The sequence below is a fragment of the Periplaneta americana genome, chromosome 16 (genome assembly GCF_040183065.1).
Source record: "Periplaneta americana isolate PAMFEO1 chromosome 16, P.americana_PAMFEO1_priV1, whole genome shotgun sequence".
Lineage (NCBI taxonomy): Eukaryota > Metazoa > Arthropoda > Insecta > Blattodea > Blattidae > Periplaneta > Periplaneta americana.
In genome coordinates, this window is record NC_091132.1 from 24968015 (window position 1) to 25040103 (window position 72089).

At 34.2% G+C, this 72089-nt stretch overlaps 1 protein-coding gene across 1 annotated transcript; it reads left to right on the forward strand.

Annotated features, from left to right (window-relative positions):
- Positions 1-18934: 18934 nt before the first annotated feature.
- LOC138691140 (uncharacterized) lies at positions 18935-44534 on the forward strand. Its single transcript, XM_069812881.1, has 4 exons — positions 18935-19030; positions 22303-22363; positions 41201-41247; positions 43145-44534. The coding sequence occupies exons 1-4, from the start codon at positions 19022-19024 to the stop codon at positions 43622-43624; spliced, it is 597 nt and encodes a 198-aa protein (XP_069668982.1). The 5' UTR covers positions 18935-19021; the 3' UTR covers positions 43625-44534.
- Positions 44535-72089: the final 27555 nt, after the last annotated feature.

Here is a 72089-nt window from a genome sequence, read left to right on the forward strand (position 1 = left end):
ACACGATGTAGCCTAATACGTGCATAAGTTATTTGAAGAACTGAAAGTCACTACTTTTTAGTACACCAACTTCAGACGTCTTGTCGTGACCTGATAGTACGTCATTTATAGGCCTAATACGAAGTTGTGAATAGGCAGAATTTTTAGCAATAATGTTTCTCAACTTACATTTCACTTTTTCTGAAATTAGTGAATTGTTATTTTGGATAACGGTTTGTGATACTTTATCCGATATATTAAGGGCTTCTGAAAGTTGTAGTTTAGACGATTCTAACAGGGTGATGCTTTTGGACACGATTTTAAAATTAGAATCAATGAACACAATATCTTCCAATATTCAGAAGGCAATGATTTTACAGCTGCAACAGCGGAACTGTCTGTGCTATCCAATGCATCAATTACCTCCATTATTTTGCCGCAATGTTCTGCATAATAATTAACAGAATCCAACCACGTTCCCTAACGGGTCAAGACTGGCTGCGGAGGTAAGAGTATTCCAGGGGTAATTATTTGGAACAGCAACACTCTCATTGTAGTATGTTTGATTGAATTCTTTTCTGCACTGAACAAATGTTAACCTTTGACTATTCAAACCACAGTCATGCAAAAACAAGTGCTTACATAGTTATACATTAACTGTAGCTGCTCTATCTATTTGGACCGGTCACATCTCTTAACATGAACTGCTTATACTACGAGACCGGGCGGTCGCTCACCTCCTCTGTACTACCGTACATCGGCAACCTGATTGCATGCTGCGTGTGGCAATTCAACGAAGTCTAGTTATAATGCATTTTGGACCTGCCTCTTCTGTACATGCTTATTGTTTGGCGGTAAGTTTTTCTTCATTATCTCGAAAAGTACTGAATTGGAACTGCCTGGTTTTTCCCCCAAACCCCTCAATTGAGATTTTAGTGAATAGTAGTTACAGGAAAAAGAGGGTTTGAAAGGAGTATATAATATTAGATATATTAAGATTAATGAACAAATAGAGAATAACAAATGAAATATAGAAGTAATACTGAAGGGGAGATTGACCAAATAACAAAAAAGGTCATTGTGTACTTGGGAGTATTTGTGTAGACGTATACTGCAAATAATGTGTTCTTGTAATAATATGTTAATGGTGGCAGCGGATACAGAAATGTGAGGTACACCATTACATGTAAAGAAGTGCTGTGACCAAATATATCGTATTATATTATATTAACGAGCTATTCGTACAAAAGAAAGCTGTGCATCTGGTTGACCATCTCCCTCTGACATAGCGGAGAGTCGGGTAGTATCGGACATCGGGTAATATCGGACAGTGCGTTTCTTTCATCTACCACCATATGGTAGTACCTGAATGACATGGTTACGTTTCTCTATGCGACATCACAGAAACGTAACCATGTCAATCAGGTACCATCATCGTGTGGTAGATGAAAGAAACTCACTGTCCGATATTACCCGATGTCCGATACTACCCGACTGTCCCCTAACTTAAGCTCTTACGCCAAATTTTCACGTTTTGTTACTTTATCATGATCATTAGCTGTCATCGATTAAGTCAGGATCGGAATCCCGACGCAATGTCCTAATGGAGCTTTCACATACAGTAATGGATGAGTTTTTGTTATCAATGTCGTGTCGCATTGTGTCAGGTTAAGTACAGTTAGTCCATTATCGTGAAAGAAAGCTCAAATGAATACATCATTCGTCACAATTGTGCGAAACGTTGTCAAAAATATTTATTACCAGGAAGAAAAGTAGTTCCGATAGTGTAAGTGTTAACGTTTGCAATTCAACAACGCGCACGGTTGTGGAAATAAATATTTCAGCTCTTGGTCTATTGATACAAATAAACAAAATTATCTTTTGCCTTTCCCATATTAATCTTTGGAGAATATATTAACAGCCTATTCAACGTTGAAATAAATTCCGCATTCATAAATTGTTGTTGGCATTCTCATTTCGACAACACTTCTTAACACGAAAATAATACACACTGTTTCTGAAAGGACTTCACAACTTTCTAAGCACACAGAAATATATTGTGAAGGCCAATATAAATGGTTCAGGTGTTATATATTAGCAAATTATATCACGTTTCACCTCAAATAGTCTGCCATTGGTCATACGACAGACATCCGACTTGAAGTCAATTTATTGTCACACTCGCTGAAGCATATTCGACGTCATTTCTTCAATTGCAGCGGTGATTTGATTTAATTTCTAAGCTGAGTAAGATTAGCTGGCAAGGGTGGATAATAAACTCGATCTTGAATAAAATCTTAGAAGAAAAAATCGAGAGATATTAAATCTGGAGAACGATGTGGCCATGCAGTCTGCCCACCTCGACCGATCCAGCGATCTGGGGACAAAATGTTTCTATTTAAAACATCAGTGTTGAAAATGGGAAATGCATTTAGACTACGTTATTATTAGAATTTTCTCCATATCTGCCTCATTTTGTATCAAAGAATTAACTGCTAGATCCATATTGTCAGCCATCTTGACTTAAAAAGACGCATTGGGTAGTACGAATAAAGCTTAAGTACTTTCTCAAGGTTTATACTTATGATTATGAGCACTTCCTGTGATTATATACTCATAACCACTAGAACATACTCATTTTCGTAAGAATAAAGACATTCTACCTAACGCGAATATATACTCATCTCTACAGCCTTCTTGATCGTTTAAAAGTTAGTATATACTCATGTTACCTATCCTCTTTGACCACATTGCACCGTGATGCTCAGTTTTTTTATAGACTTTCACATGCTAGCTGCATGTTGTAGTGGTTTATGTTTTGTTTTTTGTAAATTTAAAAAATGGATAAATAAATAAATAATTAAATAAGTAAATAAATAAAGTAAATAAATTAAATAAACAATTAAATAAATAAGTATATAAGTAATTAAATAATTAAGTAAATAAATAAAATAAATAAATAAAATTAATAAAATAAATAAAATAAATAAATAAAATAAATAAAATAAATAAAAACTTAAATAAATGAATAAATAAATATGAAAGAGAGAGTGAATCAGATAAGTGGCGTTAATAAAGCAGGAAAGAAGAAAATACTACTGGGAAATCGTTATGTTGGCTAGAGATTACAATCCATTTCTAGAGTTCCAGTTATGCTAATTGTATTTTTTATTATGGAGCAGTTATATATACAATTTTAAAGTTACTAGTAATTGTATTTTGCAATTCAAATTTTACAAAATAAACTGTAATTGTTAATTATATTTAACAATACAATCTAACCTTATAATTTGATAGCCATTCATATTCTTATACTGTAGGTTATGTTTTTCATGAAGAAGAAATACGTGTTTAACCAATTTCAAATTCACTTTTGTGAAGCGTTAAAGGCTTCTGAAGTTCACGTCTTTTTCTATATTTTTCCATGACGTACTACATCGTTAATAAATTATGTCATTTCTTTTTAATTTAACTTTAAACTAAACACAAATCAACAAATATTCATAATTGAGCCTGCTACAAACCATACTCAGAATAACATGAGAACGAACTTATAAATATGAGAATATACTAGCTTTTATTCTTATCAAGCATGAGTATATATTCTGTACAAGATGGACGCTTGAGTATATTCTACTATGCTTCCATGTTATGAGCATGTAATCAAAAATGAATAGGTACTCAAATATTTTTATTCTTACTAACAAGAGTATTTACTAAAAAAGACCAGTATATACTATACTAGTGGCTTGTGCAGTAAATGCTGCTGCAAACTAAGTTCGGTAGACGTCCAAATAAAAATTTTTCAGATTTATTTTCAATGAAGAATACTTGTCTTTTTGATAGTTATTTGCTTCCATAATAATGAAACATACTCCCTCTGAATGGATTTTTTAGGCCAAATACTTTTTCTTGAACCTATCCAACTTCAGTTTTTGAGTTTCAATGCGAAAACGCAAGTATCAATGTCAGGACGATAGCAGTAGCTATTTCAGGTCATTGTGGATTGTAGCCAAAAGTAAAAAAAAAATGTCAGGTTTGCTAAGCTTTCGAACAATAGCATTTTCGTATAGCTACTGCATGTAGAACTTGAAATGTAGAGCGTAAAATCATTTTATCCTACTAAGAGATCTTGCTGAAATGATCTGGAGACTACAAAATTTTCTAGGCCTCTTATTTTATCAGTAAGTAATACCTTTTGATCTTTCCTTAGGAACTGTAATTTTTGCCCTCTCTCCAGCCAATACTGAAGACAATGACATATATCAGTATCTACACTACACCAACATTAAGTATATGAAAATTACTCAACCCCACTGGGTTAATAAATATAAAAATATTTGATTTTTAATAACAATATTATTATCTTACTTAAGTTTTGTAGTTATATATAGCAGCCACTCAGTAAATTATAGAAATGAAGATCTAAATTAAGATATTCTCTACATTTACTTACATAACCTCAAAACGTTTCACTTTCATATCATCAATATAGCATCAATATTATGTACAATTAATGAAAAATAGGCGCATCATGATATTAACTATAATAATATTTAATTTCTAATGGTAATAATGTCATCAAACCACCTCAGGTTTCGTAGATTTGAATATCCAATACACAGCTGTACTCAGAAAATTATTATACACTGCAGAATCAGTTTTTAATAACAAATTGAACTGAGCTCTAAATATGTCGGCAATCCTGCATGTCATGGCCTTCGTGTAACAGCCTATTGTTTATTGTAGTGTGTGTTTTGTTCTGAAATTCAATCAAGTCGGCCGTGATTCAGTAAATTATTTCTCAAAACTGACAACAGATGGATTTTGGAAAACAGGAAAATTATGTAGGAAAATTGACATTTCAATGAAAACTACTATTTTTCCGGAAAACTTTGGATGCCAGGCATGAAAATGAGGGGTCACTAATTAAAATCCGTTCAGCCATTTTCCCGTAATTTCCATTACCAGTTCAAATTATATATATATATATATATATATATATATATATATATATATATATATATATATATATATATATATATACTAGTGGCTTGTGCAGCAAATGCTGCAAAATAAGTTCATTAGATATTCAAATAAACATTTTTCAGGTTTAGTTTCAATGAAGAATACCAGACATTCGGAAAGTTATTTGCTTCCATAACAATGAAAAATACTCTCTCTCGAGCCAATACTGAAGAGAACCACGCATATAAATATCTACACCACACCGCCATTAAATATATGAAAAAGACCCAACCCCTCTTGATTAATAACTATAAAAATATTTGATTTTTAATAATATTATCTTACGTAAGTTTTATAGCTTTCAGTAACATATACTATATATACTATATAGCCGCCACTAACGTTTCACTTTTATATAATCAATATCTATAATTAATGAAAAACAGTCACATCATGGCATTAACTACAATAATATTTCATTTCTAATGGTAATAATGTCATCAAACCACCTCAAGTTTTGTAGTTTTTAATATCCAATTCACAGCTATACTCAGAAAATTATATATAGTAAGTTAAGTTTTTAATAACCGATTTAGTTTGAGCTCTAAATATGTCAGCATTCTTGCAGATCATGGCCTTCGTGTAATATTGTTTACTGTAGTGTGTGTTTTGTTTTATTCTGAAATGCAACACGGCCGACTTGATGCTCGCTTCGCTTCTCCTTTACAAAAAAGCGAAGGGAATATCAAGTCGGCCGTGAATGCTATTAGCTAGTTCTCAAAACTGACGACAGATGGATTTTGGAAAATAGGAAAATTATGTAGGAAAATTGGCATTTCACTGAAAACTGCTACTTTTCCGAAAAACGTCGGGTTCCAAGCTTCAAAATGAGGGGCCAGTTATCAAAATCCGTTCAGCCGTTTTCCCGTAATTTCCATTACCAGTTCAAATTATATATATATATATATATATATATATATATACACTCATGTTTATTTTTACCAGCGATTGGCACTCTGTTATAAAAACCAGTCGAAGATACATATCGCAAGCGTCAACGGAACTTCACGCACGGTGTATTGGATCCGACGATACTGGAAACCAATGCTTTAAATATCATGTCTCTATCCCCATTAATATTTCAGGCAAGAATTTGAGGCATTATTTTCGAAATATACATCTTCTTTAAAGGAAGGTTTAAATAAAATATTTTATCTTGCTGTTCAGTTAACGCGGAGACAATGCAAGTTACGCACTTCATACAAATTACGATGTTTTCGCCTTCTTTACAAAGCAAGTACTTTGTTGTGATTCAGATCGTCGATATTAGAAAGCTGTGATTGAGATGTTATGTAACGCATAGCTTATGTGTTCTTTTGTGTAGGAAAGAGCCCTTACAACGGTTTAGCTTGTAGCCGAAGTGTTTGAAGTGCCGGGCCAACGTTCTTATCTCGACACTAGACCTGCTTTATGGAGTATTTACACGGCGCTCCTTCCTCGGGACCGCGCGTGAATGTGTAAAGAAAGACGCCATGATATTTATACGAGCGAGCGGAAATATGATAGTTCAGCCAGCATTCACCAGTGAAAAGTGTCTCTCACAATAGAACCGCATTGTTTTGTTTTTATAACACAAAGAAGGAAGATTATCTCAACATTAATTATTATGTCATATTTTTAAATTAAAGAACTGGAACAAAATAATATATGTATGCACGTCAACATGACGTCTTTTCCTTTTCAGACACAATTTTACCGTATATATACGCGTAAAACACGTAATATTTCCGTTTTTGATATCGTTTTGATTTAAACAAATTTTGTATATTACGTTAAAATTGATGTGAATTTTTTCGACTTGTCTTAAACTATTTATTGGAGAAAAAATGGGAGTATAAGGGTACAGTACATCAGTTATTCATAGATTTCAAAAAGGCGTATGACTCGGTTAAGAGAGAAGTTTTATATAATATTCTTATTGAGTTTGGTATTCCCAAGAAACTAGTTCGATTAATTAAAATGTGTCTTAGTGAAACTTACAGCAGAGTCCGTATAGGCCAGTTTCTATCTGATGCTTTTCCAATTCATTGCGGGCTAAAGCAGGGAGATGCACTATCACCTTTACTTTTTAACTTCGCTCTAGAATATGCCATTACGAAAATTCAGGATAACACAGAGGGTTTGGAATTGAACGGATTATATCAGCTTTTTATCTATGCGGATGACGTGAATATGTTAGGAGAAAATCCACAAACGAAAACGCGGAAATTCTAGTTAAAGCAAGTAAAGCGATAGGGTTGGAAGTAAATCCCGAAAAGACAAAGTATATGATTATATCTCGTGACCAGAATATTCTACGAAATAGAACTATTAAAATTAGAGATTTATCCTTCGAAGAGGTGGAAAAATTCAAATATTTTGGAGCAATAGTAACAAATATAAATGACACTCGGGAGAAAATTAAACGCAGAATAAATATGGGAAATGCGTATTATTATTCGGTTGAGAAGCTTTTATCATCTAGTCTTCTGTCAAAAAATCTTGAAGTTAGAATTTATAAAACAGTTATAGGCTATTACCGGTTGTTCTGTATGGTTGTGAAACTTGGACTCTCACTTTGAAAGAAGAACAGAGATTAAGGGTGTTTGAGAATAAGGTGCTTAGGAAAATATTTGGGGCTAAGAGGGATGAAGTTACAGGAGAATGGAGAAAGTTACACAACGCAGAGCTGCACGCATTGTATACTTCACCTAACATAATTAGGAACATAAAACCCAGATGTTTGAGATGGGCAGGACATGTAGCACGTATGGGCGAATCCAGAAATGCATATAGAGTGTTAGTTGGGAGGCCGGAGGGAAAAAGACCTTTGGGGAGGCCGAGACGTAGGTGGGAAGATAATATTAAAATGGATTTGAGGGAGGTGGGATATGATGGTAGAGACTGGATTAATCTTGCTCAGGATAGGGACCAATGGCGGGCTTATGTGAGGGCGGCAATGAACCTCCAGGTTCCTTAAAAGCCAGTAAGTAAGTAAGTAAGTAAGTAAGTAAGTAAGTAAGTAAGTGAGTAAGTAAGTAAGTAAGTAATGTCTTAAACTATTATAAAGTAGAAATACACGTAACAATTGAAATGTTTACGATTTCCGGCATTTTTTTAAGGGGTGAGATACAGTTTTGAATATTGAAAAATTTGTGAAATGCAATATATTGTATATTTTTCAGAGTAACTAATAACTTGTAACTTTTAAATTTTATATACATAATATACGATATTTATGCAATTGTATATTATTTTGAGATTTATAAAAACTATTAGCACAGAAACTAAGATGGTTGGATGGAGTAGAGGATGCTCTAAGGACTTTAGGTGTGAGAAGATGGAGGCAGAAGGCTGTGGTTAGGCAGGAGTGGAACAAAATCTACTACAAGGGCCTTAGTGCCAAAGAAGAAAAAGAAGAAGAAAACTATTAGCGTTAAATTAGCAATTCAAAATGGCAGGTGCATTTTGTAAATTGAAACGCCATTTACCTGGTAATTTACACAAATATAAATAAATATTTCTGAGTGATTCTTTTTTTTTTTTCTATTTATTCATCAATGCTACATAAACGACTTCACGTACAATCTTTGAAGTATTTTGTACAGAAATATTATTTATTTTAATATATATTTTGATGTTCAATTTTATAAATTTTATTAGGTTAAAATATTAAAAAAAGAACTATAAGTGTAAAATGAATGGTTCTATATATATTTGTTATACAGTTGCACGCAAAATTTCACTGAAATATCTTAAAAACTGTTTTTGAGTTACCATAGAAACCGTTTCAATAAGCACAATGCCATTTTTTGTGTGTATGCATATGAAATCTGCAATATAATGCAAGATCACTTCTCTACCTTTGATAGATTGTCTGAAAAAAATTAAATTCATTTAAAAAATGGTCAAATATCAATATTTTCTCCTGACACAAAATAAAGAAAATATTATTTATTAAGGAATGTAATTGAAAGAGCATGATATTATAAACATAAATTTCAGCAATAAAATAAAAGAAAGAGAACATGAACACTTTAACAAATTTATGAGTTATGAGGGAAACGCTTCATCACTGCACAGTAAACTGCCACAATTATGAATTAAAAAAAAATACAAATAGTTTTTTAAATCGTAAAAATATTTATTTTTTATATAGCAGAAGGACAGTGTTTTACACATATCAGTTTTCATTATTGTACAAGGTACAGTAATGGAGGAAAAAAAATGTTAGGTATTTCAAAAAAATTTACTGCTGTAAGCTGTACCTGACCCCTTAAATAACTTGAAAACGATTAGAGATATCTCAAAACAGATTGCAACATTGTTTTTATTAGAAAATTTCACATTATTTTGAGTAACTACATGACTCCCTTTCCGTTCAAAATTTCAAAGTTGCCTCCAAAATGGCGGCTTTTGAGATAGCTGAGGACTAGAATCGAATGTGTCACTGGTAGAGGATTTGGTCTTACAAATACTGGTAACACCTGTAGTAGACGAGAATCAAGAATATGGAAGACATTTATATGGTTCCAGACTTTTGATTCACTCTGTATATTAATGTATAACATTTCCAGCGAATATTCTACTTTTACATGAATGTCACGTTCGCTGTTCTCATTCATAAACGTGTCGCCATATACCTGTTTTTATCAGAAAATTTCACATGGTTTTGAGTACCTACATGATCAGTTTTCCATTTAAAATTTCAAAGTTGCCTCCAAAATGGCGGCTTTTGAAATAGCTGAGGGCTAGAATCGAATGTGTCACTGGTAGAACATTTGGTCTTAGAAATACTGGTAACACCTGTGGTAGACGAAAATCAAGCATATGGAAGACATTTATATGGTTCCAGACTTTTGATTCACCCTGTATATTAATGTATAACATTTTCTACTTTTACATGAATGTCACGTTCGCTGTTCTCTTTCATAAACGTGTCGCCATATACCTGTTTTTATAAAAAATTTCACATGATTAAAATTGCACTTTTTGAATTAGATTCCTTTCAGTTATAAGCCCTTTTCTCTGGCATAATTTTGTAAAAATATAGGCTATATATTTCTTTTCCTTCCTTTTCCCTTTTTGTTCTCTTTATCAGTCGATGAATTTATTATCATAGCCTTTTTATGGTGAATTTTATTTAATTTTCGTATTTCTTTTCTTTTTTATTATTATTTTATTAGATTTCCATTTTGATATATTCTTCCTTAATTTTTTCCATATTAACCATTTGTACTAAATGAGTTGCTTTCACTATATTCCAATGTATTTTACTTTCTTTTTTTCTATTATGGTATTATTTTCATGTTGTTTAGTGTCGATTTTATTATGCTATTATTATAATTTTTTTGTAGTATTTTAGTATTCTGTTCTTTCAACTTTTTGTTAAATTTTAACTGCTTGTATACTTTGTGATCTGGTAGAGTGTAAGAGAAGGCCTTATGGCCTTACCTCTGCCAGTATAAATAAAGAATTATTATTATTACGGTTTTGAGTACATACATGACCCCCTTTCCATTTAAAATTTCAAAGTTATATCCAAAATGGCAGCTTTTGAGATAGCTGAGGGCTAGAATCGAATGTGTCACTGGTAGAGCATTTGGTCTTACAAATACTGGTAACACCTGTAGTAGATGAAAATCAAGCATATGGATGCAATTTATATGGTTCCAGACTTTTGATTCACTCTGTATATTAATGTACAACATTTTCTACTTTTACATGAATGTCATGTTCGAATGTTCTCATCCATAAACTTGTCGCCATATACCTGTTTTTATCAGAAAATTTAACATGGTTTTGAGTACCTACATGACCCCCTTTCCATTTAAAATTTCAAAGTTGCATCCAAAATGGCGGCTTTTGAGATAGCTGAGGGCTAGAATCGAATGTGTCACTGGTAGAGCATTTGGTCTTACAAATACTGGTAACACCTGTAGTAGACGAAAATCAAGCATATAGAAGACATTTGTATGGTTCCAGACTTCTGATTCACTCTGTATATTAATGTATAACATTTTCAGTGAATATTCTACTTTTACATGAATGTCACATTTGCATGTTCTCATTCATAAACGTGTCGCCATATATCTGTTTTATCAGAAAATTTCACATGGTTTTGAGTACCTACATGACCCCCTTTCCATTTAAAATTTCAAAGTTGCACCCAAAATGGCGGCTTTTGAAGTAGCTGAGGGCTAGAATCGAATGTGTCACTAGTAGAGCATTTGGTCTTACAATAACACCTGTAGTAGTCGAAAATCAAGCATATGGAAGACATTTATATGGTTCCAGACTTTTGATTCATCCTGTATAAGTTATTAATGTATAACATTTTCTACTTTTACATGAATGTCACGTTCGCATGTTCTCATCCATAAACGTGTCGCCATATACCTCTTTTTATCAGAAAATTTCACATGGTTTTGAGTATCTACATAACCCCCTTTCCATTTAAAATTTCAAAGTTGCACCCAAAATGGCGGCTTTTGAAGTAGCTGAGGGCTAGAATCGAATGTGTCACTAGTAGAGCATTTGGTCTTACAATGATAACACCTGTAGTAGTCGAAAATCAAGCATATGGAAGACATTTATATGGTCCCAGACTTTTGATTCATCCTGTATATTAATGTATAACATTTTCTACTTTTACATGAATGTCACGTTCGCATGTTCTCATCCATAAACGTGTCGCCATATACCTGTTTATTATAAGTGCGTAATTCATTGGTGGTGCTATTTATGACAGGGCAGCCCCGACGCTACGCGATAGATACTCACTTTGTATATGACTCATGTATCACTCACTTTCACTACGAAACAATGTATGTATCTGTTACACGGATAGCATTACTATAACTAGCTATTGTTGTATGTCTGCTTTCTACATACATGAATTACATGAATAGGTCAAAAGATAACAGCATTTTGATAAAAACGTAGAATGGAATCAGTGTCGACTTGCTTCAGATGTATAATTACGGTGTCGATGGAAATTTTGGAAAGCTGCGGGACACAATCGGGCTTGTTCGCAGTATTTATGACACTTTAAATAAGTAGGCAGGTAGGCTCCGAGATAAACTGCTGATTTCCTGTTTAGGTCAGTGAAATGTTATTTATGTTACGAATGTTTAGGTCAGAGATTTATTATAGATACTTGGCATATTGCTAATGTTTAACACAGGAAAACAAGGTTAGCCCCAAAACAACTGGACTGGAAGCTTATGTTTATTTTGTGCGACTGCGTGAGTAATGGCGTTATTCGGTGGGCCTCACCCCGTACCACTGAGCTAGCTCGCGCTCAAATGCAGCGCCACCACAGATGACACTGTTGTACTCGGGTGGCTTTCTAGCACGTAGGGCGGTTGGTAACATATTACAAAATTTACTAAAGGTCGGGTAAACAATATCAACCGTCGACAAGGAAAGGTTACTATACGAGGTATTTCAGTGACCTTATTACAGACTTTTAAGATAGTAAACGCGATCATTCCTTCATAATTTTCTGCGCAACGACAGATCCTTCACTGCAAACCCAGCTTTCTTCAACTTTCCCTATTTTCCGCCTTCCTTTTAGACCGCGCATCCGATCTACATATCTTAATGTTGTCTATCATCAGATATCTTCTGCTACCCTGAACTTTTTTCCATTTCACCATTCCTTCCAGTATACTCTATTTTGTTTCATGGAGTGCAGTTTCATAGAAAGGACTTTGTCGACAGACCTTCTACTGCCCCCTACTAATTGGTTGTCATAAATACAGACGTGGACAAATTATTAGCAAAATTTAAGATTTTTATTATATATTTTTACAAAATGTGATTCTTCAATTTAGACTAGAGTTGACATTTTTGCATATCTCCAAATTATTAGCAAAATTTAATATTTGTATTGTATATTTTTAGAAAATTTAACTCTTCAATTTGGACTACATTTGATATTTTTGCATATTTACAAATTATTAGCAAAACTGAAGGTTTTTATTATATATTTTTACAAAATTCGATTCTTCAATTTGGAATACAGTTGACATTTTGGATATTTCCAAATTATTAGCAAAACTAAAGATTTTTATTTTATAGTTTTATAAAATTTGACTCTTCAATTTAGACTGCAGTTGACATTTTTGCTAATTTACTAATTATTAAGAAAATTGAAGGTTTTTATTATATATTTTTACAAAATTTCACTCTCTAATTTAAACTACAGTTGACATTTTTGCATATTTCTGTCTATTGTAATGATAGAAATATGCAAAATTGTCAAATGTAGTCTAAATTGAAAAATCAAATTTTGTTAACAGAATTATCATAAAAATCGTCAATTTTGTTAATAATTTGTCCACGTCTGTAAATGTCTTCCTCACTGTGACGGAAATCTTGTCTTCTCCTGTCAGTAACCAATCACAACCCTTGTTCAGAAGAATTGACAGGCTCCCGTTAAATCCACGTGGAGGCAGAGTTGCTGCATCTTTTCCGAATTCCAGTCTCATTTCGAGGGTCACCAGGATTGTGGCAACTCTGCAATGTTGGGACGAGGGGACAGGATGGAATTGTCAGAGGTGTTTGTGTAGGAAGTCATAAATCTGTAAATGGGTGTTCAAAGGAGCCAACGAACTGCACTCCTTGAAATAAAATAGAGTATACATCCATTTCTAGACAGTTTCTTCTCAGGCAGTGACTCACCTAATTTCTTTTCCTCTTCCTGATCAGCATCACTCTCCAATTTTTTTTTTTTTTCGTAAGAACCGGTTAATAATTATTGTAGGAATTTTTACTTTAGAGAGGCACTTTGACGGGTGGTTATCTCGACCCCCACCCTCTGAAATTCAAACAAAACTATAGTGAGTTGTAGGCCTATCACGAGAAAATGCAATATTTCCCAAATAATATCTTTAGACCTGTGTAAAGAGTCAAATAGCATTGAATGTCTCTGTATTGAAGGGATTTATTATACATTATTATTTAGAACAAAAAATACTAAAATAGTACATTATTCAACGAGCCTATAATGATAGTAATTAAGACGCGAGGATGTTTATGAAACGAGGACAAGCGAGTTTCATAATTTTCATACGAGCGTCTTAATTACCATTATAGGCAAGTTTCATACGACTTTTTATGCTCGACCATATTTCTAACTTGAAATTATTCACAAGTATTAATGTTATTGTTATGTGAGTGAGTGCAATAGCCTACCTCATAAATTGTGAGATGTGCGCAGACGCGAAAGTATTGATTTTTTTCCGGGAAACGAATGTCGACGACCTTGATATAATCTAGAGAGTAAGATAAACGTTAATCTTGATATAACCTTGAAATTGAATTCGACATTGAAAAACGAGATGACAAATTGAATTTATTTGAATATTATTTACAATTAACGCTAATTGTTATAGTAACAGAAGATAACCTTCTGTGACAGTATTGCATTTCCAACCTCCGTGACGTTTCCATAGTTGTCTTTCGATTGCATATCCGAGAATAATCGAAAGCCTGAACTTTAATGAATAGGTGTACTTTAATGACATGCATTAAACGACTGCTACCAGGTGTATAATTACTACATTTCGGCATGGTCGAGCATAAATTTAATAAACGTTTATTTAGCTAGTCGTTCTATTTAAAAATGTCGTTTTTAAAGACATCTGTATTTTCAGATTATGTAGTAAAATTTGTTGACGGTAATCGCTTATTTTTTTTTCGCACTTCTATCTGTTGACACATGTATCACATTACATTTTTACCAACTGCTGGGTGAACAATATCAGCTGTCGACAAGAAAAAGCTCTATATCAGTACCGTCACCAAAGACAGCGAAATACGGGCTACATTTTTGCATAGAATTGTGGTTTAATTATAAAAATGTTAACAGGTCGTTGTACCTTAAAAAGCGTCTACATAGATTGGAATCAGGCGATAATTATTATTGTCACGTGTGCAAGCTACAAAGCGGAACAGCAGAACCTGTGTTGGCACCGTCTTATTCACATTGAATCAGTTACATTTAAAACGACGATGGCAAACATAGCCTACTCCACCCCAACTACACTCAAAAGCCAAAAGCACACTTTTTTCATTTGGGTTAGAATAGTAGTATTAGTAGTATTTATTTATTTAACCTGGTAGAGTTAAGGCCGTCAGGCCTTCTCTGCCCCTCTACCAGGAGATTCCAACTACAATATCAACAATAAAATTACAAGTAGTGTTAAATTTACAATTACAATTACAAATAATATTACAATTAGTATTAAATTTACAATTACAATAAAATCAAAGTACGAAAAGATTACCTGAATAATTAAAGCTAGATAGTTTATCATAGAGAAACAAAGAATATTTTATATTTACTGAATTACAAATTAAATCTAGAATAACAAAATTGTATAGTGATGAAATTACTGAATATTGAAATATTTTGTGATAGATTAAAGAAACTATTTACAAGTAATCAATTACTAACCAAGTGCCTAGTAAGTTTTCGTTTGAATTCAATTTTATTTCGACAGTCCCTGATGCTAGCAGGTAGCGAATTCCAGAGTCTTGGCACTCTTCCCCATATTCGATAGATGGTACCCCCTACCTCAAAAAGGAAAAGGAGTAATTATATTAAAAAACTTCACGCCAGCCAACAGATAGGTGAATAGACCAGAAAATCTTACAAGTAGTGAATGGAAGGATGGCCTTAAATTAACAGCTCATGTATAATCCTGTACGCGCTCTACCAGGGCAATCTCAAGACGTAAACCATTGTTGGTGTTGGCGCAATGAGATTGAAACTATTTCACACGTCTTAGGGTTCTGTCCTTTTGGTAAGATATTGAGAAATATCCGTCACCACAACATAAGGACATCAATTGCTGACGCCTTAAGAGAAAAAAACATTACCTTGTATATGAAGATGTATATGGGATTTCACAAGATCGGTATTGAAGAAGAATAGACATGATAGACAAATCATCTACAGGGTATAGCTATAATTGACCCCACAATAAGAACAGAGACTACTACCAATCAACCAATTGAAGTTCATAATGAGAAATACACTATCTGTGAACCTTCAGTACCGTACTTCAAGGAGAAATACCATCTATCGTCCATTGAAGTTATAGGTTTAATGATTGGTGCGAAGGGAACAATACCTAGTACCTTTGTTACATTCTGCAGGAAATTTGGCCCCTCAAAAAAAATTCATTAACTCTATACTTACTCTATTCCAGCCCTGAAAGGTTCTCTAATAATAATAATAATAATAATCCGTGGCCCTACAGCCCGTGAAGGGCCTAGACCGACCAGCCGGCTGCTGGCCTCACGCCCACTTGCCGAAGCAGAGGTGGACGATCATCCAACCAGAATGGAAGTATCGTGTGGTTAGCACGATGATCCCCCCAGCCGTTATAGCTGGTATTCGCAACCGGATTTCGCTACCTATCGTAGCTTCCCAAGTGCATCACGATGCTGGGCGGGCACCGGTCCCATACACTGGCCGAAATTTCATGAGAAAATTTCTTCTCCCATGAGGAATCGAACCAGCGCGCATTCCGTAACGCGAGTCCTAGGCGGGATGCCTTAGACCGCGACGCTACGGCGCGGGACGAAAGGTTCTCTAACCAGCTTAAAAAGTCACTAATTTATATTTCAACTAAATCTTTGTTAACTTTATTTTACTTAATATAATTACTATTAAATTTATTTGATATATATATGTTCTTGTCTCCTGATTGTAATACTTTATATTTTATATTTACGAGTACAATGTCTTGTTCATACATTTCTCTGTTGTATTGCACACTTTGTTTTTTGACAGCCACTAGTTAATGGAAGTCGATTAATGGTTATTCTTAAAAAAGTCACCTATTGAGAACTAGCGAAACTATTTCAAGGTTTGTCAATTTTTTAACTTGAGAGAGCAATCAAAATCTACACTAATAATAAATCTGTAGCCAACATTTTTCTGGTAATTTTCGATTTCACAAAAATAATTGGCGTTAACATGTATAATTAACCATCCTGAAACCGACAATCGCTTTTTTGACATTTTTGTATGTCTGTCTGTCTGTTTATCTGTCTGTCTGTCTGGATGTTTGTTACCTTTTCACGCTATAATGGCTGAACCGATTTATATGAAAATTGGAATATAAATTAAGTTCGTTGTAACTTAGATTTTGGGCTATATGGTATTCAAAATACTTATTTAAAAGGGGGGGTTATAAGGGAGCCTGAATTAAATAAATCGGAATATCTCGCTTATTATTGGTTTTCATGAAAAATATTACATAACAAACGCTTCTTTAAAAATAATTTCCGATAAGTTTTATTCTATACAAAATTTGATAGGACTGATATTTAATGAGATAAATGAGTTTTAAAACTACAATAACAACGCCATCTAAGGCGCTGTACTGAAATAAAAACAAATGACTTCGTCTATAAAGGGCCTTGGACAACAACAATCGAAAGCTATTAAACATAGCCTAAGAGAATGTTTCTGTGTTTGTATGAAGTAATATCGGAAGATAATTGTTTAATTATTATTTCACCATTGGAAAGTGTAGTTTCTCTAGATGGACATAATTCTACAATGTTATTACAGTAACTTCTGAAACATATAGCAAGTAATATAAAGTATACACATTAAAACTAAATGATGTCAATCTTCATTAAACTATGGTTACATGTAATAACAATTAAGAACCATGTTAAAGGAATTGTCATTGCACCAAATGATTGCTCTCAGGACCAAAATGACCGCATTTTAATTACTTACTTACAAATGGCTTTTAAGGAACCCGAAGGTTCATTGCCGCCCTCACATAAGCCCGCCAGCGGTCCCTATCCTGTGCAAGATTAATCCAGTCTCTATCATCATATCCCACCTCCCTCAAATCCATTTTAATATTATCTTCCCATCTACGTCTCGGCCTCCCTAAAGGTCTTTTTCCCTCCGGTCTCCCAACTAACACCTTATATACATTTCTGGATTCGCCCATACGTGCTACATGCCCTGCCCATCTCAAACGTCTGGATTTAATGGTCCTAATTATGTCAGGTGAAGAATATAATGCGTGCAGTTCTGTGTTGTGTAACTTTCTCCATTCTCCTGTAACTTCATCCCGCTTAGCCCCAAATATTTTCCTAAGCACCTTGTTCTCAAACACCCTTAACCTATGTTCCTCTCTCAGAGTGAGAGTCCAAGTTTCACAACCATACAGAAGAACCGGTAATATAACTGTTTTATAAATTCTAACTTTCAAATTTTTGGACAGCAGACTGGATGATAAGAGCTTCTCAACCGAATAATAACACGCATTTCCCATATTTATTCTGCGTTTAATTTCCTCCCGAGTGTCATTTATATTTGTTATTGTTGCTCCAAGATATTTGAATTTTTCCACCTCTTCGAAGGATAAATCTCCAATGCATTTTAATTATTTAAATACAATTTAAATTAAGTAACATATTAAACGATTTATCCTTCTATCAAACACGAATGTTTCCTGGATCAAACGTCCTATTTTAATTATGTAATTACTTTATATTTATTTATAACAGGTGCAGCGGAGCGCACGGGTACGGCTAGTATGAAAATGAAACTTGTGTTAATGAATAAAATCAGTTATGTTTACGACTGTTAAGTCACTTTCGAGAGTACTAAGAAACTGTAATCTACATTTTTCGAAGTACAATAGAATACGGCAATATTTCGAAGAACGAGTCTTGAATAATTTGCCGTGAACAGCAGGTGTTAGAATGTGAAAGCCACACGCGCACATATTTGTATGAGATACGTACTGCGGTATGTAGGAACATGCGGGTACGCAATCTAAGGTATGAATTATGAGTACATTCGCACAATGTAAAACGTGTGTTAACAATGAAACGCATGCCGCATTTATCAAAGTAAAAGGAAGACAATAGCTTGCTTATGACATATCATATAAATAATCCGTACCCGATAGAAAACACATATATTTTCTTAGTCACCAGGACAGCACATGTCTTTCAATCATAAAATTACTCTACTTCGCATATTATGTCAAAGGTAAGAGTTTATATAGAGATATCAGCACAGTCTACTATATACAGTCGCGAAGCTTGAGGTGATTTTTTGCAAATCTCGTGATAAAGCGCTCCAAGCGGTTAGCAACTAGAAACAATAGACTGTCCACGGTCGACTTTGGACTGTGTCGTATTTCCATCGAGTGCTAGCTCGTTGCGTATTTCACATTGATGCTTGTAGAAAAATTAAGTTTGTTTTAATGAAATTTATTGATCACGTTTTATTTTCAATTCTGGTGGGATTATTATTGCTTAGGCCTACTTCTTTTTTCAAAGGATATGTTTTAATTATAGCTGTTAATTTTGTTGTTATTTTTATTTGTTACTTTACTAGAGACGTAGAAAAAGTTTGTTACAATAAAATTTATTGATCACGTTTTATTTCCAATTCTGGTGTGATTATTATTGCTTAACCTCATCCCACTTTGTTAACTACGTAAGCCTACACTACAAGTACCGGTACACGTAAGTTACTCCATTAATTCATATTTCCATTATTATTGTTGTAAAGGGAAATGAAAATTTCTATTTATTGGTTTCATAGTTAATTATCGCTATAATCTTGAATGAGTGAAGCGATTATACTAAATTTCAGTTCGTTTTGCACAAACAAAAATAATATTAACCTATTTCTTGCAGGTATCTTCGAGTTTATGGTGGAATTTAATATACTTAATTAAAATAATAAATTAACTTTATGCATTTAATATTTCAATAATGGAAGGAAGGTGTTAATTTTTCCAAAAGAACACAACGAAAGTGTAACATATTTTGTCGTCTACTAGGAGAGAGATCTGCGATGATGAGGCGATAGTAGCGATCCTAGTGCTGGGCAACTACCCATGTTTGCATTTTTACTACATATTGAGCTTCGCGACTGTATATAGTAGACTGTGATATCAGTATATTTATTACGGCCTATACCAGTATACTCGTACAACACTTTTTTAAGTTAACAGGAAAAAATACAATTTGTATGTATGCATTTAAATCGAAATTCAAATTTTTTGAGAGTCAGAAGCGAAGGGATGTAAGTACACTTAATTTACTTTTGAGAAAATGAGGTTGAAAGTATTTAAGCTTTCGTAAATTCGGTGAAAATTTTAATTTAAATTTTAATGTGCTATGTGGTTAAGAGATATACCTTTTCCACTAAAATTTAAGACGCTTTAACTTACCTGGATGCACTTAACTCATGTTATTAGAAATATCACTTGCATCCTTTTGCTTCTGTTTAAACATTTCATTTGAATGGTGTGATTCAGGCTAAAGTTACACGAAATGAACATCTGCTCGTGCTCGGGTACAGTCCAATAGAGAGCAAAAGTTAGGATTTAGCCTACATAAATTTTACACAGACATTAAAAATTATGAGAAATATTGGCATAATTATAATACGAGAAGAAACATATTATTTCATTTTGCAGAATACAAAAGTCCAATGGCTGCTGGTATGAAACATGGCTTCAACTATGGCTTAAAACTATACAAGAAGTTAATTTTCCGTACCCTGTTTTAGCTAACATAAGTATGATTAAAATTTAAACTGAAATTAATATATATATATATATATATATATATATATATTAAGAGAACTTAACATAGGATTATATAATTAATTGTTAAATATTAGTCTTATATTATTATACTTGTGAATATTGGTTATAAACGTTTTCAATTGTGATTGTTCTTTATCATATAGGCTCTTGTTTTTGTAATCTGTGCAATTTTATTGCTTATATTAATTTGTTTATTTTGTCTTCTTCTTTCTGCTTATCTACAGTGAGGTTTACTCTCTACTACGAACGTTTCTCAAACGGGGGTAAATTCCTTAATTTGTATTTCTGTTTTATGTAGTATATAATAGTTTCTTAATGTATCGTTTTAATGTAAATAAATCACTACAATACTAGAATATTAGTGACTATAAATAATAAAAGAAATAGTAATACCAATTAATAATAATAATAATAATAATAATAATAATAATAATAATAATAATAATAATAGCAGGAATTAGGTTCACTATTTCGTTTATATGACGTCATTCCATTTTCGGCCAACGAAGTGTAATGAAATTTTGAATTCCAACCAATCATAGTCATACATCGCGATAATTTCTGCAACTCGATTTATCACTATCAATTTATCGCAAGATCGTTCCTTTGTATAGTCAGTGCTGCCATCTGTTTCCCCGTAAACTGGTGAACATGAATCTATTCTACTAAATAAAGTGCGAAATCCTACTTCCACATTTACATCTTCATCTTATAATTCCATGTCCATTGTATCTAAAGATAATGACACTCCTTCATAACAATTGTTCATTTAATTAATGTATTAATCAGGTTATTTGTAATTATACTATAAAATGTTTAAATTAAATTGTGATTTCAGCAGATAAAGAAAACGTATTTCTGTTATAATAACAAGAGAAAAGCGCAGTACATATAATTAACATTTTAAAACCTGTATTTTGCTTTTCTCAATTGGCATTACTGAATAACATTCAATATCTTTGTTGCAGCAATAGTTATTAATCTATTTCGACTTCACAATGTCTGAATAGGTTAAGTGTTCATAAAAATATAATTATTAACATTTAGTGAGCGAATTTTAGGGATATATTACTTACATTTTTATTTTATTCACGAAATAGTCTTAATAAATGTCACTCGAGGCCTGAGATTACTATAGATAAAATATTTATAAAACCATTAGCGAAAGTTAACACAATTTATATGAACAAATTATTATCAGACTACTGAGATTTATTTAAAATCATCCGTCCTCAAGTGAGGTTGACCACTGGGATCCCGAATTAACAAACATAAAAAGATAAAGAGAAATTAAATTTAGACATTAGCTTTCACAAATATTGTATAACTGCGTTATATCCAGGATTTCAGCTCCTAACTGCGATCGTCGTAAACCAACATCCTGCCAACTCTTCTACATAGGCGACTGTAGTCAGTACGTGGATGAAGCATTGATATTAGATCAACGATACGAAATTCTTTCTTCAGTACGAATTGTATTCCGTTCCGTCAGAATTCTAATTCGTTTTGCGGTGCAAAATTTATGTGATTTGTCGTCCGCAATACTCTTATCTGTGTAGATTATAAAGCTAAATTTCCCGAAAGGGGAACATTTAATACTGTATCAAATAGGAAATAGAAAGAAAAAAGGGTTGAAAATAACATGTTGTTTATATGCATTTATAAACATTAATAATAATTGTCTTACATTTTCTAGGTCAATTTGAAGATGTTTCTTAGACTGCATATTTGGTTACTGGCACTGAACCTTTTTCAAGGTAAGAGAACCGGCATAATTTTAATTAATGTGAAGACAATGTTATGTCATAATCAGAATATTGTAAATTTTATTAGTAACAACAATGTAATTTATTCGTCACAACAATAATTCCTTTCTACAATTCACCTTAAACGCTCTCGTCAACAATTGGATCTTCACTCAACACAGTATTCGTTATAACACTCCACCGACGACAATGACAATTTACTTGGACTATTACGCACAACAATGAACTGTTAATCTTAACTAATATTTACAAAGCACTATTTACAAATCAGAACTACCAGTTCTCAGTTCACAGTTCTTCTATCTCAGTCACTCGAGTTCACAGTATCTCGAACCACAGACCTTCAGAGACAGTTCACTGTACTCGAACTCGGGTCCCTCCAACTGCGGTCCACTGCACTCGAACTCAGGTCCCTCCAACTGCGGTCCACTGCACTCGAACTCAGGCCTTCGGATGCTGACGCAGATGCGGACGCACACTCGAGTCGAACTCCGGCTGGCTTGCTTGCTCTGGCTTTCTCACTGACTGAATAACTGAAAACTCTGAAACTGCCGTCGTTCCTTCGCGACCGTAATTTATAACCACAGCGACGTAACCTCGAAGGTTCCACCCGTCTCTAGAGATGGCATTCCAGAGAAATCCAGGGCCCTCTCCTCTCTACCAGCACCAGATGCGCGCGCAAACTCGTCGCGTGACGTAATACACCCTCTCTCTTCTCTCCACCGCGCGACGTCACTCAATGTTCCGTGGAGCCTGTGCGATCTGCTTTCATGCGGGACGCTGGTCGTGAGTTCGATTCTCACGTCGCTGTCACAATATGATAATAAGATCTATTTATTTTCTGTTTTATAGTTCAAAGAAATGATCCAATAGACTTAATGAAAAATGTATATGTGCAGAAATCTTTCTCTCTGCCAAGTAAAATAATAATAATAATAATAATAATAATAATAATAATAATAATAATAATAATAATAATAATAATAATAATAATACTGAAAAATCAACATGTGCACAGATTTATTATAGAGTAAACTAGGGTCTGTTGGACATTCGGGCATGTTGGGCACTCTGTACTTTAACGTGTTACCTCGCCACTTGTGGGCACCACATTTTGCTATAAGTCAATGACGGAAGTAGCTACGAGTGGGGCTACTTCCGTCATTGATTTCTAGCAAAATGTGGTGCCCACAAGTGGCGAGGTAACACGTTAAAGTACAGAGTGTCCAACATGCCCGACTGTCCAACGGACCCTAGTTTACCCTATTGTATATATTTACATAGAACTACGTGTGGGTGTTGTAAACAATGAAACTAGGAGAACACCAGGAGAATGAAATACAAATATAAGGGAATTAAGAATAAAGGGAATGCAAGAAAAACAAGGGGAATACAAAGAAAATAGGGGAAATACAAGAAAAACAAGGGGAACACGAGAAGAACGAGGAGACTTCAAGGAAATAAAGCGGAAACAGGGTAACACAAGAAAAAAGAGGACTACACGGAAAAGAAGAACAATGCAAGAAAAATATATAGGTTACATACATAAATACATACATACATACATACATACATACGTACATACATACATACATACATACATACATACATACATACATACATACATGCATACCTAAGTCGACCTGGTTGGCGAGTTGGTATAGCGCTGGCCTTCTATGCCCAAGGTTGCGGGTTCGATCCCGGGCTAGGTCAATGGCATTTAATTGTGCTTAAATGCGACAGGCTCATGTCAGTAGATTTACTGGCATGTAAAAGAACTCCTGCGGGACAAAATTCCGGCACATCCGGCGGCGCTGATATAACCTCTGCAGTTGCGAGCGTCGTTAAATAAAACATAACATTTTTTTACAAACATACAACAAATTGGGTCACTTCTATTGTTACGTATCAAAAAGTACATTGCGAATAGGAACTGATAACTACCGACTTAGCTCAATCGACTGAGGCGCTTGTCTGCCGATTCGGAGTTGCGCTCGGGCGTGGGTTCGATTTCCGCTTGGGCTGATTACCTGATTGGGTTTTTTCCGAGGTTTTCCCCGACCGTAAGGTGAATGTCAGATAATCTATGGCGAATCCTCGGCCTCATGTCGCTATCACCAATCTCATCGATGCTAAATAACCCAGTAGTTGATACAGCGTCGTTAAATAACCAACTAAAGAAATAGGAAGTGATATGACGTAGTTAACAGCCATAGAGAGAGACGGTTAATATTAGTTTAGTTTATTTCGGTACGTGCCGTACTGAGGACGCTGCACATAGTATACGCAATAACGTCTCGACAAATTACCGACTGAACATCAATCGGCGCCACCTTAATCGAGAAACTGTTAGTCAACAGCAAAAAATAACCAAAAACCGACTGGTTCGATTTGAATGGTCATCGATTCAATTCAATTGCGGCTGCGCTGTTATTAGCCATGTCCACACCAGGACTTGCTAAACAAACCCTGCACTATAAATCACTGTCCAGTACTGCAGCCATAGCTGAATATTGAAAAGAAAGGAGTATTAAAGATCCATTGCATACGCATAAAATCCTATAAAGGCAATTCAAATTTTATCAATCTCTAATTTATTATGGTCTATATAATGTAAATTGTTGTCATAGAGGTGTCGTTGAATATTTTTAGCACTCAAACGAAGACAAAAATAAAGAAAAGGTTATGAAAATGTGCTGAGAAATAATCGATTTTGCGTTCTCGGTAATTATTGTGGTACTACAGACAAAATTCTTCATGAACTCGAAGCCTGTGCGACCTTTATTCAATGTAAACTTCGTTGTGTCATTAAAGGATATTGCAATCCTATTAATAATACGGATTTAATTCGTAAAAAGAATATTAGATTCTGCAGATTAACGGTTGAAAAATTACAGTTAATTTGTTCAAAATTATTATATTTATTAAGTTCGTGAGAAAAACGGCAGTCTACAGACAGATTGATTGAGAAGAGATATAAATCTCACAAGTAAATATGTAATGTTCAGAATAATTGAAAAAAAGTTAGTAATAGAAACTTCTGTTTACTGACTTCTACATTAAAAACGATACGGGTTGAATAGGAAAATATAATTACAAAATTAAAATTAATTTAAAGAAATTCGTGATGAAAACTGCAATTTATAGACTGATAGATTGGAAAGCGAATAGGTAATGTTGTATGTAAAACTATAATACCATATTCGTGGAAAGTTAATAGTTTCCCCCCCCCCCCAGAAAATGTATGATTTTTCTCAAATGTTTAACAAGCTCTTATTCGGTAATTATTGCCAGTAGGATCGTGATTTTTGTCCGTAAAACAAATATATCCATGGCGCTATAGCCTTTTGCAGGGCTAAGAACGACCAGCCGGCTGCTAGCCTCACGTCCACATGCCGAAGTAGAGGTGGACGATCATCCAACCAGAATGACGGTATTGTGAGGTTAGCTCAATGATCCCCCCCCCTAACCGTTATAACTGGTTTGCGAAACCGGATTTTCGCTACCTATCGTAGCTCCCCAAGTGCATCACGATGCTGGGTGGGCACCGGTCCCATACACTGGCCGAAATTTCATGAGAAAATTTTCTCCGCCACGAGGACTCGAACCAGCGCGCATATTGTAACGCGAGTCCTAGGCGGGATGCCTTAGATCGCGACGCCACGGCGCGGGACGATTTTTGTATATATCGATAGGAAAAATAATAAAGAATAATTTATCCCTCTAGCGTTTCAATATTGTTGACGGTTTTCCTGTAAATTTAACGTCAGAAACGCTTCCAGGTTATAAGGTCCATAACAAAATGTCCCCAATTACAAAAGGTCCACAAAAATGTCCACAAACTAAATAGTCCAACATTAAAATCCTACATACAATTCGTCCATGGAGTGAAAAAGCCCAACATCTATGTGGTCCACCATATTATAAAGCACATCATACGGAAAAGTCCATCATTCGAAAGATCCATACAAAAAGGTCCAACATACAAAGCTGTTCAACAAAAATGAGTTACTAACTGTAATAATAATTAGGGCCTACATATATTACTGGTCATCCGGCAAGAGGGCGAAAGCGAGCAGTTCCCCCTAGATTTTCTTCTGAAACATGTAAAGTCTATGAATTAGTAATTAATGGCAGACAGCGTACGAATAATCTGGTTGAAGAATTCCACTCTCAATTCCAACGACTTGTAGAGACACATCACTTTAACATTTGCCGATTCATTACCCATTTGCAAACAACAGCAATCGGAAACAGAACATTTGGTAACCCAGGTCCTTGGTGGGCATACAAATATTAGGCAACTTGTAAATAAACGGTATATAAATAATTAAACCAGAATTTTCAACATTGTCGGTAATTACCAAGATTACAAAGATAGGAATGAAATGTTTCGATTCTTAGACCGATGTCATACGATTTGAAAGTATATAGCGACCCTCAAGATGAACAATACATGTATCTTTTGTATTACATATGTAATATGTATAACATAATAGAAATGACAATAAATTCCTCGGCACTTTCCTTGCAGTTTCCCTTGTTGGACATTTTAGGGAAATTGACGAATTTATATGTGGATATTTTCTAAAGTAGGACATTTTTAAGGAGAGGACTTGCTGACAGTGGACCTTTTCAGGTAAGGACATTTTTTATTGCATTGACGAATTTTCTATGTGGACATTTCTAAACGTTGGACATTTTCGTAGAGAGGACCTATTGCATAGTAGACCATATCTCACTTAACCTGAGAAACCTCTAAATTCAAGCCACTGTGCGCTGCGAGTTGGTTGCAACACAGCGCCAGAGTACAGGGTGCGCCATAGGAGGCTTGTCTACGCTACAACCACAAAGAGATGTAGGTAAATTAGTCTACACAACTAGCTTCATATGGGTGAAGGACGAACAGTCAAGTATCCGCCATAGTAAAAAAAATAAAAAATAAATATAACATCTTCTGAATCACGACGACATTTGCTAAGTAATTAAATACCTTAAAGAATATGAAGGTGATTTATATTCGTATGCTGATGATACTGTTTTACTTTTAGTAGAAAAACTTGGACTGATGCTTATTATAATGCAAATTGCGGCTTAAAATTAATAAAAAATGGTTCGATTTAAATTCACTTGTAATTAATAAAGATAAAACAATAGCTATCCCATTTTCTTTCAATAATAAAGTTAATAAACCAATTTCATCTATACTACAAATTAAAATGTACAACTCTGATTGTTCAGATATAAATTGCAATTGTTCAGTTATTAATGAAGTTAATGAGGTTAAATACTTAGGTATAATTATTGATAATAATTTAAAATGGAATAAACATATTCATTATATTTGTAATAAATTACGTAAAACATTATGTTACTTTGTTATTCTAAGAAATATTTTGTCAATTAACTGTTTACGTGTAATTTATTTAGCATTATTTCAGTCTATATTTATGTATGGTATTATAGGTTGGGGTGGAACTAATAAATCCAACCTTTATCCGTTAATTTTACTACAGAAAAAAGTATTAAAAATTTGTTTAAAAAAAAGCAGGAAGATTACCCAACTGAATTGTTGTTTAAACATTTCAAAGTTTTCAACATTAAACAAATGTATTATTTTATTTTATTAAAATATGTTCATAGAAATTTTAATAACTTTGAAAGGTATATACATAAATATAGAACTAAAAATATGAATTCTCTGCGTTTGTCTGAACCGAAATGTAAAACCAATGCAGCTTTTTATCATAGCATGAGTCAAGGTCCCAGATTATTAAACAAATTTTATTCCAATAATATTTCAACCACGAATCCTTTCCAAATTAATAAAAAAAATAAAATAAAAAAATTTGTATTGGATTCATAGTTTGGGTTTAGACATATTAAACACTTTTTAATCTGTATTCACTCTCAACTTCAATTTTATTTTTGTGTGTATTGGAATCCTCTCCTGAGCACGAGTCTTACTCATTCAGGAGTGGGCTAGTTTATCTTTCATTGCATTTATTAACTTGTATTCATTTAAAACTTACTAGCAATAAAAATAAATTAATAAATTAAAGACAGCAAACTTAAAGAAAGTCTTAAATGTTATACTTAGTGAAGTAATAAAGTAAAATGTTGGTATATAGCTGAGAGGATAAAAAGAAAGGAGGGAGTACTTCAATCCAAATATGCTTGAAATCAGTGCGACGGATATGACGTCAAACTACACCTTTTTACGCCCCATAATCCACCGCGAAATACCGCCAATTGCCAAATATTAAATTTTGGTCATACGTAAAAGGATTAGAATGGATCTGAAGGTTACTAGCAGATTATTATATCAATGTATGTTTCACTACTGGGTGTTCATTTCAAAGTGTGTCATGACGTCACTGTTGTTGGGTCACCGATTTGAAGCGAGTTTCAACTTATATGTTAGAGAAGTTGCCTATTATTTAAGGCGTTCTTCAATCTGAACTTGAGAACGTGTACGGTATAACTTGAACGTCGTAGCAACAGATGGCGGTCTGTACAGTCTGTGTGCTACCATAACCTCTTTCGCACTGTGTTTTGCGCCGGCAAGTCGTACGCAGGGTATTTGTTATCATCGGTTGCGTACGGTAACATTCCACAACACAAATCAAATGCTCCGTGTTCATGTTGACCGTCGAAGTTAATGTTAACAAATACGTAAGTAATCGTCTTAACCCTCTCCCCATATCCCGACAGTACGTATTTCCAAACAGTTCACATTCCTGCCACTATCGGCGTTACCGTACGTATCGGTACGTACTCTTCAGAATGAACGCCGTACTTGCTAGCCAACTTCTCTGCCTCTTAGATTATACACCTGAACTGCGAAAGTGTAGGAAGATTGAGTTCTCTAGGCTCATCAGCTAGCCACATGACGGCATACAGCGAGCCAAGACACATTTTGAACTGAACACCCAGTATATATTTATTAAAAATGTTATGGTTGTGACATGGACTGAACACTTCATTTCCACATTATTTCTCTTATCAAGAAGGATGTTGGCATTCCTTCATATGTTAAAGCATAGGGGGGCATATCAACGGACATATTCTACAGTTGAGCCGAACAGAATATTAGCTTATTTATAAAAAAAATAACTCCTGCTGAACTTGACTACACTTAGAAATATTCACAACAACACGAACAAATTTGTAATCGTAATAATATGAACAAAACAGTTAATAAACACACCGAAAAAAAAGATGAACTATGGGTAATTAGACGGCCTTTTTGGTTCCACCGTTTCAAGCTTATGGCCCGGGGTTGGAATATAGCAAAGATTACTTCGGAGTTAAGTTTTCGCTCGGATGTGTAACAATTCCCATCTTATTTTCGTATTACGAAGATTGGAGTTAAGAACAAATATAATGCATTGAAATCGCTGATGGCGTGTTTCTCTTGTTAATGTGTTGCTGGAGAAACATGGCGCCGCGCGAGAGGAAGGAGTAACAAAGTCTTATAATGTTTCATGTCTCACGTGTTATTCGCTGGAAACACAATTAAAAACTTTCTCCAAGTTTATTCACACAGTTGTTTTAAACTTTCTTCCACCCCCGACGCTATACATAAGTAAAAACATGCATAAACACCTCATCAAGTAGTAGGAGTTACTAACACATGCCCCTCTGATTTACAGCGCCTTACTTCCCAAGTGTTTACGCTGTCGCAGTTAGGAAGTTAGGCGGCGCTCAATACACCTTGATCAGTGTGACCTCCGCGCATGTTGCACACACACATCGATCGCTACAGTCTGCTCAATTTGAGGCTGCTTAAATTTTATTATAGTGTCACGTTAAAAGCTTATGCAAGCCTCAAATTCCTCTGCCTGTTCATTTCACATTGCAGTACGAATATCAGGCGGCGGAGAGCTATCAAGAAGAACTATAATAATAATAATAATAATAATAATAATAATAATAATAATAATAATAATAATAATTTATTTAACCTGGCAGAGTTAAGGCCATACGGCCTTTTCTAACACTCAACCAGGAGTAAAATCTGCATTACTAAAGCACTACAAATTTACAAAGTACACTACAATTTTACACATAAAACTGAATAAGATAATAATAATAAAATGTAAACAACAAGTAAGAAGAAATCAGACATAAATATAACATAGAGAAAGAAAGAAAGAAAGAAAAAAGCATAATAAAATGTGAACAGCAGGTCAAAAATAAATAAGGCATACAAAGTATAAAAAAAGACAATTATTGATAATAATAATAATAATAATAATAGTAATAAATAAGAAGAGTAATAATAATAATGATAATAATAACGATAATAATAACAGGCCTAATAATAATAATAATCATAATAATAATAATAATAATAATAATAATAATAATAATACTAATAGTAGTAATAAAATAGTGCAGTACAAAGCATACAATGAATACAATATTTTTAAGTACACACAGTAAGGAAAATTATGATTATATATAGCTCAACTTATCACATTAGAGATATACCATTATTGGAAAATATGAAAACAAAAATATAAAATAAGTTAAATATCACTAGAACATAAAAAAAATGTGAATACGTGGAAACATGCAATACAACACTTGTCATAATAGTAAGTTAGTTTGGCAACTCGTCATAAGATGATTTTCTAACTTGGATTTGAAAGATTTCAATGTCCGGCAGCCCTTGACTTCAGGCGGCAGAGAGTTCCATTGACGAGAGGTAGCAACAGTGAAAGATGAAGAATACAGAGATGATGTGTGAAGTGGAATTTCTAGCTTGTTAAAAAAAATGTGTACTGCATCAGAATTACTACGACCACCACAATTATCACAACTACTAGCACCAAATATAATCTAATGTAATATAATCTCATCTCATCTAATCCATTCTAAACTAATCAAATCTAACCTCATCTAACCTGATGTAATCTAACATACCTAATAATCTAACCTAGCTTAACTACAACTTACTACAACTTAGCCTAATATGATGTGATCTAACATAATATAATTGAAATTGTTGATACTGGCGTTCCTTAAGGAACTGTCTTAGGACCTTTGTTATTTATTAACTACAACTTACTACAACTTAACTTAATATGATGTGATCTAACATAATGTAATTTAAATTGTTAGGGGAGAGTCGGGTAGTATCGGACAGTGCGTTTTTTTCATCTACCACCATATGGTAGTACCTCAATGATATGGTTACGTTTCTCTATGCGACATCACAGAAACGTAACCATGTCAATCAGGTACTATCATCGTATGGCAGATGAAAGAAACTCACTGTCCGATATTACCCGATGTCCGATACTACCCGACTCTCCCCTAATACTGGCGTTCCTCAAGACATTGTGGCTCGCAGTGATTCGCTTGCTTCTATCCTCCGCCAACCCCCACCTTCTCACTCACTGGAGTCAAACTCCGTTCCATTTGTATTTGTCTCTGACCTGCGAGTGGCATATGTCTCTCTCGAAACCATGTACGAAAGTTCCAAATAGGATGGGGGGACGCATTTTTTTGCTGTCAATATGATGAGAATATTAAATGTATGATTTGTTCACAAGTATCACGAGGAAAATGGTTGTATAACATAAAACGGCATTATACTACATGTTACTGATGAAACATTAAATGGTTGTGTTATTGTTGTTGTCGTCATCATCATCATCATCGTCATCATCATTATCATCTCTGTGCGTCAACCCTTTTTCAGCAGATGTACGAATAATGCGGTTAGCTCTTCAATTTGAACTCACTGATATACTATGTGATGTCAAATGAAAGCTAGATGTAAGGACTATACAAATGTTGAACTTTCAAATCTTTACCAAAAAATAAATATCCGAAGCTTCGTTCTTTCGCTTGCTCTCTTGAAGCCATGTTAGCTACAACTTACGTTTGTGACAAATTATTTTCAACAATTCAAATAGTAAAAACCAAATTTAGATGACGATTGACAGACGAATACCTTCGTGATCAACTATGACTGGCAGTAAGTGACATCATTCCTGATTTTGAAACTCTGTCGCAGAGACATTCTGAATACAGTTAATTTTAGGTTGTGATATTGTTCATTTATTGTTCATTTCTTTCTTCGTTACACGTACTAAACATTAGTTTCTGCTCTTGCACTGTATAAAATTATATTTTAGTGCTTGACGTAAGGAAAATGAAAATCCGTTAATAAGTCAGACAGTTACTTCACTTCCCCTTCGGGTGTCCGCCTCCCTCCATGGTGCTATGCACGTTGCAGGTTACACAGTGGCTCGGTGCACGGTTACGTTTTCGCCACCGCTGACTTCGCCTAATATAATGTGATCTAACATAATATAATTGAAATTGTTGATACTGGCGTTCCTTAAGGAACTGTCTTAGGACCTTTGTTGTTTATTAACTACAACTTACTACAACTTAACCTAATATGATGTGATCTAAAATAATGCAATTTAAATTGTTAATACTGGCGTTCCTCAAGGAACTTGTCTTAGGAAGCCTGTTGTTTATTACATATGATTTATTATTAATAAATCCAAGTAAAATTAAAGGAAATATTTACTTTTTCGCAGATGATTCTGTTTTTATGTATAGTGGTAAAAACTGAGAACTAGCCAACAGCATAATTAAATGAAAATACGAGAGATAAGATTCTTAAAAATTGTTAGATGCAAACCTTCTGCTTCTCAGTATTAACAAAATAGACGTCATACTTTTTCCTTTAAGTAAAACAGGATTTTCCTCAAGTGAAAATTATTCCAAAATAATTTTACGTGCCGGAAATCGCTCAAATATTCGTCCTTGCTTATGTCCTGAAATTCTTACATGTGAATAGATTAGATTTTTAGACATTATAATGGACTGAAATTTGTACTGGGAAACGCATACAGATTTATCTTTGCACTGAATTCAGGGTGGATAGTCTGAGCGTGAGTCTCTTGTGTATGAGTGAAGAAATTTTGCTGTTACTCTTCAGCATTTGAATCCATCAATTTACAAATTTTTACAGCATACATACAATACTTACAGATATATTTTGGTTCTTAAATTATCTTTGTACCTCATATACTTGATTTTATAAAAATTTTAAACCTGAAAGATACTGATTAAAATTAAGTTAGAAACATAGGTATTTTAGGAACATTTTTCTCAGAAACCCTTTGCATTACAGGTTTCTAAAAATTCAAGCATATTTTCAATGCAGTTGACTATATTTGCTGGCATTTTCTTCGCAGTATGAATATTAATTCAATAGAAAAAAAACATTATTTTCCGTCCTGAAAAATTATTTAAAATTTGTCATATTTTTTATACTTTTCTGGCTGTAAATCCATAATAATTTTGATAACTATGTGAAAATAGCCATGCTTCTTCACTACCATATGAAATAGGAGTATACTAAATTTCAGCCTATTAGCTCCAGTAGTTTCTGAGAAAAAAGTTCCATAAGTACCCAAGGTTTTAACTTTAATTGAGGGGTTAGGTACAGCTTACAGCAGTAAATTTTTTGGAAATATTCGACACTTTTTCCTCCATTACTGTACCTTGTAAAATAATAAAAATTGGTATGTGTAAAATACTGTCTTTCTGCTATATGAAAAAAATACTTTTACGATTTAAAAAAATTATTTATATATATATTTTTTTTCCAAAATTCAAAATGTTGGCAGTTCACTGTGCAGTGATGAAGCGTTTCTGTCATAATTCATAAGCTTGTTATCTTTTTCATGCTCTCTTATTTTATTGCTGAAACTCATGTTTACAATATCATGCTCTTTCAACTATATTCCTTAATAAATAACATTTTTTTATTTTGTGTTAGAAGAAAATACTGATATTGACCATTTCGTAAAATGAATTTAATTTTATCAGACAATCTATCAAAGGTAGAGAAGTGTCTTGCATCACAGGATGTTGGATAGTTTTTGAGTTATGTAGGAAACGCTTCATCACTGCACAGTGAACTGAATTTTGAAAAAAACAATGTAAATCATTTTTTTAAATCGTAAATTTTTTTTCATATAGCAGAAGGACAGTGTTTTACACGTACCAATTTTCATTATTGTACAAGATACAGTAATGGAAGAAAAAGTGTTGAATATTTCTAAAATGCTACTGCTGTAAGCTGTACCTAACCCCTTAATGTTTTCAGGTTTAAATATTTTTATAAAATCTAGTATATGAGGCAGAAAGATAATCTAAACAATATATACCAGCAAATATTGAGTGTATGCTGTAAAAATTTTAAATTGATATTTATTTATTTATTTATTTAAATTTAAATATACGGAATAAAGAATATAATTACAAACAAACAAGAGAAATAGAAATAAAATAATACAAACAATATAAAAAAGGAGATACAGTAGTATTAACAAAATTTGAGACCGAATGAGCAGAGCTCGTGTTCGGTCGCAGTTCAGATATAATATTAATAAGCCTATAAGAGAATATAAAATAAAATAAAATAGGAAATAGAATTAAAATTACAGTTACAGAAATTATATAATACAATATTAATATAAGAGAAATATAGAAAATAAGAAAATAATAATAAAAATAAATAAGTAAAATAAAATAGGAACTAAAATTGAAATTACAATTTAAATTACAGCGGCAATGGAATTATATAATATAATATTAACACTAGAGAAGAATAATATCGCACGTGAAAAGTAGGACTATATATTTCAGAATTATAGAATACAAATATAATATAGGCCTAGGTTGATTAATTCATACACATAGGCTATAAATTTATTTAATCAAATTGAAGATATTAACACGTTTCTAATTTTCTTGTTATATGTTAGTGGGTTACATGTTAGAAGTTCTGGGTGTAATTTAGTTAAAGCATTGTATAACCGAGGGCCAAAATTAATGCTATGCTTTAGACCAGCAGATATGAGACATTTAGGTTCTACTAATGTTGAATTAATATTTCGTCTTGTGTCATAATTATGTGTCTGTAATACAAACTTATTACGATTTTTATGATAAAATTTTAACAGCGTATACTTATAAATTTGTTCAATATTAAATACATTAAATTCAGAATAAATTAATTTAGTTGGATAATCGAAACGTTTCTTCAAACAAATTTTAATTATTCGTTTTTGTAGTAAATTTAACGGACTAAGATTAATTTTTGTACTTCCACCCCAAACAATTATACCATATTGAATGATAGACTGAATAATGGCCAAATAAACATTTCGTAGAACTCTAATGGGTAAGTAGCATCGAAGATTAACGAATTTATAAATTGTTTTACGAAGCCTCTTACAAAGATAAGTAATGTGATGAGGCCATTTTAAATTCTGATCAATAATGATACCCACATATTTGACATAAGTGGCTTCTTTCAATTGATGGACATTTACAACTTTTTGGATCTAAACAATTTTCACTGTGTATTATTAGTCTATATTCATCGCTAAATTTTAAATTTTGAACACTGGCAGCTGTTAACGAAAAAGGAACTAAAGTTGATTTAGATATATTTAAAGAAAGGAGATTCTAAAGTTTAAGAATTATATCAAAATTTCTTCACTTACTGTATATAGAACACCCATACGCTCATATTACTCAGTCTTCTTAAGAAAAATAAAATATATACATTTTATCAGCTACGATCTCTTCTAACATCATGTAATGTAATGCGGTCTATTTATTTAGCTTAAGTTCAGTCTGTTATTTAGTTTGGAAAAATATGTTAGGTGATCAAATCTGTGTGAGTAAATAATTGTATGTTTTTGTTTACATATTATTGTTTTAACTTCCGCAGTATACAGAGGTGTGAAAATCATTAGAATAATCTTAATTTTAAAGGTTTTTAATAGTTCCTTCACAAATATTCATTGAACTGATCAATATTGGTATATAATATTACTATACTGATGTAGGATATAATTTACTACTAACAATGCCGGAAAGCATTGTTGTACATTGGTATTGTGAATTTTATTAGCAACAACAATGTAATTTATTCGTCACAACAATAATTCCTTTCTACAATTCACCTTAAACGCTCTCGTCAACAATAGAATTTTCACTCAACACAGTATTCGTTATAGCACTCCACTGACGGCAATGGCAATTTACTTGGACTATTACGAACAACAATGAACTGTTAATCTTAACTAATATTTACAAAGCACTATTTACAAATCAGAACTATCAGTTCTCAGTTCACAGTTCTTCTAGCTCAGTCACTCGAGTTCACAGTATCTCGAACCACAGACCTTCAGAGACAGTTCACTGTACTCGAACTCAGGTCCCTCCAACTGCGGTCCACCGCACTCGAACTCAGGTCCCTCCAACTGCGGTCCACTGCACTTGAACTCAGGCCTTCGGATGCTGATACAGTTGCGGACGCACACTCGAGTCGAACTCCGGTACACAAGACTGGCTTGCTTGCTCTGGCTTTCTCACTGACTGGCTGACTAATCAACTGAAAAACTGCTGTCGTTCCTTCGCGTCCGTAATTTATAACCACAGCGACGTAGTCTCGAAAGTTCGAATTCGCGAGTCTTCCACTTCGACGGATTTCTCGGCCTCTCTAGGCAAGCAGAAGATGCGCGCGCAAACTCCCTCTCCACTCTCTCGCCGCGTAGGCCCTTTCCCCTTACTCTCCGCCGCGCGCCGTCCCTCCGTGCTCCGCGGGATCTGCTTTCTTGTGGGACGCTGGTCGTGAGTTCGAATCTCACGTCGCTGTCACAGTATTTTTCTTATTTTACAATTGTTATGGGAATTCAGAAATTATTATATTATGTTGGCGGAATTGGAAACATAAAAAATTAATTAAGAAATGCTTTAAACAAATTGTTCTTTGCGTTTACATTGTTGTGAAGGTTCAAATGAACGTATACATCTGTTTTGTGCATAAAATTTTTGAAGTTTCCAATTCAGCCAATATAATATAATAATTTCTGAATTCCCATAACAATTGTAAAATAAGAAAAATACCAATGTACAACAATGCTTTCCGGCATTGTTAATAGTAAATATATCCTACATCAGTATAGTAATATATACCAATATTCATCAATTCAATTAATATTTGTGAAGGAACTATTAAAAAACCTTTAAAATTAAGATTATTCTAATAATTTTCACACCTCTGTAGTTTTGTCTTCTTATCACAATGGATTTTAAAATCACGAATTGTTTGTTGTAGTTCATATGGAGTTCCCAGACCGTCTGAGGATATATTATTCTGAACGTCAAACGCCGTGGAAAGGGAATTGTACAATAAACGGATTACTTTAAATCTAGCTCCGCCATTTGATGCAAGGCTTATGACGCGCCTCATGAGATTGAAGGGGATTATGTCTGTTGTTTATAAGTCGTAATCAATTATCCTGATATCATGAGCCTGGAATTAAGCTCCAAACGTTATTCTAACTTTTGTTTCAGCTTCTTTTTTTCTCTCACATTTGAGACTTTTTTTTTGCTAGCTCGTACATTCATAATAAATACGAAAAATGTCAGAAAGTACGTCTCTGCTATACATACATACGTTTTCTTTGCTATATCGTCCCCAATTTTAAGTAATTACCAAAATTACCACGAAGGCGTCCTGTAGTCTACATGAACGTATGCAAAAAATCATCATAATATGCTAGGTAATATTTAAATTGTAGTTGGAGAAGTTTTGCTGCCATAATAATTTTATATAATTTTTACTGACATGGATTTTTCAAGATTACTTTAGAGCAGTGGTTCCAAAAGTAAGGGTCGCGACTCCTAGGGAGGTCGTGTAAAGAGGTGAGATGATTTACAAAATAAAACAAAGATGCCTTACTAACATACATTTATTTTGCATTTAGAAACATAACGCCGAACATAAAATAAAAAAAAAAAAAAATTATAAATGTGCCTGTTTTTTTTTTCTTCAGAAAGTAGCATGTCAAATCTAGACTAAGCATCCAATACACACACATTTTTCAAATTCAAGGCGATTTCTCATTTTTGTTTTGATGGAAATCATAGTTGAGACATTTATTTTGCACAAATATGAGGTTGCCAATGTTATACAAAATTTAAGAGCTACTTTTCAAGCTCGAGGTATTCTCTTGATTCAAAATTGGTCTATGCTCTCCGAAAAAAAGGTTTAGTTTCAACATTTCATTAGTAGGTACATAGTTCAATGACTTTTTCCTTCATATATATATTTTTTTTTTTGCAATTTTAGCCATCCGAACACAGTGGATTCATTATTAATCGGTGGCTGTCGTAATTTAAGGGTTCAGAGCCATAGTGGGCCAAGCGCTATTTATTAAAAACGCAGAAAGCAAGGGTTAAAGTTAAGTGAATACCATAGTTTAATGAAGATTGACATATCATTTAGTTTTAATGTGTATACTTTATGTTACTTGCTATATGTTTCCATTGAATTATGGTAATAACTTCGTTTTAACCCTTGTTTTCTACGGTTTTAGTAAATGGCGCTTGGCCCACTATGGTTCTGAACCCTTCAATTATTTTGAGTTTCTTCCAGAAAATACTAAAAAATCGGTTGTTTAAAAATGTACTTGGTATCCATTAATTTTGAGTAAAATTATAGTTGTTTACTTTATGTCCTTGTATTTTAGTCCCCTCTCTTTGAATTTCTACATTCGTGTTTTTTGTATTTGTATTTGTAATTTTATCTATATTTCTTATTCGAGTAAATAAATAAATAAATAAATAAATAAATAAATAAATAAATAAATAAGTAAGTAAGTAAATAAGTAAATAAGTAGACTTACAAAAAGCTTTCGATACGGTCAATCACAGTATACTTTTGAATAAAATGGATAGATTAGGAATTAATGGAATTGCTTTAAAATTATTTAAATCTTACTTAAGTAACAGAACTCAAGCAACTAAAATAAATGATCACCTTAGTAAATCACGTAACATTGATATAGGTGTACCTCAGGGGACGATTTTAGGTCCTGTTTTGTTTTTAATATATATCAACGATTTACTTAAAATTGACATTGAGAAATATTCTGGTACTCTGTATTCTTATGCCGATGATACTGTGGTTATATTTAGCGGTTCGAGTTGGAATGAAACTTATCAAAATTCTAACAGTGGTATTAATATTATTAAAGAATGGCTGGATGCTCACTTACTTTCTTTGAACGTTTCTAAAACAAAATTAATACCATTTTCATTAACATCACATGGCCTTGAGCAACTAGAAATAAATAATAATATAAGTATAACTATACATGATTGTAACCTACCTACTTGCTCATGTAACGCTTTGAGTATATCCTCACAAGTTAAATATTTAGGCATTATTATTGACCAACATTTAAAATGGGACAAGCATATCTCCTTTCTGTGTAACAGATTGCGTAAAACAATCCACAAATTTTCCATTCTACGCTCTTATTTACCTGTTTATGTTCTGCGTACTGTGTACTTAGCTCTGTTTCAACCAATAATTCAGTATGGTATTTTAGGTTGGGGAGGAATGGCAAAATTGACTTTCCGTCCTTTAAATCTGCTCCAAAAAAGAATTATCAAAATTTGTCTATATAAACCTTTTGATTACCCAACAAAATTAATTTTTCAGGAATTTGGCATATCAAATCTAGAACAAATTTATAAACAAAAATTGCTGATTTACTTCCATAAAAACCACAATAAATTTAAATTTGATCCTCATGAATACCAGACGAGACAAAACTACAGTTTCTTTCTAAATACTCCCAAATGCCACACAACTGCTGGATTAAAACACAGCAGAAATTTTGGACCCAAAATATATAATACATTAATTAGAGCTTACCCTGAGCTAAGTACACTTAACACACATAGATTTAAGAAACAAATCAGATTAATTATTTAATTGTTTAAGCTAATTGAGTTAAAATTGTTACTCTAATATTCATGTACTTCTGTATTTTCTATTTGTATATAGACCCTGTTATTACATGCTGTATGTATTTTACCATTTATTAATGTGATTGTGCTCAATGAACTCTCGTAATTTTGTGATATATTTTGTATAACTGATCTGAACTGCGCCCGAAAACGAGCTTCTGCTCTTTCGGGCTGCAATGCCTAATGTAGCTCAAGTGTATAGTATTAATAAATATTATTATTATTATTAAGTGAATGAATGAATGAATGAATGGATGAATGAAAGAGTGAATGAATACATAAATGTATTTTTATTTTTATTTTTTTGGAACTTTAAAAAAATGTAGAAAAAGTAATTTGATGGAAAAGGGAAAAAAGATCTACATTATCAGCCAGAGTGTACGCGGATTGGCCTTTAAATATTTCTTGCTGTTATTATAGCGGCAGAATCATTGTAAATTAGATATTTCCTGAAATTAGACACAATAGGCTTTCAAATTACGCAAAAAATAAATATTTGGTCTCAAAATATCACTTCAAGCTTTTATGCATATCTCAACTGAAGATATCACAATATTGTTAGCGTGAAACTAATAAAATTTCTATATACTTCATATAATGGAAAAATTAAATTAGTAACCTTGACAACATGACTTAGTGTTAGTGGGCATACTTAATAAGATTTCAGTTGCATTATTTTATAGATGGGTCAAGGTCATAGCAGTCGTTTTTCAACAGCTATTAAGGAATGTAGAAACCTTTCAAATACTCCAAACCAAATTATATGAAATGTACATTGTAATCTGCATATACTTGTTGCTCGCTCGTTTCCTCACATCTGAATCTGTAGAAATTTGTTTGCTGGTATACTTTAGTCGCTGAAAGTCGTCTTAATTTAGTGAGCATTAATTTTATTATAGTGGTTGCCAGACTACAGAGAGTTGACTACATGCATAATGTTTTAATTTTCAGATACTGCTTCTAATACTGCCCAGGCCTTTCCAGTACCTTCTGGAAACGTAAGTTAAAATTTTATTAAATTAATCAAGGAAAAGACAAGCTAGTTTACAGAAAGATGTGATATTGTTGTTAATTACTGTATTTACGTACTACTAAGAAGAAACCGCTTTATGCTCATTTCAAATCATGGGACTTGCGCCAAATATTCGTTCACTGAAACTTCAAAATAGGTCAAAACAGAGTTCAGGAGAAACCCTAGTAGCGTTATAGAAATTCACTGACTCTTATAAAATGCTATTTCAATGTACCTTACCAAAGGCGGCCGCTAGCTCACTTGGTAAAATGACTGTCTACGGACTGAAAAGCCAAAACTTTCAGAACGATCCCGAGGTTAACTCAACTTCCTATCGAATTGAGTTCCGGGTCTTTAATAATAATAAAAATAATACGGGGCGCTACAGCCCTTTAAGGACCAGACCGGCCATCTGGTTGCTGACCTCACGTCCAAATGCCGAAGCAGAGGTGGACCAAAATGGATGTACTGTATAGGTGGTTAGCACGATAATCCTCCCAGCCTTTAAATTATATGAGTGGACATGTAAGTGGAAGGGTGAGTAAATGTGTCGGTGTGTAAATTGACGAGTGATTATGTGAATGGATGAGTGATTAGATGAGTTAGTGTGTGAATGGATGAGTGAGTAGGTGAGAGTGTGTGTAAATGGCTCAGTCAGTATATAAGTGGGTGTGTAAATTGACGAGTCAGTATATGACTGGGTTTGAAAATGGATGGGTCAGTAAATGAGTTGTTGATTGGATGGATGAATGAGTAGTTGATTGAGTGTGTGACTGGATGAAAGGGGGTGTGAATAGATGCGTGAGTAAATGTGTACATTTTATTGATGATTAGATATGTGAATGGATGAGTCAGTATACGAGTGGCTTGTAAATGAGTTGGTGTGTGAATGGATGAATGAGTGGATGGGTGTGTGAATGGATTAATCAGTATTTGAGTGGGAGTGTGAATGGATGAATGGGTAAATGTATGGGCTTGTAAACTGATGAGTGGGTACTTGAATGGATGAATGAGTAGAAGACTTGGTGTGAATGGTTGAGTGAATATATGGTTGTGTAAATGGGTAAGTGAGTAGATAACAGTGTACAGACGTGGACAAATTATTAGACTAAATTAATTATATGTGCAACGAAGCTGTATTTGTCGGTTGAAATAATGAACAAAAATGTATTTTGGACAGATATGATGAACAGAAATTGAGTCTGGTGATTACTAATATTTTGTGAACATTCCCTTATTTTTTATTAACACGTTGATTTTGTCAGGGATACTGGAAACCAAAGTTTGACACTTTCTTTGAATATCAGCATCATTTAGCCAGATATCAGACAGTGCTTAAATGAGTCCATGTTTTGTTGTAAGCCTCTTTTTGTTCATTTTCTTCTTCAGTATAGATCACAGATTTTCAATTTCGTTCATGTCCGGTCTTCTTGCAGGCAATGGGAGAATATCTTCTGCAGTATATAATTAAAACACCAGTAGTACCAACATAGCCAGAAAAAGTATACTTAACCATTGGAAAAATATACCAGAAGATGTAAACAATCATATTTATAACAACAGAGACTCTGTTAATTATACTGATAGTTGATATGACGAATTATATTATATTTCCAAAAAAAAAGTTTTAGTCTAATAATGTCCACGTCTGTAGATAAATGGGTAGATGAAATTATATATGGTGAATGGATGGATACTGGTGTACGTATTTAGAATGTATTGGTGTGTGGCTGATAACAAAAATGGATTCACGTATTGACATTATGTTGTTACTGATATTTACTTAGCCTACTTAGCGTAAATTTGTGAAAGCAGAAATTACAAAACAAACTCTTTAGAAGAAATTGAATGTAATGTTCACATCAGCTTTAACTTTTGTTTAGAGTGAAATACAAACCGATTACATCAATAAAGCTTCCGAAAATCCTCCGTATAATCAACCTCCAGAAGTGAGCGACAGCAATGGGGAAAAGGATCCATCGAGCATGCCAGAAAGTGAGGCTAGCCACGCAAGCCTAAGTTCTGAAGCGAGTGTTCAAAGCAACCCAGAGACAGATTCTACTGCAAACAACCCGAACAACCGGCAGGGACATGAAGAGCAGAAGATGAGAGCAGAAACTCCTGCCCCAGGAGTGCTTTTCCCAGGCCTTCCGACCTTCTCTCCTCCGCAGGGTTTGTTCCAAGGGCTGGCACCTCCTCAGGGCGGTAGTGCCAACCCTTCACTCATAATCGGCGGATTTTCTCTCATAAAGGTGCCAATGCCAGGGATGAACGACGTCGCCTCAGGAATGTTGCAGAATATTTTGCCTCTTCTCCAGAAAATCCCAGCCCCTTCCACCTTTCCAAATGTATTCACAGGATAAAACAAGGGCTTCGTAAAAAGTGATAATTATTTTAATTATATCATCTGCCTACAGTCATTTCCTGTAGGCTAGTTTCACACACGCTGGTTATGACCGGACGGCTGGCACTGGACAAAATAATAAAGCATGTAAAAACAATGTTTCACACGTTGGTAGCCCGCCGGGTATACAGGGGGCCCAGCGCAACGGAAAGCGACTATCTAAATAGTGGTGTATGCATGTCTTTCTGGGTTAGGAGGTTACGGATAAAAGTTAGTTTCTAAGTGACAAGTATATCATACATGTAATTAATGTAGTGCATTCAAAATTTGTTTTTAAATAAAAAGAAAAGAAAAAGAAAAACAATGCGTTAGAATGTTATTCATGTTCCCAGGCTAACAGAAATATTTGCGTGGGTTACTCGAGGCAGAAAAAAATTAACTTTCCATATTATGTTTTGTATTCCTTCTGTCTTTTGCAAAAAGCGCTCAAACACCACATTTTTAGCTAAGTGTAGCTAACAAGAAAGACAGGCTACGGTGCAACGTCACATTCTTAGTCATAACATAGCCAACATCGAACAAGTTTATATATAAACTAGTGGCTTGCGCAGCAAATGCTGCAAACTAAGTTCATTAGGCGTTCAAATAATAGTACATTATGCAACGAGCCTATAATGATAGTAATTAAGAATCGATTATGGATAATTTTCATACGAGCTTCTTAATTACCATTATAGGCGAGTTTCATACGACTTTTTATGCTCGACCATATTTCTAACTTGAAATTACCGGTATTCAGATGTATACATTTTATTTGTAACTGACAAGGTCGGAAGTGACCTTGTTCTAGGTCGTGAATTGTGAGATGTGCGCAGACGCGAAAGTATTGATTTTTTCCGAGGAACAATAATGTCATTGACCTTGACGTAGTCCCGTTAAACTTGATAATATTATAATATTATAACCTTGATTATTGAATTCGACATTGAAAAACGAGATGACAAATTGAATTTATTTGAATATTATTTACAATTAACGCTAATTATTAGAGTAACAGAACATAACCTTCTGCGACAGTATTGGATTTCCAGCCTCCGTGACTTTTCGCTAATTCTCTTTCGATCGCATATCCGAGAATAATCGATACTTGCGGTTTTATAACGGTACAAAGCTGACTTGTCATTGGCTGAACACATGTAAGCTGAGTTATCATTGGCTGAAGACCTGTACTTTAATGAGTAGATGTACTTTAATGACATGCATTAAAGGACTGCTACCAGATGTATAAATAGTACATTTCAGCATGGTCGAGCATAAACATTTTTAAGATTTATTTTGAATGAAGAATACCAGACATTCTGAAAGTTATTTGCTTCCATAATAATGAAAGATACTCTCTCTCGAGCCAATACTGAAGAGAACCACGCATATAAATATCTACACCACACCGCCATTAAATATATGAAAAAGACCCAAGACCACTTGATTAATAATTATAAAAATATTTGATTTTTAATAATATTATTATCTTACGTAAGTTTTATAGCTTTTAGTGACATATACTATATATACTATACAGCCGCCACTCAGTAAAATATAGAAATCAAGATCTAATTTAAGTTATTCTCTACATCTACTTATATAACCCCAAAACGTTTCACTTTCATATCATCAATATAGCATTAATATGTATAATTAATGAAAAATAGTCACATCATGGCATTAACTACAATAATATTTCAATTCTAATGGTAATAATGTCATCAAACCACCTTAAGTTTTGTAGTTTTTAATATCCAATACACAGCTGTACCCAGAAAATTACACACCACAGAATCGAACCTGTAAATTATTTTTAGTAAGTTAAGTTTTTAATGACCAATTTAATTTGAGCTCTAAATATGTCAGCATTCTTGCAGATCATGGCCTTCGTGTAATATTGTTTACTGTAGTGTGTGTTTTGTTTTATTCTGAAATGCAATTAGCTAGTTCTTAAAACTGACGACGGATGGATTTTGGAAAATAGGAAAATTATGTTGAAAAATTGACATTTCACTGAAAACTACTATTTTTCTGAAAAACTTTGAGTTCCAAGCTTCAAAATGAGGGGTCATTTATTAGAACCGTTCAGCCGTTTTCCCGTAATTTCCATTACCAGTTCAAATGATATATATATATATACATATATATATATATATATATATATATATATATATATATATATATATAGATGTACGTTTAACATGAGTTAGTATAGCAATTCCTTTGTTTTTTAAAACTTTGAACATTTATTTATATTAGGCGATTGTCAAGATGGCCATGACAAGACGATGATAATCACGTGACTCCGATTCGTGCCGAAGACTTTCTCGTTAGCCACGTTTGCTAAGAAAGTGACGTCAGAATAGTGTGATGCGTGGCTAACGAGAAAGACAGGCTTCGGCACGAATTGGAGTCATGTGATTATCATGGTCTAGTCATGGCCCTCTTGACAATCGCTTAATATGAATACATGTTCAAAGTTCTAAAAAAAATAAAGGAATTTCTATATTAAACTCATGTTAAATTTGCATTTACAAATAAACTTGTTCAATGTTGGCCATGTTATGACTAAGAATGTGACGTCGCGCCGTAGCCTGTCTTTCTCGTTAGCCACGAGTGTGATGTAAATCATTGCCGTTGCTAAGCAACTGATATCAGATGTAATTTTAAGATTTCCATTTGAAACTCCAATACAAACGTTTCACGTTAAATTTCTAGTTAATTTTATATGTAAATCTTGCGATTTCAAATGTCATGATCCAAAGGCTTTTTATTAGAGTTGTCTTGTAAAGAATGCTGCAAAACTTTCTTTCGACTACGGGGAATAATAGTTGATGTTCAATTACAACATTAGTGTTTGATACATTTTTCAGCACCGAAAAATAGAAAAATCAAGTAGAATATTGTGAACACTATGTAATGATTTATGATAGGCTATTTGCAAACATAACTATTCTTGTAAATATGAAATCTTTAAAAATGTATCACAGCTAAAGAATGGATGTAAAAAAATATATATATATATATTAAATTTTATTTTAATATCTCATCATGTTATTTTCCTGAATAACGACATTTCTGAATTGACAATCGAAAACGATATATCCCCTGTCCAACATAGAGCCTCACGAAGGTGTAGATCGAGTTTTTTGAATTAGTTTGGTTTGAATCGCGAGGCAATGAAATACAAGCCGGAACGATTGCAACAAAGCCTTCATTGAAGTGTAAAGCGAACGTATATACTTGTGCTATTGTGAATTTTCAAACGAATTCCGTACATTGGCTGGCGGCATGTTTCTCAAATTAATCGTACACATTCATTTCAGTTTTGGCATCATGTTGTTTGCAGTCCTCAAATAATGAGAATTGCGTTTGATTCCTAACCCTCCCGTGATTTCTACAATCGCTTTATTGGTGTTGCATGCTTGTACACACGTGGAAGGCATTCTATTGTGCCTACTTCAATATACAGTGGAGATTTTTTTCGAATCGAAAAATCACCTACAATTATTCCAGCTGTACAATATTGATAAAATTTGTCCTCTTTTCCTTTTAAGCGTCGATTTTTAAAAATAAAGTCTAATATCGCGCTGTATAAAATCAGAATGAACAAAGGATATGTGTGCTAAAGTATTTGTGCATATCCCTTCACTCCACGACAACCAGCTCATCCATTCACACAACTTCACATTATTCTATCCACTCACATAGCCTACAACAATTTATCATTTCATTCAGCCAAAAATATACGCATCCATCCATCCTTTCATCCATCCATCCATCCATCCATCCATCCATCCATCCATCCATCTATTCATCCATCCATCCACCCATCCACCCAATGATCCATCCATCCTTCAACCCAATCATCCATCCATCCATCCATCCATCCATCCATCCATCCATCCATCCACCCAATCATCATTCCATCCATCCATATATCCATCCATCCATCCATCCATGAACTCAATCATCCATCCAACCATGAACCCAATCATCCATCCATCCAGCAACCCAATCAACAATCCATCCATCCACTCAATCATCATTCCATCCATCCACACATCCATCCATCCATCCACCCAATGATCCATCCATCCATCCATCCATGAACTCAATCATCCATCCATCCATGAACCCAATCATCCATCCATCCATCAACCCAATCATCCATGCACCCATGAACTCAATCATTCATCCATCAATCCAATCATCTATCCAGCCATCCATGAACCCAATCATCCATCCGTCCATCCATCAACCAAATCACCCATCCATCCATCCATCCATCCATCCAATTATGCATCCAGCCATCAACCCAATCATTCATTCATTCATCCATCCATTCACCCAATGATCCATTCATCAACCCAATCATCCATCCATCCATCAACCCAGTCTCCATCCATCCATGAACCCAATCATCCATCCATCCATTAACCAAATAATCCATCCATCCATCAACCCAATCATCCATCCATCCATCCATTCATCCATCCATCCATCCATCCATCCCTCCGTCCTTGAATCTATCTAAATATCCACCCATATAAATTCATTCAGTTCTGAATGTATTCATCCATATCTTCATCAAATAAATCACTATGAAATCATCCGTCCGTCTATCAATCAATGAATCTAACCGTGAATTCATCTTTCTAGTCATCAATGCACCCGACCCTGTGTCTTCCCATTAATTCGGAATGGTCGGAGTCCGTCTGTGCTTATCTGTATAACAAATATTCATTATTAGAATAATTGTCACATTATTATTCTAATAATTAATATTTGTTATACAGATAAGCACAGACAGACCCTGATCATTCCTAATTTCATTGTATTAGCTTATCGGTCCTCACCATGCCTTTCAAATTTTCCCATTAATTCCTTTTTCATCAGCAAGTCTAATCAATTAATTTACCTGTCTATGCACAAACCTATGAATTTGTTACTACGGAAATAAACAAATGGAAACACAGTTTTGTTTTTGAGAGTTGTGGTTTTTTAATCAATATTAATTTAAAATATATCTGATATGAGTGATATCTACGATGTGGAACTGACTTCAGCACCTCCTGAAATAATGGAGGAAGCTATGAATGTGAGCAATAATTTATTACCTCAGAAATTGAAGAAGATTTGTGAAAAAATGTGTGAACAATTCACGAACTGGAGAAGAACAAAAAATATAACATCATTTTCAGAAAATGTAGTTATAGTTTACTTTGAGGTATTGCCAAAGAAATAAAATCACCATCATTATAGATATACAAACTATTCTATGATAAGTCTACAATAAACATCAAATAATCTGTATCGAAATGGAAATCTAATCGAAATGAACCTCATTTAGATATAAATATTTACTTACAAATGACTTTTAGAGAACCCAGAGGTTCATTGCAGCCCTCACATAAGCCCGTCATCGGTCCTTATCCTGAGCAAGATTAATCCAGTCCCTAGTATGATATCTCATCTCCCTCAAATCCATTTCAATATTATTCTTCCATCTACGTCTCGGCCTCCCCAAAAGTATTTTTCCCTCTGTCCTCCCAACTAACTCTATATGCATTTTTAGATTCGTCCATACGTGCTACATGCCCTGCCCAGCTCAAACGTTTGAATTTAATGTTCCTAATTATAACTGGTGAAGAATATAAATGCGTGCAGTTTTCCGTTGTGTAACTTTCTCCTTTCTACTGTAACTTCATCCAATGTAACCCCAAATATTTTCCTAAGCATCTTATTGTCAAACACCCTTAACCTCTGTCCCTCTCTCAAAGTGAAAGTCCAAGTTTCACAACCTACAGAACAACTGGTAATAAAACTGTTTTATAAATTTTAACTTTCAGCTTTTTTGAAAGCAGACTGCATGACAAATCAAATAATAACAGTCATTTTCCATATTTATTCTGCGTTTAATTTCCTCCCGGGTGTCATTTATATTTTTCACTGTTGCTCCAAGATATTTGAATTTTTCCACCTCGTCAAAGGATCAATTTTCAACTTTTATATTTTCATTTCTGGTCACGAGACATAATCATACACTTTTTTATACTTTTATATACAAATGCTCATAGTTAATAAGTAAATTTACTATGAGAATAGAAGAATAATTCTTTTAAGTTACCGTCTTTCATAACCAGTAACTAACCCATCTAGATATGGATAAGGTTTCACGTTAACTTAATTAAAGTGCGAGGTATCGATAACTCTACCTTGAAACAGAAATTACTCAAACCAAAGAAATAAACTAGAAATTTTCTAGGGTTGCGGGCACAGTTAGAATGAACACGGTCCTTATTTGGCCCACGCACTGTTATGATCACACATTAATTCTGGTGTCTAAAAATGTTAAACAAAACTGCTGATAGATTGTAATTGACCTAAATGTAGACAGCATTTCGATTACATTGGAGAACAGATAGGATTTTGTTAAATCCGATGAGAATACAATTTTTGATTCAAACAAATGCCCAAAGCAGTATGACATGCACGTATTACGTGTGTGACGATTTACTTGGCCTCTTACGTGAGATATGGATTAATCAGAATTCAGAGCGGATCTAAAAGATGTTATTGTTCTCTACATGTTGATGTGATTCATATGCTAATTCCAATAGCTCAGGGGATCAAACAGCAATTAAATATTATTTGTGTATTTTCAAGCAAGTCTGACGTAACATTCTGAATTTCTGGCGTTCGGTGGTATAAATCCTCAACTTTTAGGAAGATAAAAGGATTTTCATTTTCTCCACAATATTTTCAGTTTAAATACAAGGTGTCTATAAATTCCCTATCTGTTGTACACAAATAAATTAAAAATGAACTCAAAAACGGATATCATCAAACGGATATATTTAATTTTATGACAATCAGTATGAAATTTTAAGCATAAACTATTACTATTCAATGTCTATAGGATTATTATAATCCTGAAGATAAACTAACTTACTTATTAAACAAATAACAAGTCACAGCTTATGTTATGCCGAATTTCAGTAATCTAAATCAGTTTTGTTTACTTACAATTTTCGTAGTTTTTATTGGTTTCACAACGGATTATTATTAAATTTATAGATTAATAATAGATACAGACATATATAAAAATTATTCTGGATTTTGTTCTGTGTTAAATGTCTTAAGAAAGATAGCATTTAACTTTACTTTTCTGATTTTGACATGAAACAATTTTGTTACTATTTCAATATATGGAAATGTACAGTAATATGCAAATGATATCAAATCCCAGACCATATTATCATATTACAACAATTTCTGTGAGACTCATGTGAATCGGATAAGAATTGTGTCGCAAGGAGCATTTTATATCTATATAGATATTGAATGGGTATGGGTGAATCCAGAAATGCATTAGAGTGTTATTTGGGAGGCTGGAAGGAATAAGACTTTTGGCGAGGATAATATTAAAATGGATTTGAGGGAGATGGGATATGATGGTAGGAACTGGATTAATCTTGCTCAGGATAGGGACTGATGGAGGGCTTATGTGAGGGCGGTAATGAACCTCCGGGTTCCTTAAAAGCTATAAGTAAGTAAGTAAGTAAGTAAGTAAGTAAGTAAGTAAGTAAGTAAGTAATAGATGTTGAACAAAAATTGTAAAGCGTAAAAAATGAGATCAAAGTTATGTACTCGCCATTTAACCCTTAGCTGCACAGTAAGCCAAAAAATGGAAATAAAATGAAATTTTTTATGTTTTTCATATCATGAACCATAACAAAGCTTCGATCTCTTTTTTTTTTAATTTTAACTCTGCACTTAAAAAATGTCATTCTGAGCGACCACTTTGCCACGGTAGGGATTTTGATTTACTGTAATATATCAATATAGCATAATGCGATATTTGCTATTGTTTTACGAACATATAATTTATTAATGTTGATGTTCAGATACACCATTCATTCTTTACTTTTGATGACACAATTTAAAACAGTTCTTTTATCGTTTAGGCACAGTGCCATTTTGGACGTTGAACACAAATGGCACCTCTATGTATCCTCAAGTGGCGGCTGCATGGTGGAACATCTGTGCCATAATTGTAGAGAAAGAAAAAAACTGTGGTTATTCTGAACAACCCCTAACTGTAAAGCAGCGGTCATCAGCATACTGCACTCTCGGACTAACGTCTCTTACCCACAGGTCTCTTACAGCACCAGCGTGCACCCGTGGCTGCTGGCGGGTATGCTGTCTCCCTATCCCTTCTGCACGACAGAGCATATTTTGTTGCACTTCTTGCACCCTACCCATTTCAGCGAATGCTGACGATCACTGCTGTAAAGGGTTAAATGTTGTACCGCTGTCTTTTAAAAATGTCCACGAGGGACTTTAAACGTGACAGATTGGTAAAATGATAACTTTTTTTTTTCAAACAGGAAACAAACTATTTTTAGAGGTAAAGTAAATAAATAGAAATTTTGAATGAAAATTGCGATATTTCAACCCCACCTACATGAAAGAATTCAACTATTTCAATCGATATGAGCACAGCTGTTTATGTCAAATCCATCTGATGCTTCAAGAAATGTTGCAAGATCTGTAAAATTAGGCCTTACTTATTCAAAAGTCTGTGCGAGAAATCGTTTTAATGAGATTTTCAATGACGTTGTATCAATTTTGAGGATATATAGCCTAGCTTCGTTGGAGTGCGTATACGTTATGGCGAGATTAAACCGATAAATCAACATAGATTACCTGACATTCACTTTATAGTTGACATAAACCTCATAAAAATCCAACATAACAATAATTTGGATAAGATGTTTAAATATCTATATCCCAAGAGACATGACAATCCAAATGCAAGCCAAATAATTTAACAGACACATCACCACAATCATGATCATAAATAAAGCACATTAGGAAGCTAGGTAGTTTTTTTTATCAATTTGTTATTGCTATTTTAATCCCCTTTTTTGCCTTTACATCGTCTCAGCTTTCTATAGTTGGTAATAATTTTGTATTTTGTAACTCTCTCGACCATAGTGCAGGAAAATATGTCATGAAGAGACAATATAAGAATAAAACAGGTTATAGAAACAAATTATATGTCAGTAGCCAAAATATTACGAAAATAAAATAAAGGAATTGTTATTAATTGTATGCTATTATTTATAAATATGAGCTTTCAAAATATAAGAGGTAATATTAATTGCTAATATTTTCTTCATTTTCTGCGCGATCTTATAAAATTCTGATACTGGCATATTACGCAAGAAAAGGGAATTTTTTGCATCACCACCATAACTTCATTGTAGATGTTGTGTGTGTCCACCATTTTGTTCTTGTACAAGTAACAGCCTCTCTTCATTGCTGTATACAGCAGCTCTGAGTCAGTGTTCTGGAATATCTGCCATAGTGAGTGCGATGGAGCCCTTCAACTCATCAATTGTCGTAAGTTTGCTCAAGAAACTCTTTCCTTCAGATAGCCTTACAAACAATAAATCTGGCGATCTTGCAGGCCAAGTTACAAGAAAGTAGGTCTACATAAACTCGTCATGGTGATGCAAAAAACCATGATATGCCAGTGCAAGAATTTTTATGATTATTTAGAATAAGAATAAAATATGTGCAATTATAGCTACTTGTTACTTTTGAACAATAAACAACATAAGAATAAAAATGGTCGCTGTAGTGTACCACTTTTCCTACAGAGTCGGCGTCAGTAACAGTAGGAATATCTGTTTTCCATATTTGCCACTTTCACCCTAAAGGAAGTCCTCCTGATATTAATTTTTGTCCTAGACCAGCGGTGACCAAAGCGGGTGTCGTGATTACATCGTGTAATCAAACGACATTCAAACGGGTACGAGGAGTTTCCTATATATTGCTGTGTGTTTCATTCACGTACTGAAGGCAAGCAGTGGCGGTATCATGTCGCTCTACAAACTCTATCTCTACAATCAGTAAGAGGTGTTTTCTTAAAGAATGAGGAGGAGAATTTTTTTGTTGTTCTGTCGGACAAAATGTAATATGTTTACTTTGCTCAACGGTTCAATTAGGAATATATAGAAATATTAATTGCCACGCTGAATAATGTATTATTATTATTATTATTATTATTATTATTATTATTATTATTATTATTATTATTATTACTGACCACTAAGTATGTGTATTGATATTTTTAGATATTCTCCCTAGAAGGATAAAATTATTAGGTTTTATCTCAATTTTAATCGTCTTAATATTTAGATGAGGGAACCTATTTATTAGTTACTAATTTAATAATAATATTGTAGAAAAACTGATTCAGTATTATGTGCCAACGAACTGTTAAACGCCAGGAATTGACGTGTGTTAAATCATAGCCAGGAAGACAAAGATGAGATAAATAAATGTAAGGAAGTCAGCTACCTAATGAGGTTTGAAATATCTCGTGATCTAAAGCCTTTTAATAGAACAGAATTTCTCAAAAGAGTAATGATTAACATAGGTTAAATAACTTGTCCATAAGAAGTTTTTAATTTTGAAAAACTACGAATTTCTCGACCAAGTATCGATAGAAGAATTTAGAAAATTCCTGATTATATTCAAGAGGAAGGTTAAAAAAGAAGCAAGAAAAATCGTATATCATGCACTCGCTCTTGATGGCAGCAGTGACATTACTGATACAGCAAAGCTTGAGATTTCTATCCGCGGGATTGATCAAGATGTTAGTATAGGAACCAGCACTGGTTGTAGTTTCCATGCCAAGTACCTTTCCTCCGTCTCCTTACTTAATAATAATAATAATAATAATAATAATAATAATAATAATAATAATAATAATAATAATGATTTAGTTTAGCTGGCAGAGTTAAGGCCGTAAGGCCTTCTCTTCCACTCAACCAGCAAAAAGTGTATATACATATGCATGAACTTACAAAGAATTCAACAATTTGATTTAGATGAGAGTTACATGTATACAAGAGTTATTTACGAATTAAACAACAAAATACTATGAACTATTAATTAAACACTGAAATAAACTATGTAGCAGAATTAAACTAAAATACATAGAATGTTAATATATTTCAAATTATATTAGATAATAGAAAGATATTATTATGAGACAATTTTGAAAATACAGCACTATCAGGATGCATGTCTAAAGAAAAAAGTAACAGTGTAGTCAGTGATAGTTTAAATCAGTATGATTGGAGTGAAATGCTAATAAGGTTATCTTTTAAGCTGTTCTTAAAGGTGTTTGTTGTCTTGCAGCCCCTAATACTTTGTGACAAGGAATTCCATTGACGCGAGGTGGATATTGTAAAAGATGAGGAATAACAAGATGTTCTATGAAGAGGTATATTTAGCGTGCCACAGATAAGTGATCTGGTATTTACGTCGTGGTTAGAGTATAGATAGTAGAAACGAGACGAAAGGTAATTTGGTGTTGAGGTGTGCAGAATTCGAAAGAGTAAAGACAAAGAGTGTAAAGTTCTGCGTTCTGTAAGTCGGAGTCACGAGAGACTTGCGAAGGACGGTGATATGTGATCATATCGTCAGATGTTGCACACGTATCTGACGCACATATTCTGAGCTCGCTGTAACTTGACTGACAGTTCAGAACTTAGATCACTTAACAAAACGTCACAATAATCGAAGTGCGGCATTACTAGAGTTTGTACTAGGGTAAGTTTTAGTTGCTGGGGCAAGAAGTTTCTCAAGCGACTCAAAGAGTGAATGGAGGAACAGATTTTTTTTTTATCGTTTCTTTAACTTGAAAATTCCAACTTAGATTATTATCAAAAAAGAAGCCAAGATATTTTACGACAGGTGAATAAGGGATTAGCGTAATAAGGGATTAGCGTAATAAGGGATCATAGGCTGTATGTCGCATGTAATCACTGCAGCTCGAGTTTTGGTCACCGCTGTCCTAGACTAAGAAAACCCCTGGACCTTAGTGCGGCTAGAAACATTAAATCAATGGAAAAAAAAATGCATTTCGCTATCGGCAATCGAACCCGCGACTTTTCAGCTCGCAGCGCAACGCCTTAATAACAACACTGCTGTACCTCTAATTTAACAGTCTAAGAATTTATAAATCAACTTGGACTATTTTTAGCGTTCCAAGCTCTATTAATATATTGTTCTAAAACAAATCTGTTCCTCTATAATAGAGAACTTAATTTAGCATGAGCTGTCATCGTTACGTCATTCTTGTACATAGTAAACTTCCGAATGTAATGAAAATTCTTTCACGTAGAAGATTAGTTTCTGTTGATATTTTTAGTGGACGTGACGAGGTTAAAAAACTGCAGGATGCGACCTATTCTTGTCACCTTATTAGATTCCTAAGAAGAATAAACCAACAAAGATGGCAAGATGGTGAACAGGGGGAAATAAAATGAATATTAATGACCCAAAGGTAATAATATTTCATGTTATAAAAGACGTGAAGGAGGAAAACACGGAAATGTCGTCTAGAAGGAACCGATAGAAATAACTGGAAGAATTAACCGTTCGTGCACCCAATATTTGCAGATACAAAAGCAAACGCACAAAAACACACACATTTATCCTCGCTACCCGACTCCCCGCAGCCACACATCAAAGGTAAACGGAAAAGCGAGATAATCGGGTTTGCAGTCGGTGAGCAAATATTGCACAGCCATTACATGAATGTCCTTTGCTTATGCTTTTCTTTGTTTTAATCGCTACTCACGAATTCAAGAGTGGCCTATGAGGATTTGTTTTTAAAGTAAACTTAAAGGGTAACTATTTACGTGATATAGCTACAGGGACATCACTTTATTTTTACCAACATTTTTAACATTAACCTGGCTATATTCGGAAACACTGTTTCCCCCTTCCATTACAGGAGTTTGATGTTACTAGTGCAATATGTAAACAAATCATTTTACTAGGTATAGGAGGAGAGAAAAGTAGTGTATCCATTTATGTTGTAGGGAAATACGATATTACGATTTTCAGTTTGATCATCACTTTTACGGAATTTATCAAAATACAGTAGAGTAGTAACATTTTTTTTCAAAAACTCAACTTTTCAGGTGGCTATGTTCGTTACGTAATGTCTACTTTATTTAGCACATTAATTATTGATGTTATCATACAATATAGAAAGTGCATTTAAATTGAGGGGGTCATAAGTAAAGGGCTGTAAGTGCACTTAAGTTACTTTTGAGAAAATGGGGTTTAAATATTTAAGCTTTCGTAAAATCGGTGAAATATTTTATTTAAAATTTAATGTGTGATGCGATTAAAATATCCCTTTGCCACTAAAATTTTAGATACTTTTGCTTACACTGGATGCACTTAACTCATGTTATTACAAATGTCACTAGCATTCCTTTGCTTCTAGCCACCTCAATTCAAAAAAAGCTGATCTGAATTTTTAAACAAGTTGCTGAAAATGGTTGCCGTTTATTACAATGCAGGCTTCAATTCTTTACGCATATTATTAAAAACATTTTGAAGCATATTCTCTGAAATTGAATTTATCGTTTCTTGAATATAATTTTTAGTACGATATTATTAATATAGGTTCTTTCTTCTATAGAAAACGCAATCATATTTATGAAACACACTACACACTGCAGTGTTTACTTCAGTGCTTGAAGACTTCGAATGCAACAGCGGCCGTAAGTTTGTGTGTCTGACGGGAGCAAGGACATTAGTGAAGGGGTGAGAGTGAAGTACATTCAGAAATGCAGGTACAATAAAAATGCAAGTAAAAATAAAATGATATCCCTGTACAAGGGTTGCTATGAAGGCAAACACTGGAAGGTTCACATTTCCACTACACAAAGCTCTTCCTATAGCTGAGCGCGGACTTACCAAACTGGGTTCGATACTCGGCTTTCATCATTAAGAGCAAGATCCTATCAACAATAATGTGGCCGCCAAGGAATACCTTGGTATTATTGGACGCAGAATGAGCTTTTAAGTAAGCTTATGTAGTGTAAAGTATTTCTTTTTATAGCACATGACACCAGCGAAGGCAATCGATATGCGTCACATCTTACACTATTGTAAAGAAGTATTAGTGTTTTGAAAGTCACAATTTAATTACTGTGTATCAGTGTCTGATATGAAGTGTTGGGCAGGGCATAGTTGCGCCCCACGGTCAGATAAAATGCAGCAGATAAAAAGGGTCCCTATTTTTTGGGCATAGTTGCGCCCCGTTCCCATCAGGTAGAGAAAAGGGGCATGGCATAGTTGCGCCCCGATGAAATAGGTAGAGAAAAAGACACTACGGAAACTCGAGCCTCGTAAGCAACCAACCGTATTGGTTTCTTATGCGATTTAATATTCATTATCGATACCGTTAAAATGAACACCATGAAGTTGGCAATATTTTATTAACTGTTTTTCTACTGTTTATGCAGTGATTATCGATAGCCTACCGTTTAAATGAAAACCATGAAGTTGGCAGTACTTTATTAACTGTTTTTCTACTGTTTATGCAGTGATTATCAATAGCCTACCGTTAAAATGAATACCATGAAGTTGGCAGTACTTTATTAACTGACATATTGAAATGAGTGAGCCGTTGGAATATGGGGGCTTAGCAGTCTTTGACATTTTATTAATGATTTTCACACCGTCTGTGGCGTATAGTGAGGTTAATTTAAAATGAATGTGAAGTTTAGTGAAAAGGGTAAAGAGTTAATAATTCACAATGGTTCTAAGTTTCAATTTTCGAAACCCTGTACCGTAGGGTTAAGATATCGATGTACAAACAAAACATGCAGTTCATTTATTGTGTGTGATCGATAAAAAAAGTGTTATTTTAAATGGTAAAATTGATCATATGCTAGGCCTACCTGATTTCAATGCAGCTATCACTGTAATATTTGCAAGTAATTTGTTTATATTATGACAATCATTTTCGTGGGTTTCTTAGGGGCGCAATTATGCCATGCCTAGGCCTCCCAATTGACCGCGGGGCGCAACTATGCCATACCGGAACTGTTTTCCACGTAGAATTACGTCTTTCTCCTTACTAAGCATGGAGGGGTAGCTTGGGAATTGACCGCACATGAAATATAACTCCCTCCCTTGTTCTCCTTGTCTTATCCTTATTCTCCATGTGTTCCCATTGCTCTTCTTGCATTCACCCTTGTTCTCTTTATATTTTCATTGCTCTTCTTGTTTTCTCTTTGCTCTCCTTGCTTTCCCTTTGTTCTCCTTGTATTCCCCTTGTTCTCGTTATATTCCTCTTGTTCTCTTTGTCTTCCCTTTTGTTCTCCATGTATTCCCCTTGTTATCCTTGTATTCCCCTTCTTCTCCTTGTGTTCCCATTGCTCTTTTTGTCTTCCCCTTTTTCTTCTTGTCTTCCACTTGTTATTCTTGTATTTCCCTTGTGTTCCCCTTGTTATTCTTGTCTTCCCCTGCTATTCTTTGTCATTCCCTTCTACTCTTGGTCTTCCTCCTGTTCTTGTCTTCCCCTTATTCTCCTTATCTTCAGCTTGTTCTTGTCTTCCGCTTGTTTTTCTTGTCTTTCCGTTTTTCTTCTTATATTCCCCTTGTTCTCATTCTATTCCTCTTGTCTTCCCCTTGTTCTTCTTGTCTTCCTCATATCTTCCCCTTGTTTTCCTTCTATTCCCGTTCTGTTGTCCTTGTCTTCTTCTTATTTTATTTGTCCTCTCCTTGTTATCCTTGTCTTTCTCTTCTTTTTCTTGTGTTCTCCTTCTTTCATGTTTCCACTTCTTTCTTTTGGCCATTGTCATCTGACACATGGCCATCTCCTATGTGGCGAGCTCAGCCGGAGTGTGATATGTGCCGTGTTCCACTTACGGTGGAACATTTTTTATTGCATTGTAGAACATATGATCATGTCCGTCGGCAATATGGAATTCGTCCGACTCTACGTGACGCTCTTGGAAATGGTTTTAATTGTACAAATGCAGTTCTGATATTTTTATCGAATACAGGACTTGACAGGGTGATTTAATTTTATATTGACCCGTTTTACTTATCCTCCGGACCCTTTACATGCGGAGATTACATTTGTTGTTTAGTATATGTTTTTAACAAACTTGACATTTGGACCTTTTACATTTGAGCATTTTAGAAATGCGCCAGATAATTTATTTGTGGTGGCATTTGTTTTATTATTTTATTGTTTCTTTTTAAATATTAGCTAGGGTCTGAGAACTGCTTACAACTTACTTAGGGGACAGTCGGTTAGTATCGGACATCGGGTAGTATCGGACAGTGCGTTTCTTTCATCTACCACCATATGGTAGTACCTGAATGACATGGTTACGTTTCTCTATGCGACATCACAGAAACGTAACCATGTCAATCAGGTACTATCATCGTGTGGTAGATGACAGAAACTCACTGTCCGATATTACTCGATGTCCGATACTACCCGACTCTCCCCTACTTACAAAATAAATGCCTTTTAAGGAACCCGCAGGATCATTGCACCCTCACATAAGCCTGCCGTCGGTCCCTATCTTGTGCAAGATTAATCCACTCTCTATCATCATATCCCATCTCCCTCAAATCCATTTTAATATTATCCTCCCATCTACGTCTCGGCCTCCCCAAAGGTCTTTTTCCCTCCGGCCTCCCAACTAACACTCTATATGCATTTATGGATTCGCCAATATGTGCTACATGTCCTGCCCATCTCAGACGTCTGGATTTAATGTTCCTAATTATGTCAGGTGAGAACTGCTTACTTTTATGATTTTCATGCATCACCTTGTTGAAACTGCATTTGTGTACATCGTTTTAACCGTGACAACGCTTTTTAGTCCTTTTAAGTATTGTGATTATTGTATTGTGTTTCTGTCTTGTGAAGGGAGGCCGAGACGTAGATGGGAAGATAATATTAAAATGGATTTGAGGGAGGTGGGATATGGTGATAGAGACTGGATTAATCTTGCTCAGGATAGGGACTAACGGTGGGCTTATGTGAGGGCGGCAATGAAACCTCCGGGTTCCTTAAAAGCCAGTAAGTAAGAAGGATTTTAGGTATGGGCACAAATAGCCATAGTAGTTGACGCGCTCTTTTTTAAACCCCACTAAGTTTCACTTCTTTTTTCCTGTGCTTCCCTTGTTCTCCTTATAATTATTGGTTACCATGGATATACAATCTGCCGTAACTTTAGAAAATGTATGTTAAATACGTTGGTGATTTATAAATAACTGACTTCGCTAGCGAGAAGTACAGTAGGCTATACGATCACTGAGCTCGTAGCAGATACCTTTGTATACGAGATGAAGACTTAATGCCAGATGTGAAGTGTCTGTTGCTTTCTATTTGTAAAGCCTGAGTGCCCACATTGTATCAGAATAGTGAATTTCTATGCAACTGGTCGTTACAAATGCGCCAATATATCCAGTAGCTAGTCTGGTGTTCTTTGCAGTAAGGACAGGCTGATAGAAATTCAGGTCAGCGGGTAGACAACTGTTAGACACGTGGAATTCGTCTCCTCGACACGGTGACAAATCGCCACCCAATACAAGACGTTCACGCCTTTATGAGCAAATACCTTCACGTTTTTCACAACGCTCACATTTCCATGCAGGACTGAACCGTCCTGTCTCCCATAGACTCTTCTGCAGAGCTAATACAAACATACACGTCGTTAGAAATTCTGTTCTTTCTCTTCGCTGGAAATCAGTCAAAGGTACATTTTAGTATTCCCAACATTTCCATTGTACGGTGTGTCCACAAGCAAAGGGTTTCGTTAACTACTATGTTTATTATTAGCTATGGTCACTGTCAGTATTTTGACGTGGAATACGTCTTTGTCAGCACCTCAGTATAAGATGACAGATCACAAAATCCGTTGCGACGAAAATCATATTAGTACATTATGCAACGAGCCTATAATGAAGGTAATTAAGAAGTGAGTACGGATATTTATGAAACGAGCGCAAGCGAGTTTCATAATTTTCATACGAGCTTCTTAATTACCATTATAGGCGAGTTTCATACGACTTTTTATGCTCGATCATATTTCTAACTTGATGTTATTAATTTTATTGTATCTGACCTGGAGAAATGTCCCGTATGTTGTGAGATGTGCGCAGACGCGAAAGTATTGATTTTTTCCGAGGAACAGATGTCCACATTGACCTTGCTAGGCCATAAGAACCTACAGAGATAACATTGACATAAAATTAGACATTGAAAAACGAGATGACAAATTGAATTTATTTGAATATTATTTACAATTAACGCTAATTATTATAGTAACAGAACATAACCTTCTGCGACAGTATTGGATTTCCAGCCTCTGTGACTTTTCGCTAATTCTCTTTCGATTGCATATCCGAGAATAATCGATACTTGCGGTTTTATAACGGTAGAAAGCTGACCTGTCATTGGCTGAACAGTTGTAACCTGAGTCGTCATTGGCTGAAAGACCTGACCTTTAATGAGTAGGTGTACTTTAATGCATGTCATTAAAGTACACCTATTCATTAAAGTTCGGGTTTTCTCAGATATGCAATCGAAAGATAACGAGAGAAACGTCACGGAGGCTGGAAATCCAATACTGTCGCAGAAGGTTATGTTCTACTACTATAATAATTAGCGTTAATTGTAAATAATATTCAAATAAATTCAATTTGTCATCTCGTTTTTCAATTCTAAATCAATTTCCAGGTTATACCAAAATTAGTTCATGTTTTTCTCTACATCAAGGTCAATGACATTATTGTTCCTCGGAAAAAATCAATACTTTCGCGTCTGCGCACATCTCACACGAGCTATGCACAAGGTAACTTCCGATCTTGAGTCAGATACAAATAAAATGATACTTCTGAATAATTTCAAGTTAGAAATATGGTCGAGCATAAAAAGTCGTATGAAACTTGCTTATAATGGTAATTAAGACGCTCGTATGAAAATTATGAAACTCGCTTGCGCTCGTTTCATAAACAAACATACTTGCGTCTTAATTACTATCATTATAGGCTCGTTGCATAATGTACTAAACATTAATAATACACAGTAACTAAATGTAACTGCATAAGGTTGTAATTGACACTGCATGGGCGAACTCTGCGAATTGTGGAAGGTCGGCGACACCTTGCCCAATTCACAATTCTAAAAAACTTCTTACATGTAAAAATAGTTTTTCTTTTAGATTGAAGAACAATCAGACCTTAAGCATGTGGAGAAATAAAATAAAAAAAGACGTACAAATTTTTAAATGTGTAAAATGTGTCTAATCCTTAACACAGAAAATTTGGTACATTTAGATTTGAGAGAATTACTCTGGTGCCACTCATGGTACCATGGAAGCAGAAGTGCAAGATTAACCTCTAGCCTCAGGATTCTTCACGCGATTCGTTGTGCTCCATTCTCTCCATAAGGCATTTGCCTTGTGGTTGGGGAAAACCTCGGAAGAAACCCAAGCAGGTAATCAGACCAAAGGGGGAGAAATGAAGTGAGGCCGAGGACTCGCCATAGACCATCCGGCTTCAGTCCAGGAAGAAGTCTTCCCTAGAATGACAATTTCAATCCTTAAAGATTAAATAGTAATAAAATACAAAATAAATAAAACGAAAGCGTATCACACCATTATGTGGGCCGTGTGAATCCGCCGTTACTTTTTACTTACTTACTTATTTATTTATTTATTTATTCATTCATTCATTCATTCATTCATTCATTCATTCATTCATTCATTCATTCATTCATTCAGTCATTCATTCATTTAATTATTTATTTTGTTGATTTACGTATTGTTAAAATTCTAATTCAACATTTATATTGAAATACTAGCCGTACCCGTGCGCTCCGCTGCACCTGCTAGAAATAAATATAAAATAATTACATAATTAAAATAGGACGTTTGATCCAGGGAAGATTCGTGTTTGATAGAAGGATAAATCGTTTAATTTGTTACTTAATTTACATTGCATCCAAATAATTAAAATGCTGTCATTTTGGTCCAGAGAGCAATCATTTGGTGCAATGACAATTCCTTTAACATGTTTCTTAATTGTTATTACATGTAACCATAGTTTAATGAAGATTTACATATCATTTAGTTTTAATGTGTATACTTCATATAACTTGCTATATGTTTCCATTGAATTATGGTAATACTAACTTAATTTTAATCCTTGTTTTCTACGTCTTCAGTAAATGACGCTTGGCCCACTATGGTTCTGAACCCTTCAAATAACTTAAATAGTGATACAGCATAAACAGTGATATGTAATTATATTTCTTTCTTTCGAAAATGTAAGAATTCACGATTTCCTATGTGCCATTGCGATGGAATGTATAAATGTGTTTTTGTTCCTACTCAAAAATGTTATATTTTGCACATAGGAGTTACTGCAGGAACAACAACGCTATAATCTGAGGCAGTGGTGAAAATGTATTGTATTGTTACTTTAAAAGTCTTGTATAACCTTAAATATCAGTCCTATCAAAATTTTGCATAGAATAAAACTTATCGGAAATAATTTTTAAAGAAACGTTTGTTATGTAACATGTTTAATTAAAATTAATAATAAGGGAGATATTTCGATTTATTTAATTCAGGCCCCCTTATAGCCCCCTTTTAAACAAAATATTTTGAATGTCATATAGCTTAAAATCTAAGTTACAACGAACTTAATTTATATTCCAATTTTCATATAAATCGGTTCAGCCATTATCGCGTGAAAATGTAACAAACATCCAGTCAGACAGACAGACAGACAGATAGACAGACAGACAGACAGACAGACAGACAGACATACAAACAAAAATTTCAAAAAAGTGACTTTTGGTTTCAGCAGGATTAATTATACATGTTGACACCAATTATTTTTCGAAAATCGAAAATTACCAGAAAAATTTCGGTTACAGATTTATTATTAGTATAGATTTTTAACAAAATTAATGCGTAGGCCCACTCTTTTCATAACATTATGAACTATCATGTTTCTAGCACGTTATATCGTTTCAGTGAGGATACTAAGAACATTTTTCCATGGTTGCCCCTCTCTATAAGCCGCTGATGGCAAATGACCGGGGGATTTTCATGGCCCCTATTTGCACAGCGTGCGGAGTAATTGAGCTAATTTCTCTTGAGTTAAGGTGAAAGAAGAGCAATAAATTTGGAGTAATCCGTCTAATTAACTCTGTGAGAGCTCGAAAGGGCACTGAAACCAACAAATTAATCAATAGGATCCGGGTGCATACAATTCCTGACTTCATTGTCTCTACGATTAGACCCGCTGTTTTAGAGTTCCACAAAGGACTCTATAAGAAGCTGAGGAGTTTTACAACCACTCGGTCGTTTTAGTTCACTGTAACTTGCTTACAGTCGTTACCGCTTTTCTGATATACAGAAGACAGGACATAAATCGCACCTGAATGGAGGTCAAATTCAAATAAAATGTAACATTTCAATCAATGTTGGAGCACTTTGACCTTCCGAGTCAGTAACCCGAAGTCAGGTGAAAGAATATAATTTTAACATCATTTCTATCAACAACATCATCATGATCATCATCATCATCATCATCATCATCATCATATTTCTCATCGTTAACATAATATACTTTTTTGCACTTCAGCATTAAAAACAATCTTTATTGTTAGTGAGAATGGTGCACAATATGCCACATTATTATACCTTACTTACTTACTTACAAATGGCTTTTAAGGAACCCGAAGGTTCATTGCCGCCCTCACATAAGCCCGCCATCGGTTCCTATCCTGTGCAAGATTAATCCAGTCTCTATCATCACATCCCACCTCCCTCAAATCCATTTTAATATTATCTTCCCATCTACGTCTCGGCCTCCCTAAAGGTCTTTTTCCCTCCGGTCTCCCAACTAACACTCTATATGCATTTCTGGATTCGCGCATACGTGCTACATGCCCTGCCCATCTCAAACGTCTGGATTTTAAGTTCCTAATTATGTTAGGTGAAGAATACAATGCGTGCAGTTCTGTGTTGTGTAACTTTCTCCATTCTCCTGTAGCTTCATCCCGCTTAGCCCCAAATATTTTCCTAAGCACCTTATTCTCAAACACCCTTAACCTATGTCCCTCTCTCAGAGTGAGAGTCCAAGTTTCACAGCCATACAGAAGAACCGGTAATATAACTGTTTTATAAATTCTAGCTTTCAGATTTTTGGACAGCAGACTGGATGATAAGAGCTTCTCAACCGAATAATAACACGCATTTCCCATATTTATTCTGCGTTTAATCCCTACAATAAGATTGCAGCTGAGCAGAGCATAGGTTATTAAGAAACTAAGAAAAAGAAACCGTGGTTTGATGAAGATTGTTGCATGGTAGTAGAAAGAAGGAAACAGGCAAAATTGAAATTCTTACAGGATCCAGTTGAGAACAAGAGAGATAATTATTTCAATGAAAGACGGGAAGCAAGTCGTACACTTAGGAATAAAAAGAGAGGTTACTTGAAGGAAAAACTGAATGAGGTAGAAACAAATAGTAAGAATAAAAAACATTATTATACCAGTGCCATAAAATATTACAAAACCAACTAAAACTTCATGGCTTTTATTAAGGGGAGAGGATGGTATTTTTTTTTAAGTTTTCCCATTTGGTGTATTAATATTAATTTTTTGTATGTAGAGAGCTCATAGCTGTGGCAACTCAACCAAATAAAAATATTTTGAAAAAAGATTATTTTGGGGCCCAAATTTGAAAAAAAATATACCCAATGCAGGATTGTACTAAAACCGATATATCTAAATCATTTTTAAAGATAGATTCAAACAGGTTTTTTGCAATGTATTTGCAAAAGCATGTTCTACAAACTGTCTGTAACATAATTTTGATATTAGTCCCTTCCTTTGTAAAATAAACAATTAAAATTTAATAACAATTTTCTGATTTCCTTTCTTGCAAACAAACGGACGTATTTTTAAAAAGAAACCAATTAACAAAATTCTGTTACAGAGAAAAGTTTCCTAATAGTCTAAAGAATGTGTGTTATAAATTTCATTCATGTATCTTTAATAGTTTAGAAATTATATGCATTTTTGTCTGGCAATGTAGCAAAAAAAATTAAGTTCCTGGAAACCGATAAAAGCGGGCGTTTGATTTAAAAATCCATAGCGCAGGAAGTTTAAAAATGATGTCTCAACATCCGATAAGGGCACAAATACCCACAAAATGTTATGCAATGCATTCCACACATACACAGGGTATTTTAAACATATATATTTTTTTTTTGAAAATTCAATTTACCGGAAACAACAATAAAAGTGGGCTAGTGATTTAAAACTCCATAACGCAGGAAGTTTAAAAATGGCGACTCAACATCCGATAAAGACACAAATACCCACAAAATGTTATGCTATGCATTCCACACATATCACAGAGTATTTTAAAGATTTTTTTTAATTTACTCATTGTTCACCAAAAAATACCATCCTCTCCCCTTAAAATGGCATAACTTGACGTATATTATAATTATGAAGCAAGTTTATAATATTATACTAGCCATCGGCGTAGCTCACAAGCAAACATTCAAATGGGGGCAGATAAAAAAGTTTTTTTTTTTCTTTCACCATGCTAATAATGTCAAAATAAGTGCTTAAACAAATTTTGGCCACTCGACCGCAATTACGAGGGCCATAAAGAAATAAGTTCGCCAGGGGCCGATAACAGAAATAAAAAAAAACACAATTTCATGGGGCACAGCAATTATTGAGCTATTTTTCAACATATTCCCCACCGGAATTGAGACATTTGTCATACCATGGAATCGACAGATGCCTGTCAAACGCTGGTTCCGATCCAAGGCGGCTGACTTCTCTGACACAAGGATACAAAAATTGATCCCATGGTATTACAGATGTCTCAATTCCAGTGGAGGATATGTTGACAAATAGCGCAACAACTGCTGTATCTGTTGCAATAAATCTTCCCACACAATTGTGCTTTTTTCTGTAAACGGCCCAAGGGAAAATCACTTTCTGGACGGCCTCGTAATTGCGGTCGAGTGGTCAAAATTTGTAAAAGCACTTATTTTGACATTATTAACATGGTGGAAGAGAAAAATTAACTTTTTTATCTGCCCCCATTAGAATGTTTGCTTGTCAGTTGGCTAAGACGCTTGCCTGTCGATCAGGAGTTGCGCTCGGATATGGGTTCTATTCCCGCTTGGGCTGATACCTGGTCCAGTTTTCTCCGAGGTTTTCCTCAACCATGAGGCAAATGTCAGGTATTCTACGGCGAATCTTCGGCATTATCTCGCCATTTCGCTATCACCAATTCAATAGACGCTAAATAACCTAGTAGTTGATACAGCATAGTTAAATAACCAATTAAAAAGAAGTTATACTTTATGACACGAGTAAATATTTAGGGAACGATCGAAGAGTTTCCTAAATTTGACGAGAGTAATGACTCTATAATATTATAAAGACATATTGTCATATATTTGTTTATAGCTACAGTCACCATCACGATCACCGTGATCATGATCATAGTCTTTGTTGGCATCGCCTCATATCTTCCTGCTTCGACTTTATATTGGTATGTATGTATGTATGTATGTATGTATTCACACAGCAAACGGATAAATACCCGGTGGCAATGGTAACTAATTAGGCCTACACTCAATAATGACAATTAATAATAAATACAATTACTACTACTACTACTACTACTATTAATAATAATAATAATAATAATAATAATAATAATAATAATAATAATAAAAATAACAAGGAGCATCCTAAATTAAATGAAGCACGATCACTTAAAATAACATTTAAAATAAATCTAATTTCTATCTTAACCCTAAGTTTGAACTTAAGCCCACGACTATATACATGATATGTTCATACATACACAAGTATCTTTCAGCACTACACTCATTTCGCTGTCAACTCACTCGTTGCACTGGAATTACAACACATTTCACTGACACTATCTTGATTTCACTAACATTTCAAAAACATTTCACTGTTCAAATACTTTGCATTACCACTATAAACTACAAAACTTCACTGACACAATACACTTCTTCACTGATACAACACTTCAAATAACAGAACATCAATTACACCCTTATTATTCCATAGAATTGTACTTACTATATTAACCTCAAAACCACTAGCCTAGACCCTTTGCAAGCTATTTTAGAATTTCACTATAACTCACTATAATTCATGCTTGTAACGTAATTTGCTACTTACTCAAATGCTATCTCTTTAAAGTGTAGAAACCATAATATAAATCAGTTTTCAAACGCATCGGAACATGTGAACTATGGGGCTTCTCATAGGGCCTGTTTCGCCTGATAATATCGATTTTAATTTCAGTTGTAGCAAAATAAGGGACACATTTTCTCATTAAGGCTTCGAATTTGTTCAACTTTCCTGTCAGAATAAAAATTATACAATTTCGATGTACAGTCTCAGAAAAAAGTTTTGTTGCACAGATATTTTATAAATCCCAGAAAGGAGGCAGCGCGCATGATCAGAGGACGAGAGACCTGGTTCACAAGAGAAGAACTAGTTGAGGTAATAAAATTAGTTTTGTTTCGTTGTATGTCTGATTATACGCACTGCCTCCTTTCTGGGACTTATATAGTAGCCTACCTGTGCCACAGACCTTTTTTCCAAGACTGTACGTTGTTTAAAAGAATTGAGGATTTTAATATGTAATCCATTATAATTGATAGGGTAGCAAGCAACCCAGATTCTCATTTGCATAACTGCATATAACTCAATCAAACCTTATTAATTACATTAACATTATAATTATTATGATGTTCCGTAATTATCCCCAATTATCAACATCGCCATTTCCTATATGTGCTATGAATATCATAATTACGTCTGATTAACTAATTACTATATCGATTTTGGAATTAATTGCAGTCCAATATAAAGATAACAATATGGGGCTATACTTCAGAAACAAATGATGAACGCTTCACTCGGAAAAAAGGAAATATTCACAGAGTCTCTAACGCGGAAGGAGATGAAATTTGGTCGATTCTGTAATAAAGTTACATTGTTGAATATTTCAGTTTGTAAATACACAGAAAGTTTGAAGCTGTTAAGGGCATTTCAACAACATTTTTTGTTGTTTTAAAGTTCTGACAGATTTAATTAAAATGTTCTAAATTACTATCCAAACCACTTTCTTCTTCTAATTACACTTTCATTAGACCTACCTGACTGTGTACAAAATCCATCTCTTTAAATAGAGATAATTGAGGATTACAGTTCAAGTCTGAAGGTAATTAGCGTCAGAAAAAAAAGCAATGGCATCGCTCTCTTAGATAATGTATTAAATTCTCCAGAACAAATGCAAGATATACACTTTTGAAATAGAGAAGATGCAACATTTTACAAGAATTAAATTAAATGCAAGCGCAATATCATTCATTAATTCAGTAATGAATTAATTAATTAATTAATTCAATCATTAATTCATTCATTCAGTAATTAATTTATTTATTTATTCATTCATTCATTTATTTAGTAATTAATTAATTCATTCATTCTGGAGGAGTTAAGACCATGAAGGTGATAATGCCGGTGAAATGAGTACGGGGTCCAGCACCGAAAGTTACCCAGCATTTGTTCATATTTGGTTGAGGGAAAACCCCGGAAAAAACCTCAACCAGGTAACTTGCCCCGACCGGGAATCGAACCCGGGCCACCTGGTTTCGCGGCCAGACGTGCTAACCGTTACTCCACAGGTGTGGACGAGACGCAATATTTTACTTACTTACTTACTTACAAATGGCTTTTAAGGAACCCGAAGGTTCATTGCCGCCCTCACATAAGCCCGCCAGCGGTCCCTATCCTGTGCAAGATTAATCCAGTCTCTATCATCATACCCCACCTCCCTCAGATCCATTTTAATATTATCCTCCCATCTACGTCTCGGCCTCCCTAAAGGTCTTTTTCCCTCCGGTCTCCCAACTAACACTCTATATGCATTTCTACATTCGCCCATACGTGCTACATGCCCTGCCCATCTCAAACGTCTGGATTTAATGTTCCTAATTATGTCAGGTGAAGAATACAATGCGTGCAGTTCTGTGTTGTGTAACTTTCTCCATTCTCCTGTAACTTCATCCCGCTTAGCCCCAAATATTTTCCTAAGCACCTTATTCTCAAACACCCTGAACCTATGTTCCTCTCTCAGAGTGAGAGTCCAAGTTTCACAACCATACAGAAGAACCGGTAATATAACTGTTTTATAAATTCTAACTTTCAGATTTTTGGACAGCAGACTGGATGATAAGAGCTTCTCAACCGAATAATAACACGCATTTCCCATATTTATTCTGCGTTTAATTTCCTCCCGAGTGTCATTTATATTTGTTACTGTTGCTCCAAGATATTTGAATTTTTCCACCTCTTCGAAGGATAAATCTCCAATTTTTATATTTCCATTTCGTACAATATTCTGGTCACGAGACATAATCATATACTTTGTCTTTTCGGGATTTACTTCCAAACCGATCGCTTTACTTGCTTCAAGTAAAATTTCCGTGTTTTCCCTAATCGTTTGTGTATTTTCTCCTAACATATTCACGTCATCCGCATAGACAAGAAGCTGATGTAACCCGTTCAATTCCAAACCCTGCCTGTTATCCTGAACTTTCCTAATGGCATATTCTAGAGCGAAGTTAAAAAGTAAAGGTGATAGTGCATCTCCTTGCTTTAGCCCGCAGTGAATTGGAAAAGCATCAGATAGAAACTGGCCTATACGGACTCGACGCAATATTTTACAAGAATTAAATTAAATGCAAGCGCAATATTATTCATTCATTCATTCATTCATTCATTCTGGAGGAGTTAAGACCAATAGGCCTCGTTTCCACATCCACATCTCAGATTATTAGCGTCTGAATGAAATGAGTACGGGGTCCAGCACCGATAGTTACCAAACATTTGCTCATATTGAGTTGAGGGAAAACCCCGGAAGAAACCTCAACCAGATAACTTGCCCCGACCGGGAATCAAATCCGGGCCTCCTGGTTTCGCGGCCAGACGCGCTAACCGTTACTCCACAGGTGTGGACACATATGCAGTATTATAAAAATGCATTATTTTATAGAATTCAATGCTTGTCTTCATAGTAACTAAAACTAATTCTTTAATTTCCATATTAAGGTGTTAGGTATAGCTTACAGCAGTAAAATTTTGGAATTATTCAATTTTTTTTCCTCCATTATTATATCTTGTACAATAATGAAAATTGGTAAGTGCAAAACACTGTCCTTCAGCTATATGAAAAAAAAATATTTTTACGATAAAAAAATATTTATATATATTTTTTTCAAAATTCAAAATGTGCAGTTCACTGTGCAGTGATGAAGCGTTTCCCTCATAACTCATAAACTTGTTAACTTTTTCATGTTCTCTCTCTTTTATTTTATTGCTGAAACTCGTGTTTATAATATCATGCTCTTCCAATTACATTCCTTAATAAATAATATATATTTTTTTTATTTTGTTTTAGAAGAAAATACTGATATTTGAACGTTTTGCA

Bases quoted from the DNA above. Each gene is read 5' to 3' on its own strand.
- LOC138691140 (XM_069812881.1), top strand. The intron at 22,364-41,200 runs GTAAGAGAACCG...TTTAATTTTCAG, and splicing joins GGCACTGAACCTTTTTCAAG to ATACTGCTTCTAATACTGCC. The intron at 41,248-43,144 runs GTAAGTTAAAAT...ACTTTTGTTTAG, and splicing joins TTCCAGTACCTTCTGGAAAC to AGTGAAATACAAACCGATTA.